General features: G+C 37.0%; 1 pseudogene; it reads left to right on the top strand.

The window, feature by feature from the left end:
* Positions 1-40,955: 40,955 nt before the first annotated feature.
* On the top strand, positions 40,956-51,131 carry LOC101432516 (small G protein signaling modulator 3 pseudogene; annotated as a pseudogene).
* The last annotated feature ends 20,958 nt before the right edge of the window (positions 51,132-72,089 follow it).

Here is a 72,089-nt window from a genome sequence, read left to right as displayed (position 1 = left end):
ACTAGAACTAATATATGAGTTCAGCAAAGTGGTGGATACAAGATTAATACACAAAAATCAGTAGTGTTTCTATACACTACTGATGAGCAACCAAAGGAGGAAGTCAGAAAAAATTGCATTTATAATAGTGCCCAAATGATTCTAATATTTAAGAATAAACTTTACCAAGGACCTGTATTCAGAAAAATATGAAACACCATCAAAAGAAACTGAAGAAGAGTTTTAAAAAAAATAAGTGGAAGGACATTCTGTGCTCGTGGATTGGAAGACTAAATGTCGTTAAGATGTCAGTTCTACAAAGAAGAGATAAAATGGGGGCAAGGGGTTGCCTTTGAGTGGGGCTTTGCGGGTTTGAGGGTGGCTGGGGATGGGCAGATGGGTAATATTGCCCAAAAGTGGGGGGAGGGAGGGGTAGCATACGTACATAGGAGAGTGTCAGGTGTTGGTGGAGAGTAAAATGCCGAGAAAATCATATCAAAATATAATTAAGAGGGTTACCTGTTTAGAATGCTCGGAGGGGATGGTCCGATGTGGGACGGGCTCCTGAGGAATGTCTGAATGCTCATTTTGCCAGAGTGGGTGGCACCATTGAGTAGAGACCCAAGTAGTGAGAGTGGGGGTGGACCCACATCCTGGGGAGGACTAATGCCATCAAATAGAGGGAACTGTATCTCTCGAGAGAAAGGTTGGCTCCCAGGGCATTGGGGCAGTTGAGCAAGTTAGGCCCTGAACACTATTCCAACTATCTCTAGACGTGGCTCCTCGGGAAACGGAGGTTGGCTGTCACTGTGGGCACCAAGGTGGAAGGGAAAATGGATGTTAAATGTGTGGAACCAAGGTAAATGGGGGGTAAGAGAGGAGTTTCGTGAGAGTACACAAGGATGGATATAAAACATGTAATATTACACCATAACATATAGGAGACGACAGACTGATAATGTAAACCATAATGTAAAACATAGGATAACTAAAAAATTAGAAAACTGTGTATCCTAAAGTAAGCACCACAATGTAAGCACAGATGTCACCTTGTTTGAAAGCTATTGTCTCAGACTCTGTACATCACTTTAAGTAAATATGATGTGAATAGGGTGTAAGAGTATCGCTGTGGAAGGGAAAAGGTTTTGTGGTGGATGTGTGGGAGTGCTGTATATTATATATATGAATTGCTGTGATCTAGGGCTCTTGTGAAGAGAAGCTCAATAATTAGGAAAAAAGAAAAGAAAAAGGAAGTAGAATTTTTCCAAATCAATACGTATTCTATATCTAACCTTTAAACCCATCGCTATATTCCATTTTACTAGTAAGGGATCCTGATATTATATTGGGCTTCACTTTTCAGGAAGTTTTGGATCACAGAGTGGTTCAACAATGGCAGCGGAGGAATACTGGTATAGAATGTTATTGACAGGTGATATATGGCTGACAGGGAGCTATACAGGACATATGTCCAGGGTCCATGGTAATGTTTGGATATACTCATAGTGGCAACAATTAAAAACTACAGGTGGGGGGGTACTGGGTTCCTGGCCGGTGGTGCTCTGTTGTGGTCCCTAGGGGAGCAGCGACAGTCTCCCAAGTGCAGCGGCAAGGACCGGGAAGGAAAGAGGGTCCAACAGTGAGCCCCTGACGCTAATGACTATGCTTGTGAGCTGTTATGCCTGAAATAAGAACAAGGCCTAGAGCAGCATTGTGCCTGGAAGTTTCCTCCTGACAGCCTTCATGTTGCTCAAATGTGGCCAGTCTCGAAGCCAAACTCAGCATGTAAATGCAATGCCTTCCCCCCAGAGTGGGACATGACACCTGGTGATGAGCCTCCCTGGCACTGAGGGATCACTATCAACTACCAACTGATGATGCAACTGGAGAATGACCTTGAATGGAAGGTTCAATGCAGATCAGTAGAATATCCCTGTCTACGTAAAATAACATGACTTTAAAATGCTGTTTGACCTAATCTAAGGGGGAAATGGAAAGGAGAAATGAGTTTATATGGCTACGAGTCTCTAAAAAAGAGTCTGGAGGCTGTCAGAAGGATTGCCCTTATGCACAACTGAGCAGAGTCTAAGAGACAGATAAAGTAGATACAACCCCCAGATATTGGTTCCTTTGAGGGCTAAAGAGGCCCATGGGTGCTATGGTCATGGCAGATGGGATTAACTGCCATGTCAGATGGCCCTTCTTTGGAGCTGGTGTTTATGCGTGATGAATCTGGACTCAGATGGGATCTCTCTTCTTAAGACTTTCATGCTACTGTGCTGGAGTTGTAGTTGGTGTCGGGGCTTAAGATATATTTAGGGGATCTGAATATCTGGACTGACAATGTGATAGCCAGGCCCTGAGCCTCAACAGACTCCAGCACCTACAATCTGATTTATTGGACTCACCTCACTCAGCTAAGATGGAGTTGAAGAAGGACAACCACCACACCACGGAGCCTAGAGTGCCTACAACTGAAAGCTAGAGGATTGCATCCAGTATCCATGAGGAATCTGAGCCTCCTCTTGACATAGAGGTGCAATGGACACAACCAATCCAATGTCCACAGAGAAAAGGTGGCATTGGAGTGGGAAAAGTGGACATGGTGGCTAATGGGTATGGGGAATGGCAGGAAGAGATGATATGTGGAGGTGTCTTAGGGACTTGGAGCTGCCCTGGATGGTGCTTCAGGGGCAATCACTGGACATTATAAATCCTCACAGGGCCCACTGGATGGAATGGGGGAAGAGTATGGGCCATGATGTGGACCATTGACCATGAGGTGCAGAGGTGCCCAGAGACGTACTTACCAAATGCAATGGATGTGTCATGATGATGGGAATGAGTGTTGCTGGGGGGGGGTGGGAATGGTGGGGTGGGGGTGGTGGGGTTGAAGGGGTCCTCATATATTTTTTTGTAATGTAATATTTTCACAGAATCAATTTAAAAAATTTAAAAAATTTTTTAAATAGAAAAAAAAAAGATGTCATTTCTACACAAAATGATTTACAGATTCAACACAATTCAAATAAAATCACAACAGCCATTTTTGCAAAAACTAAAAAGGCAATTATAACATTTATTTGGAAGGGTAAGGGGCCCAAAATAGCCAAAATGTCTTTAAAAAGAGAATGAAATTGGAGGACTCTCAATTCCAGACTCTAAAGCATATTACTTAGCTATGGTGGTAAAAATAAAAATAAAAATAGCAGTATGGTACTGGCACAAAGATAGACAGATTGACCAAAGGAACCAAACCAAAAACTCAGAAATTGACCCTCATATCTACAGTCAGGTGATTTTTAACCAGGTTATCAAGTGGTCCCAGCTGAGCCAAAACAGTTTGTTCAACAAATGGTCCTGGGAGAATTGGAGCGCCATATCCAAAAGAAAGAAAGAGGATCCTTGTGAGGGTTAGTCTAATGTGTCAACTCAGCCAGGTAAGTGTGCCCAGTTGTTTGGTCAAGCAAGCACTGGGCTAACTGTAACACAAGGGTAATTATGGAACTTTAGTCACCATTGACTTTACTGCAGTGGTAAATCATAGGTAGCTGATGACGATTACATCAATCAGCTGATTACGATTGCCATCAGCAGTGAGTGATGCTTTATCTAATCATTTGATTGCCTTATAAGGGAAAGTGATTCCAGCATTGAGAGAGAATTTTCCAGCTCATCTTTGAATAACCACTGCCCCCCAGAACTCATCAAGAACCTTTATTGGACTTTCATTGGAGCCCCTGGGTCCAGCCTACCTGCAGAACCTGGACTTGTGCATTCCCACAGTCCTGGGAGAGACTCATAAAATTGCATACTGTTGACAGATATCTCTTCTTGATTCTGTTTCCCTAGAGAACCCTGACTAATACCGGGAGTGGTACCTCTTGAGGAATACAGTCTTAAACATGGGGTGTTTGAGGTGGTTTTGGGAGTTTTGCAATTGGCTCTTTACTCTAATTGGAGTCAAGGGTATTGACAACTCCCTTTCTAATAATGAAGAGGCTCCTAAAAGTCCATGGAGCAAGTTAGCAATTGAAATACACAAAATATCATCACTAGATTCCCTACTTGCTTGCTTAAAAGAAGCAAGGATCTGGGTGAGAGTGTTTTCAACACCTTAACAGAGTTTTGTGGAGTCAAATGGTATAATGATTTTGGCTGGCTCCTGCTAGATATTCTGGATACTGTTACAAAAGAAAGAGATGAGTTAAAGGCTTCAAATTTGAAACTTAAATGCCACATGAATGATAGGAAAATTTCTATGTGTGCTCTGAAAGAAAATCTTGTCTCCTGTAGCCACAGCCTCGAAATATCTGAGAACCAAACTCTGACTCTCATTGTACAAGTAGCAGAGATTCAAAGGAAACTAAAATCTCAATCCTGCAGGGTTTCTACAGTGAAGTGAAGGCATTGATTGGAAAAGAGTGGAATCCAGAGAATTGGGATGGAGACATATGGGATGATGATATTATTGGTGGAGACATTGGATACCTGAATTCTGCTGAGACTTTACAAGATAAGCCTGTGAAGGCCTGCCCTGTCCAGACCACACCTTGTCAGCCTTGTGTCATCTAGCCTCCAGCCTGCCCCAGAGAGTCTGAAACAACTTCCAGTCCTAAGGTGAGTACCAGCCAAACTGAAGCTTGCACCACCCAGCTTCCGGTCTGCCCAGGGAGTCTGGACCTCCTCCCAGCCCTGACATACATACCAGCCAAACTGAAGCATGCATTGCTGAGGCTTCAATCTGCCCCAAGAAAACTGCCTTTCAACCCCTGCCTGAAGAAATTAATCCTGTCTCATCAGAAGAAAATGCAAGGGAATGCCCTGAGGTCAGTACTTTGCAAGGCATTTCTAATCCTTCTCCTTACCCACTCCCACCACCTCTCTTGTCTTTGAGACCTATTACTAGACTAAAATCACAAGCCCCAAAGGTGAAATACAAAGTGTGACCCATAAGAAAGGAAGTATACTCAGAAAACACTGCATGAGTTTTCCAACTTATATACACACAAATCAGGTGAATATGTGTGGGAATGGATACTAAGGGTATGGGATAATGGTGGAAGGAATATAAAGTGATATCAGGCTGAATATATTGATATGGGCTCACAAAGCAGAAATTCTGGATTCAACACTATAGCTTAAGCAGTTAGAGTTAGAAAGAACTCTAACAGTTCCTTCAGGTGACTGACTGAAACAGGGACCAAAAGATGGCCTAACATGTCTGAGGTTAAGAGGCCCAATTTGCCCTGGTATAAAGTAGAAGAGGGAATTCAAAGGCTTAGGGAGATTGGAATGCTAGAATGGACTTACCATTTGAGAGCTGCCCACCCACCCCAGGAATGTCCAGAGGACACACCTTTAACCAGGACTGTGAGAAATAAGTTTGTAAGGCTAACTCCATCTTCCCTGAAGAGTTCTATGATTGCTCTTCTCCGTAGTCCAGATATTACTGTAAGAGGGCTGTGATGGAATTAGAATTCTTAAATATTATGAGAATGATCAGATGTCAGTCTGGTGGAAGTCAGGTATCGGCAGTTGATCACCACAGTCAAGGTGAGTGTGGCAACCACAATGAAAGGAAGATTCAAAAAAGCACTCAAAATAGTCTGAGCTGCATAGAATTATGGCATTGGTTAATACATCATGGGGTACCTAACAGTGAAACAGATGGGCAGTCTACTAAATTTCTTCTGGATCTGTATAAACAGAAGAGTTCTAGGTCGAGTGAGCAAAACCCTAACTCAAATTACAGATACAGAGAATCACAGCCCCTTAATCAATTCCCAGAATTGAGACAGTTTACAGACCCAGAGTCACTTAAATGAAGAAGAAGCCAAGTCTCCTTGGGGAAGGATCCTGTTAAACTGCCGAAAATTCATACTGTTAATCTTCCTCCCACTTTTCCCCAAGGAGATATATGGCCTTTTACCAGAGTAACTGTGCACTGGGGAAAAGGAGATGATCAGACATTTGGGGGATTATTAGACACTGGCTAAGAAGTGACATTAATTCCAGAAGACCCAAAATATCACTGTGATCCACCAGTCAGAGTTGGGGCTTATGGAGGTCAGGTGATTAATGGAGTTTTAGCTCAGGTCTGTCTCACAGTTGGTCCAGTGAGTCACTGTGGTTATTTCTCCAGTTCCAGAATGCATAATTGGAATAGACATACTCAGCAACTGGCAGAATCCCCACATGGATCCCTAACTTGGGGAGTAAGGGCTATTATGGTTGGAAAGGTCAAGTGGAAGCCACTATAACTGACCCTACCTAGCAAAATAGTAAACCAAAAGCAATATTGGATTCCTGGAAGGATTGCAGAAATTAGTGCCACCATCAAGGATTTGAAGGATGCAGGGGTAGTGATTCCCACCATTCAAGTCTCCCATTTGTCCTGTACAGAAAACAGATGCATCTTGGAGGATGACAGTAGATTATCATAAACTTAACCAGGTGGTGACTTCAATTTGCAGCTGCTGCTCCAGATGTGGTATCAGTGCTTGAGCAAATCAATACATCTCCTGGTACCTGGTATGCAGCTGTTGATTTGGCAAATGCTTTTTTCTCAACTGCTATAGTAAAGGCCACCGGAAACTGTTTGCTTTCAGCTGGCAAGGCCAGCAGTATACCTTTACTGTCCTGCCTCAGGGATATATCAACTCTGCAGCCCTACGTCATAATATTGTCTGCTCCCGGGGACGAGCCTCCCTGGCAACGAGGGACCACTATCAAATACCAACTGATGATGCAACTGGAAAAGGACCTTATACGGAAGGTTCAATGCGGATCAGCAGAATATCCATGTCTACATAAAATAACATGACTTTAAAATGCTGTTTGACCTAAAGTAAGGGGGAAATGGAAAGGAGAAATGAGTTTATATGGCTACAAGTTTCTAAAAAAGAGTCTGGAGGCTGGCAGAAGGATTGCCCTCATGCACAACTGAGCAGAGTCAGAGAGACAGATAAAGCAGATACAACCCCCAGATATTGGTTCCTTTGAAGGCTAAAGAGACCCATGAGAGTTATGGCCATGGCCGATGGGGTTAACTACCAGGGCAGATGGCCCCTCTTTGGAAATGGTGTTTATGTGTGATGAATCTGGACTCAGATGGGATCTCCCTTCATAAGACTTTCATGCTAATGTGCTGGAGGTGCAGTTAACGTTGGGATTTAAGATATATTTAGGGGATTTGAATCTCTGGACTGACAATGTGATAGCCAGGTCCTGAACCTCAACAGACTCCAGCACCTACAATCTGATTTATTGGACTTACCACACTCAACTAAGATGGAGTTGAAGAAGGACAATCACCACACCATGGAGCCTAGAGTGATTACAACTGAAAATGGGAGGATTGCATCCAGCATCCATGTGGAATTTGAGCCTCCTCTTGACATAGAGGTGCAATGGACACAACCAATCCAATGTCCACATAGAAGAGGTGGTATTGGATTGAGAAAAGTGGACATGGTGGACGATGGGTATGGGGAAAGGCAGGAAGAGATGAGAGGTGGAGGTGTCTTTGGGACATGGAGCTGCCCTGGATGGTGCTTCAGAGGCAATCACCGGACATTGTAAATCCTCACAGGGCCCACTGGATGGAATGGAGGAGAGTATGGGCCATGATGTGGACCATTGGCTATGAGGTGCAGAGGTGCCCAAAGATGTACTTACCAAATCCAATGGATGTGTCATGATGATGGGAACGAGTGTTGTTGGGGGGGAGAGGCGGGGTGGGGGAGCGGGGTTGAATGGGACCTCACATATATATTTTTGATGTAATATTATTACAAAGTCAATAAAAAAAAAAAGAAAAATAAAATAAAATAAAATAAAATAGGAATCTAATTACAAAAAAAAAAAAAAGAAAAAAAAATAATAATGTCTGCAGGATCTTGATCCTCTCTCCTTCCCACAGGACATCACACTGGTCAATTATATTGATGATATCACGTTGAAAGGACCTAGTGAGCAAGGAGAAGCAAATACTCTAGACTTATTAGTAAGGCATTTGTGTGAGAGAGGATGGGAGATAAATCCAACCAAAATACAAGGTTCTTCACCTCAGTGAAATTTCTAGGTGTCCAGTGGTGATAGCAAATCCTCCCAGTGGGCAGAACGTCAAGCAGTGCATTTGGTTGTCATTTTGCTTGGAAGAAGAAACAGCCAGAGGTACATTTGTACACTGATTCATGGGTTGTTGCCAGTGGTTTGGCTGGATGGTCAGCTAATTGGAAGGAACGTGATTGGAAAATTGGTGACAAAGAGGTCTGGGGAAGAGGTATGTGGATAGAACTTTTTGAGTAGGCAAAAAACAGAAAATATTTGTGTCCCACATGAATGTTCACCAGAGGGTGATTTCAGCAGAGGACAATTTTAATAATCAAGTGGATAAGATGACACACTCTGTGTCTAATGCTCAGCCTCTTTCCCCAGCCACTCCTGTCATTGCCCAATGGGCTCATGAACAAAGTGACCCTGGAGGTAGGAATGGAGGTTATGCATACGATCAGCAACACAGACTTCCCCTTACCAAGGGTGACTTGGCTACAGCCACTGCTGAGAGTCCAATCTGCCAGCAGCAGAGACCCATACTCAGCCCCTGATATGGCACCATTCCTCAAAGTGACCAGCCTGCTACCTGGTGGCAGGTTGACTACATTGGACCACTTCCACCATGGAAGGGGCAGTGATTTGCTTTAACTGGAATAGACACATACTCTGGATATGGGTTTGCATTTCCTGCATGTAATGCTTCTTCCAAAACTACCATCCGTGGACTTACTGAATTTCTGTCTACTGCCATGGCATTCCACACAGCACTGCTTTTGATCAAGGAACCCATTTCATAGCAAAAGATGTGTGGGAATGGGCACATGCCCATGGAATTTACTGGTCTTGCCATGTTCCCCATCACCCTGAAGCAGCTGGATTGATAGAATGATGGAATGACCTTTTGAAGACTCAATTACGGTGCCAGCTAGGTGGCAATACCTTTTAGGGCTGGGGCAATGTTCTCCAGGAGGCTGTGTATGCTCTAAATCAGCATCCACTGTATGGTGCTGTTTCTCTCATAATCAGGATCCATGGGTCCAAGAATCAAGCGGTGGAAATGGGAGTGGAACCACTCACTATTACCCCTACTGACCCACTAGGAAAATTTTTGCTTTCCTGTCCCTGCAACCTAAACTCTGCAGGTCTACAGGTTTTAGTCCCAAAAGGAGAGGTGCTGCCACCAGGGAACACAATGATTCCTTGAACTGGATGTTAAAATCGCCACCTGGTCACTTTGAGCTCCTCTTACCTCTGAAACAGCAGTAAAAGAAGGGAAATACTCTACTGGCTGGGGTGATTGATCCTAACTATCAAGGGGAAATAGGACTGCATGTACATAATGGGAATAAAGAAGAATTTGCCTGGAATACAGGAGATCCTCTAGTACATCTCCTAGTACTGCCATGTCCTATGACTAAAGTCAATGGGAAATTGCAACAACCTGATTCAAGCAGGACTAATAATGGCCCAGAATCTTCAGGAATGAAAGTTTGGGTCACCCCACCAGGCAAAGAACAACAGCCAGCTCAAGTGCTTGCTGAGGTATGGAAACATGGAATGGAGAGTGGAAGAAAGTAGTGATAAATATGATCTTTGATTATGTGACCAGTAATAGAAACAAGGACTGTAATGGTCAAGAATCTTTCTTTCTTGTTTCATTATGATGATGACTGTACAGGTACACAAAACGAATTTCTTTGTTTTCTTCCCCAAACGTTTCCCTTATCATGTAACAAGTTGTATCAGTTTCATGTCATAATATTTGAGGATGTCAAGTTTAAGGGTGAATATTACCCAAGAACTTGCACCCTATTCTGTATGGAATTAATGCATATCCAGTTGTACACAGGAGAGTTGAACATTGTTAGGCAGAGATAAGTATATATGCAAGTTTGTTATTGTTTTTACTTAGAGACCAAGTATGGTTTAAGGTAATGTGCATGGTTGCCGAGTTGACAAGGGGTGGACTGTGATGGTTAGGCTAATGTGTCAATTCAACTAGGTAATTGAGTCCAGTTGTTCGGTCAAGCAAACACTTGACCAAAGTAATACAAGTAATACAAGAATACTTGACCAAGTAATACAAGGGCATTTATGGACTTTAGTTACCATTGACTTTACTGCAGTGGTAAATTATAGATAGCTGGTTACAATTATATCAATCGGGAAGATTGCCATCAGCAATGAGTGATGCTTTAATCAGTTGAATGCCTTAAAAGGGGAAGTGATTCCAGCATTGAGTAAGAATTTCCCATCTCATCTTTGGACAAAGTCTCCCAGAACTCACCAAGAACTTTCATTGGATTTTCATTGGAGCCCCTGGTTGCAGCCTGCAGTATCTGCCTGTGGTACCTGGACTTGTGCATTCCTATGGTCATGGGAGAGACTCTTATAAAATTGCATACTATTGACAGACATCTCTTGTTGATTCTTTTCCCCTAGAGAACCCTGACTAATACAACCCTTATCTCATACCTTATACAAAAATGAACTCAAAATGGACCAAGGACCTAAATATAAAAGTAACGATGATAAAACTCCTGGAAGAAAATGTAGGATAACCTCTTTAAAACCTTGTGCAGGTGTTAGTTTTTTAAACCTTACATACAAAGCACAAGTAACAAAAGCACAAAATAGATAAGTGGTACCTCATCAAAACTAAACACTTTTGCACCACAGAGGACTTTGTCAAAATGGTGAAAAGGCAGCTGACTCAATGGGAGAAAATATTTGGCAACTGCATATCTGACAATGGTTTAATATCCATGATTTAGAGATACTACAACTCAACAATAAAAGTACAAGCTACCTGATTAAAAAATGGACAAAAGATTTGAAAAGATGATTGTCCAAAGAAGAAATACAAATGGTAAAAAAAAAAGCACATGAAAATATGCTCACTTTACTAGCTTTAGGGGAATGCAAATCAAAATTACAATGAGATATCATTTCACACCTGTTAGACTAGCCACTACTGAAAATTCAGAAAACTTCAAGTGTTGGAAAGGATGTAGAGAGATAGGAATGCTTATTCACTGTTGGTGGGAATGTAGAATGGTACAGCCACTGTGGAAGACTGTTTGGAAGTTTCTAAGGAAGTTGAATATAGACTTGCTATAGCAGTTTGATATTGTTAATGAATTCCAAAAATAGATATTGTATTAAGTTTGTAAACTAGTCTGTTCCCCTGGGCATTTTAGATTGTATTATCATCAGAGATTTCACTTTTACTTGATTAAATTATGATTAGGGCTTTGGTTGGACCACATCAGTAGGCCCAAAGAGTAGGCACACAAAGAAAATGACAAGGCATTGGAGTTATTGGAGTTGAGCTGGAGCCCCAGGAAATAAAAACACAGGAGAAGAACACAGAGGAATAGAGACAGCTCCATAGACATGGCAGAGACCCTGGGAAGAGAGAGAGCCTTATAGTCTATAGCTGACCTTGTGGAGAGAAGAAATCAGCTGAGTTCAGAGAGAAACAAGCCCTGGGAGAGAGAAGAGACTTATCCCAGCCTACAGCTGATAATGGAAGAAGCTGAGACCACAGAGCCTTAAGAAATGTATGCTTTATGGCCTGGTAACTTCTACCCCAAATAAATACCCTTTATAAAACCCAACAGATTTCTGGTGCCTTGCATCAGCATCCCTTTGGCTAACTAATACACTTACCATGAGACCCGGCAATATCACTACAGGAGAACTGAGAACAGTGACACAAACAGATATCTGCATATCAATTTCATAGTGGTGTTATTCATGATTGCCAAAAGTTGGAAGCAACCCAGGTGTCCGTCAACTGGTGAATGGATAAACAAACTGTGGTGTATACACACAATGGAATATTATGCAGTGTTAAGAAGAAATGCAGTCAGGAAGCATATAACAATGTGGATGAACCTGGAGGACATTATGTTAAGTGAAGCAAGCCAAACTCAAAAGGACAAATACTTTATGATTGTGCTATTACGAACTAACTACATTGTACAAACTTGTGGTGTTAATAATTAGAATATAGATCACCAGAAAGTAGAATGAGAGTAGAGAATGGAAAACTGAGGGTTAATCTGTACAGAATTGGTTTTTAAAAAGGTGTTTGTAAATTTTGGGAAATAAATAGAAATGATGAAAGCATATCATAATATTTGTAATTAGCAAAGTTATTATATGGGTATGACAGTGGTTGAAAGGGTAAGTCTTTTGTAATGTATATTACTAGAAAGAAAGTTAAAAAATGTAACATGGAAACCTCATGCAAAATAAAAATATGTATGATATTGCATATATAAGACTGGTTTTACAAAATATAAACACAAATAAACTAGAAAGACAGAATAGCAGCTATGTATGGCAAGGGAAGAATAGAGAGGTTGAGAGGTGATGAGGGTTTTTTGTTTGTTTTTTATTTATTATTATTATTGGAATTATGAATATTCTCTAAAAATTATTGAAGTGATGAATGCACAACTATATAATTATACCGAATTCCATTGATTATACATTTTGGATGGATTTATCCTTTATTAATATTTATCAATAAAATTGATATGTTAAAAAATAAAGGATATTATATTACCTTTAATTTTAAAAATTATATATGTACAATGAAATACTACTCAGCTGTAAGAAGTAATGAAATCAGGATGCATATGACAAGATGGACAAACCCTGAGGATATTATTTCGAGTGAAATAAGTCAGACACAAGAGTACAAATATTGTATGGTCTCACTAACATGAACTAAATACAATGAATAAACTCATGGAGGTAAACTTTAGAGTATAGTTTACAAGGAGATAGAATGTGGGTTGAGAATAGGAGTTGATGCTCAATATATGTAGAATGTTTAATAAGCATTATTGTAAAAGTGTGGAGATGAGTAGAGTTGATGGTAACACATTATAGTGAGAGTAACTAACATTGCTGATTTATAAATGGGATTGAAATGGGTAGTCTGTGAATGTAAGTGTTAATTGAAAGGAAACTAGAAAATAATCTAGGGTATGTTAACAGTGATTTTGATGGTGGATGAAAATTGTGATTAATAGTATAAATATAAGAATGTTCTTTTACAAAGAGTTAAGAATATAGTGCTACATGGGGAAATTACTACAATGGACAATAATTAACAGTAATATTGTAATTACTTTGCAGCAATGGCAAAGAAGATATTATATCAATACTAAGAGACAATAAAAGATGGGTATAAGAGGATATGGTATTTTTCCTTTTGGAGCAATGAAAAGGTTCTAAAATTCACTGAGGTGATGACAGCACAACTTTGTGATGAAAATAAGAGTCACTGAGTGTACACTTTGAATGGATTGTGTAAAACATGGGGCTCTACAACTTAGGGAATCCAATGGTGGAAGGTGAACTGTGGTTAACAGGACAAATATGAGACCATTTTCTCATGAACTGTAACAAATGTAGAATACTAATAAAAGGTGCTAATAATCAGATGGGTTGGGGGCAAAAACACCAAATGTAAGATGTGGGCTCCAATTAGCAGTAATATTTTAACAATGATATTTCATAGTTTACAACAAAGGTTTCAATCAATGCAAGGTGCTGGTGGGTGGAATGACGTATGGAAGCCCAATATGATGATATGTATGTTTGTTTTGTAAATTCACAGCTTTTACTGTATACTTTTTACTTTTGTATGTTCATGTATAAATGATAAACTTTAACAAAATTTTATTTCATTATGAAAAGTTAAGGGATATAATTTGCCTTGGAAAATAGGTTAAAAATTATTATAGGTAAAAAATTAATATTTCTTCCCAAATTGATATATTGATTCAGTAAAATCCCAATCAAAACCACAGGAAATTACATTGTAGACACTGACAAATTGACTCCAACATTTATATTTAAAGACACAAGACCAAGAATAGCCAAAAGAACAAAGCCAAAGTCCTGATACTGACTTCAGTACTTACCATAACATTACAGTGATCAAAAAGTATGTTATTTTTGAAAAAAATAAACAGATCAACGGAATAGGATAGAAAGCCCATACAAAGAGTCAGCTGATCTTTGACAAAGGAATAAAGGCTTTTCATTGGAGAAAATACAGTGTTTCATCTTTGCATTAGTGTCGAAACTTTGTTACATTTTTAAAGTCTTTGTCTGGTATGTCCAAAGTCTGATTTTCTTCATTATTGGCTTCTGGGTTTTTATCTTGTTCCTTTGAAGAGCCATCATTTCCTGTTCCTTGATTGTCTTGCAATGTTTTGTTGAACACTGTATAATTTAATACTTTAAAGTGTTAACTCTGGAATTTAATCCCTGAGCTGCCTGATCCATAAATTTGTATCCAGCTAGTGATAGATTTTCTTGAGTGCCAGGAGCTAACCAAAACAAACAAACCAAAGAAAAAAGCACATTTAACAGCCTTAACAGCTTGGCTCTAATTTGGCTGGTAGTCTTCAGAGCTTAGCCCTCCTATCTAGAATATCAGCATGAGGCAAATGTGAAATACAGGGTTCTCTGTCTTACCTTAACCTGCATGGAACCAAGAGCCTAATTCTTCCCCTAGGTTTGTGCTTGTCAGAGAATTAAGGAATTCCTCTGATTACAGTTTACTGGAGTTTGCATGCTCCCTCTATTCCCTTTGAAATAGATGGTCATCCCCTCCTAGGTGCCCTACTATATGACTGAATACAAATAGTCTTTTTCCCCGTGCAGCTTCAACTTAATTGTTTCTCCCCCTGCTTTAGCTGCCTGTAAGAGGCTTTTCTGCCTTTAGGGCAGATTCTGGGAGGGTGAGCCCAAGATAATTTTCTTGGTTCGATTTTTCAGAATTCCATCTAACAGACTGGCAGTTACATATAGGCACCCCAGTATGTGCATAGGGGTTACTCTGCTCCTCCTAAAACCGACAAGAGACTCTTAATGTATCCTGCAGAGCAGGTGGGTGAGAGAGCAGTAGGGGCACTGGGAGCTTTTCCTATGGGTTTTGAAGCTGCATTTATTGAATCAGCACTCAGCCCAGTTACTGTGGCCCTTTAACTGTTTTTGTTTGGTTTGTTTTGTTTTTGTTTGTTTTGATGGAGGGAAATGTCTTTAAAAAGATTCATCTGCAGCTTTTGCATGAGGGGGGCTTAGAACAATGGCTACCCTCAGAGTCCTCCCCTGGAAATCAGAAGTATTTGGTCAAAAGCAGTGATCAACAATCAGACCTCCTACCCCTAGGGTTTGGAGGACTCGATCTTTATATCACACCCTGGCACCAGCAAGCTGCACCCAGAGCCTGGGCTGTAGACCACACTACTGTCTGCCACGAGGCTGGGGATGGACATTGGTAGCCCCTGCGGGGCGGATAAAATTCTCTAGTATTTTGTGCAACTCACCTTCCTCACCCTCCAGGACTTCCTTGGATCTGCACAGTGTTCCATCAGACATCAGAGTTTCAAAATAATTGATTCAGACAGTTCCTGCCATTTCAACAGTTGTTTTGCTAGAGTGACTGATTCCTAAAGCTTCTTACTCAACCATCTTCCCACAACCTGCTCCCCACAATTAGTCAATTTTTAAGACAATAAAAATTCCGACTAGTTCCCAGAACACCACTTAAAGGTACAGTGAAACTTTTAATTATAAATCAAGGAAGGCTTACATTTCCTGAAAGCCTTTAGAAAAGAAATTTTTGTCACTGTTTCAATCAGAATTCTTTCAAATAAAAAAAGAAGAGTAGTTATTAAGGCTGCCTAAATTTTCAAGGCTTAGGAGGAAAGTGGGAAGTCACAATTAAATGAAAATGTTTTGATATTTTAAAAATTTGAATGCATTTTTAATTTATATTAAGTCTTTCCTATCATTTTGAGGATAAATGGGAAAATTAAATGAATGTAACAAAGGTTAAGTTTTATATATATAAACATCATATGCATATATGTATATATCTGCATATTATATACATATATGTACAATATACAAGCATATATTTGTGCACATATATAAAGTTTTGTTACAGCTTTCATTCAGATACATATTTACACACACATATATTTACCATACATATATGTTCATATGCACATGCATGCATGCATACGCACACATGCTCATATATAAACACATGAATAATAAAGCTAATTCCCTCTCCTTGGAAACAGATAATCAAAATATAAAACAAGTCAGAAGGAAAATATTCAATATATGAATATTTTTCAGGAATAAATCTAATATGTGAAATATGGTCACATAATTTAAAAAGTTATCTATAACATCAAAACACTGATATATCATCACCTACATCACATACCAGTTACCAAGTTTATAAGAGTTTGGTAATATTGTTTAATATCATGTAAGAAGGGCCAAAATCCAGAAAACCTTCCTTTTTTGAAGATTGAAATATCAACATTTTTAGATTTTGTCTTGTTTTGTAACAACATAGAAAAGTATAAACAATATTAACATAAAATATCTTGGTTCTTGATAAATGCACTTGATAGAACTCTTTTTTTTGGCAAGTAGCAAAACCCAAACCAGGGTAACATATTTTTATTTTTAAAAAGACTATCATAAGAATATAAGGGAAGCTTAAGGGCATAGATGCAATTGGACTTCAGGACAAACAGAAACCAGGATTTCAAATCCTTTATGACTCTACCTACATCTTTCCCAGTGCTTATTAGTATAAGTCTGTTCTAGTCTTCTTTTCCTGTCTGCAGTCAGATTTCCCTGCTTCTCTAACCCAAAAGTATCAAACGTGGCCAACAATAAAAATTAAAAGGCACAGACAGAATAATACCAAAGTTTCATTGCTTAATTCCAAATTCCTAGAGCAGCACTGATTGGGCCAGAATGATTCAATTGCCTGGCCAGGATGTCAGTCCTGTTGGACTAACATGGCTGTTCTCACTAAACCTTTTGGAAGGAGTTGATTAGGGATTTGGAATGCTCTGAGAAAAATGAGCAAAACAAGCAATCCCACAAGTGCCCACTACAAGGAGAAAATGGCTAATAGAGAGATAGTTTGAAAAGTTCTAAGCATGAAAAATGCAATCTGATTTGACAACTTGTGTTAGATTTTACTGCTGTTGTCTATTTAAATGTTTATGTTGGTGGGTGTGAAATAGAAACAGTAAGTAATGGAACCTACAGTAAATGTTTTAGACTGTCTGTTTCTTTTGCCAGTGCGCCTTGTAAAAATAATAAGTCCAGAAACAAGAAATCAAGCAAGCAAATATGTGCTAAATGGGACAATCATCTAGCACAGTGAACAGGAAAAAGAAGAACTGTTTTTGTGGGAAAAATTATTGAGACAATCAGTCCATGCAAAACAGCAATAAAGAAAAGAAAATGAGATACTGGGTTATTCTTAGCTGAAAGGATAAATAAAAAAAAAAATGGGGCATAGTATTCTAGGATAAGTATTCTAGGACAGTATTCTAGAATAATTCTCCAATTTGGAGAATTGGGTACAAAACCCATCACCAGAATACAAAGTTATTAATTCCATAAAGTGAATATATTTTCCATTCTAAACACAAAAGTATTGAGAACATTTTGATAAATTTGTATGAAAAGAATTTAATATTTCTTAGTGACCTGATATTTCTTATTATGAATGAACAAATAGTTTTTCCACAGGCATTGCTTTCATAAATAAGAAAGCATCCCAAATTCATTAACTATCAATAAGTGCTGCTAACAGTAATATTATTCCCTATAAAGTATAATCATATTGACTGGAATTACTGTGGAAGACTAAGTGATAAAGAAACGTTCTATGTGTCTATAATAGATGTCATTACGGTGAGCCAATGTCATTTCTTTGAGAAGCTAACCAATACTTACTTCCCAGTAGTAGCATTCAGCAATTAAGCTGTAACAGCATTTATATGACTGATATTTGTAGAATAAAATGACTTTATTCCCTTATTCTTACTAATTTAATATCACATTACTGGCTTACACTAGAAACAACAAAATTCAAATATTTCTCTCAGGCTTCTTCAGGTTCTAAGTCCTCCACTACTTCAAAGAGCAGGGATTATTACTATTAATTTTAATTTTGCTCATTATGCCTGATAAGCCATTATATATATGGGGATGTTCAATGTGCTCACTATAATATGCATGTACTTAAGCCATTATTTCCCATCCTTATTTCCATCTTTATTTCTGTATGTAGAAGTCTATATGTGAAATATACTAAGACCCAGAAACCTCTATGCCACTAGTTCCATGAACTACTGCATTTAAAAAAAAAGGCTACAGTATTAAAAAACCTTGAGTAGAGCACCTGTATTTTTATTGTTAAAATATTTCGGACCATTGCATGCTATTTTAAGGATGCTATAGCAGCTGGGACATTAGTTAGTATTCAGATATTCTTACAATGTCATTGAAGTTAAATTTGTCACAAACAGATATGTATGGACATATTACTTTCCAGTTCCAGTTTTAAAGAGCAGTATTCTAACTGGTTTTCTCATTTCATGCTTTTTTTGATTTGAGGTTTTTGTGGGTCTTTTTCATGCTTTTTTTGATTTGAGGTTTTTGTGGGGTTTTTTTCCAAATAAATTGACTTTAATATTAATAACTTGAAATCACAAGAAGCCTTACCATTGCCATCCTGATGTGAAGACAAAATATTCATTGGATTCCTTTTAATTGTATTTCACCTATGAGCCTTTTTTTTATATCAATGTAATAGACTTTACATTGTTTTAATTACAGTGTAAATACAGCTGACTCTCAATATTGTTATACCACTCAGATGTGTGAGATTTCATTAATATTTTCACCTCTAAAGACCTTACTTTGTTTTTAACAGAAATATTTTATTATTATAAAATTGTCACTAGCAATATGTTTTGGAGAGCACAGTTAGTATGTGTATTCTGCTTGGAAAAGATGCTAATTAAGCTCAAAATACAGACAAGCAATGAAACCATTAGGTTCTTTTACAAAATATTAAGTGCAATTATCATAAAATGAAATTTTTTATTTTATAATTTAAGTATATTAGGAATACTTCAAGGTACTTTGATCAAAAAATACATTTAAAGATGGCATTTTTGCATACCATTGAGCCTTTGACAAGAACACAAGAACTAGTTTCTATAGTATTTTTTCATATATTCATGAATTTTTTCATATATTTATATATTACCAGGCAATACTTAGTTTACTCACATATCAACATGCACATGTTCAATAGCTATTAAAATCTCTCTTACTAATTTCCATCAATCCAGGGATAAGAGTAGCAGTAGATTTCCCAACAGCAATATTGGAAGTTAGAAAAAAATGGGTGAGCAATATTTTCACAATTCTGAAGAGAAAAACACGTCTCTCAAAAAGTTAACTTTCCATGTACCTTTTCTTTGGGAAAGAAAGACAGTTCTTATTTGTGAAATAGAGCATCCTTTGACATGGATGGCCAAGGACAGTCATCTCTTTCAAATTTCAGGTAGTTTCAGGAAAATTATTCTGTACTGTTATACCTGCCTTGGCCAGCAGGATTCATGAAGCCACCAGGCTGCCTGCTGGGTAAAGGGGAGTGGGTCAGTGTAAAACATGGGAGGTTATTGGTTAGGTAAATGTGAAATAAAGGCAAGAAAAAGAAACAAAGCAGTTCTGCTGTAGCATATATAAAGAAAAGTATGAATGCTCTTTTACAGTAGTTTAGTCATTTATTATATGGTATAACCTACAACTATTTATTTTATTAATTGGTGATGCTTTTTTAGTTTTACATACTCTCTCAGCAATAATACTTCAAAAATAAAAGCTAATATTAAATAAAAAATGATATACTGCACTTCTGTCTCTCAAGAAAGGTGATGATAAATCTATAACTTGCCAGAAATGTTCACTCTACTCTATAGGGTCAGTAGAATATCATTGACACTATAAAAACCAGAAGTCAAAATCTAAAGAGGAAACTCCAGCACCTATTTCAAAATTGAATATTTATTTTAATAAGACTCCCCAGAGATAATATAAAATGTGCAGCTACAGAAGATGCATTTACATATAACTCTAAGAAGCATGACTTTGCATTTAGCTCAAATGACAGCACTACTTTATTAATTAGCTAATTTTCTGGTTACATTTCCTTGTACTTGGATGAAAAGTGAAGTGATAGCTGTTAATGTTTCCACCAGCAGAAGCAAAACATCACACAGTTAACTATTGCAGTTTCATATCTGTATCATCAGATTCTTCAAATGGAAAATGAGTTAATTATAATAGTGGTTTGATTTTTTTCATACAACTTAGGGAATCAAAGTAAAACTTTTGAAAAATCATTCCATTAAAGGTGAAATATCTGGCATCATTATCAATGCTATTGAGTAAAACTTTAATTGTTTTTCAAATGATGGTATACAAACAAATTTTGACAGAACATAACATCATAATAAAAACTGTTCATACTAAATTAAAAGCCTATGGCACATTATGGGAATATGGCAGAGCAGGAAGGTCAGGGAATCAGTCCAGGTAGAAACTGTATAAATCAAATATTTGGAAATTCCAGAGTCAAGTAGAATACTGGCAAGCATCCAGAGATGAGCAGGAAGAAGAGGCTGGTAAACTACAGTAAATACCAGTAAATTTCACTCTCCTAGCAGCAACTACCATTACCCATCCCCCAGCATCACAGCAGGCAGCAATGGCGCCAAGGTGAAACATAAAGAGCTAGTTGCCCAAGATTCAGGTGTGTATAATCTGATAGCTGGCCGCTGCTTTTGGTCAGCTACTTCATATTATAGGAGGCAGCCACTGTTCCAACCTGACTTGAGCAAAAACAGCAGAGGAGTCTTAAAAACAGTACTAATTCTCAAAATTAAGGAAAAGAGTCAAAAGGATGCATTTACAGGCAAAGTGCTGAATCAAGAAAACACAGATTTAAAGAGCCATAGGATAAGCTCCTGGCACCCTTGCTGGCCCCTCCCTTACCCTGTAAAGTTATCTGATTTTCCTTTTGTGGGCTGGGAAAGACTGACCCAGGAAATACCTCTCTGACTTGGTCCTCTTCCCAGAATTTGCCCTCCAGGCAAAAGCAGGTTGGAACAGTAAAAGTGGTGTAAGAAACAAGTGAAGTGGAGAGCCTGGGACAAAGAGGCGCAAGGAGAGCCGCCCAGCGCGAAAGAAAGTGCAGCCTGCCCGGAATGGCGCCGCCCACACTTCCCGTGCCGCTGACGACAACAGAAGCGGACAAAGAAACAAGACACAGCAAACAGACACAGAGAACAGACAACCGGGAGGGGGCAGATTAAATAAATAAATAAAAATCTATTTAAAAAAAAAAAAGAGGTACTATGGACAACTGTATGCCAAAAATTAGAAACTTATATGAAATGGGTAAATTCCTAGAAACACACAAACTACACTGACTTAAGAAGAAATAGAAGACCTCTACAGACCAATTACTAGCAAAGAGATTGAATTAATCATCAAAAACCTCCCAACAAAGAAAAGCCTAGGACTAGATGGCTTCACAAGGGATTTTACCAAACAACCCAAGAAAAATTAACACCAATCCTGCTCAAACTCTCCACAAAATTGAAGAGCAAGGAACACACCCTAACTCATTTAATGAGCCCAAAATCACCCTACTACCAAAACCAGAAAAATATACAACAGAAAAAAATTTACAGACAACTATCTCTTATGAACATGGATGCAAAAATCCTCAGTGAAACACAAGCACACCAAATCCAACAGCACATTAAAAAAATTATACACCATGATCAAGGGGGTTTTATCCCAGATATGCAAGGGTGGTTCAATGTAAGAAAATCAATTAATGTAATACACCACAATAACAGAATGAAAGAAAAAAATATACGTGATTAACAAAATCCAGCACCCTTCTTGATCAAAACATTTAGAAAATTAAGAATAGAGGGAAAATTCCTCAACATGATAAAGAGCATATGTGAAAAAGACACAGCAAAGATGATGCTTAATAGTGAAAAAATGAAAGCTTTCCTTCTAATATCTAATATCGACAAGTCAAGGATGCCCACTATCATCTCTGTTTTATTCACCATTGTATCCAGAACAATTAGGTAAGAAAAAGAAATAAATGTCACCCAAAAAGGAGGAAGTAAAATGTTCCCTATTTATAGATAACATGATCCTATACACAGAAAATCCTGAAAAATCCAGAAGAAAGTTACTAGACCTAATAAATGAATTCAGGCATGTGGAGGGGCACAAAATCAACACTGCAAAATCAGCCATGTTTTCTATATACTAGTAATGAACGATCTGAAGAAGAAATTTTAAAAAAATCCATTTCCAATAGCAATTAAAAGGTTAAAATATTTAGGAAAATACCTAACCAAGGATGTAAAGAACTTGTACACAGAAAACTACAAAAAATTGTTAAGAGAAATAAAAAATTTCTAAATAAATGAAGTACATTCCATGTTCATGAATTGGAATACTAGATATTGTCATGATGTCAATTCTACCTAAAGTAATTTACAGTTTCAACACAATCCAAATCAAAATTCCAAGTATTCTTTGCATAAATGGAAAAGGCAATCATCAAACATATATGGAAGGGTAAGTGGCACCAAATATACAAAGCCATCTTGAAAAAGAACCAAGTTGGGAGAATCACATTTCCTGATCTTTAAACTTATTACAAAACTACGGTAAACAAAATACTATTGAACTGGCACAAGGACAGACATATAGACAAATGGTATCAAACTGAGATTTCAGAATTCAACCTTCACATTTATGGCCAACTGATTTTTTTTATATGAGTTCCAAGTCTACTCAACTGGGAAAGAATAGTCCCTTCAAAAATGATGCTGGCTTCCTAAGGAAGTTGAATAAAGCCTTGCCATGTGACCTGGCAATATCATTACTAGGTGTATACCTAGAAGAACAGAGAGCAGAGTCACGAACAGAAATCTGCACACCAATGTTCACAGCAGCATTATTCACAATTGCCAAAAGTTGGAAACAACCCATGTATCCATCAACTATGAATGGATAAACAAATCACAGTGTAGACACAGGATGGAATATTATTCAGTGGTAAGAAGAAATGAAGTCATGAAGCATATGGCAACATGTATGAACCTGGAGGACATTATGTTGAGTGAAGTAAGCCAGACACAAAAGAGCAATTCTGTATGATTGTGCCATTATGAACCAAATATATTTATACACTCAAATATATATAAGCTCATGGAGTTAATAATTAGAATATAGGTCACCAGAAAATAGAATGAGGTTAGAGAATGGAAAGCTGAGGTTTAATCTGTGTAGAATTGTTAAAAAGGTTGTTTGTAAATCTTTGGAAATGAATAGAAAAGGTGAAAGCATATCATGGTGTTTATAACTAGCAGTGGATTGTATGGGTATGATAGTGGTTAAAAGCGAAAGCCTAAGGTCATGTATATTGCTAGAAGGAAAGCTAAAAACTGTAACATGCTACTGTATATAACAGTAAAACCTCTGTAAAACATGAATATGGGTGATATTGCATATATGAAACTGTTTTTACAAAATATAAATACAAATATACTAGAAATATACTAGAAAGAAGGAAAAAGAATAGCAGCTGTTTGGCAGGGGAAGCATAGAAAGATTGAGAGTTGATGAGTTTTGGTTGTTTGTTTATTATTATTATTATAATTGGAATAATGAAAATGTTCTAAGAATGATTAAAGTGGTGATTGCACAAATATGTGATGACAACGAATATCATTGTACACTTTGGACGGGTTTATGCTTTATTAATATGTATCAATAATATCAATTTTTAAAAAACAATAAGCAAAAGACTTGAATAGGTATTTCTCCAACGAAGATGTACTGATGGCCAGAAAGCACATTAAAAGATGCTCGTCATCATTAGCCATTAGAGAAATGCAAATCAAAACCACAATGAGATACCATTGTGTATCACACCCACTAGAATAGCTACTTCTAAAAAAACATAAATTTACAAGTATTGGAAAGGATATGAAAAAATAGAAATATTCATTGTTGGTGGGCATGTAAAATGGTGCATCTGCTGTGAAAGACAGTTTAACTCTTCAGTTAAATAAAGAATTATCATATGACCTGATCATCCCACTTCTAATAATATACCCAAAAAGAGTTGAAAGCAGGGACTCAGAGAAATATTTGCATACCAATGTTCACAGTGGTAATATTCATAATTGTCAAAAGAAGGAACCAATCAAAGTGTCCATTAACAAATGAATGGATAAGCAAAATATGGTATATACAGACAATGGAATATGATTCAGCAATAAAAAAGAATGAAGTTCTGATACATGCAGCAATATGGATGAAACTTGACACGATTTTAAATGAAATTAGCCAGACACAAAAGGACAAATATTTTATGATCTCACTGATATGAAATAATTAGAATAAGCAAAGTGATAGAATCAGAAACTAGAATATAAGTTATCAGGGAATGGGGTGAGGGAAGGGAATGAAGTTAATGCTTGAAATGAACAGAGCTTTTATTTGGGATAATGGAAAATTTTTGATGATGGTGGTGATGGTAGCACAAACTTGTAAAAATAATTAACAGCCCTGAAATATATGTTTGAATGTGGTTAAAAGAGGAAATTTTAGGTTGCATATTGTTATCAGAAAAAAATTTTTTAAATCCATAAGATTATACAATATAAATGAATCCTCACACAAACCATGGACAATAGTTAATAGTATAACTATAAAAATGTTCTTTCATCAATAGCAACAAATGTACCATACTAATGTAAGCTGTTAGTAACAGGATGGTATGTTGAAATTATGTGTTTTATGCATTGTACTGTAAACCTATCATTTCTCTAATAAAATTTTTTAAAGTAATTTTAAAAGCCTATGATACAGAAATATACTTACAACTGGTTTTGGTGTACACATAATTCATAGCTATGCCCAAATATGACAGGTATTCTACCAGTTTAAAAAGAAGCTAAAGTTTTCAAAATTTACAATTACTTTTATTTATATTCTTCAAATTTTTGCAACAAACCTGAAGTGAAAAATAGAACAGCACAAAGAAAAAAGCTTCTACATGGCAGTACATGTTACGTCCTCCTCCCACTGCATGCATCTATCCACATTGCTAAGTTTGAAAATGCATGCTTTTATCACATTATATAAATTCTTAATTGGCCAGTCATATTTAGATTGCATACATCATTGTAACTGACATTCCTGTAATTGATTTGTAATCAATAAGATATCTATAAAAAATACTGCTTTTAAAAAAAAAAGGAAAAGAGGGAGTGAAGAAAGTAAATAATGCACACTCAAACCTTCTACAAGATTTAATTTTTAAATTCTCATAATAGCAATTGAGAATATCTTGACCTATAGAAAGAAATTTTTGTTGGATCTTAGTTGTTAATTGGGCAAATTTACATTCTGTATAATAGTGAAGTGAATTGAGAAAGGCCTGCAGATTTAGAGCTGCTAAATACAGCAAAACAGTCTAAAGAAACTTTGATAGAAATAACTCAGTGAGTTTATACTGAAAAAATTTCAAATAAAGGTATCCTGATAGGCAAAAAGACAGCACCTGGGGAATAGTTTAGCTGAACAATTTACATAATTTGACATGAAAAATAGAATTGAGAATATATTCCCTTTATCAGAATTTGTTCTGCACTTACCAGACACCTTAATGCTATATGACAGTATTTTCTCAATTAAAAATAATATGGTGTTCAGAAAGAAGTATACTGAAGTTATCAATAATTTCAAATTTATTAATGATAGATTGCAAACTTGGAGTTACTCAATTTTATGAAAAAATTAACATTAATAAACCATATATTCTTCAGAAAAATATGAGATGGTATTAAAGACAAATATGGCTAAGAAAGTTATTATAGTATATGATTTTTGTGCTCAGAATAATATTCTGGTCATTTTATTTTAATGTGAATATAATTATTAAAATAAAGAATTTTATTTTTTCTTCAGTTGGCAGAGACATGTAATTTCAATTTTTAGAAATAAATTTTAGAAAAAATATTTTGAATGAAGTTTTAAAATAGAAATATTTTATTCATCTTGCAATATAATAAAAATAATTTTCAGCCAAAATTTAAAATTTCAAATATATAATATTAATTATTTTACCACTCTTTTTTACTCTTAAAAGTGCTCTGATTTCATGATAAATTACATGGTCTTTCTAGTTATAAGTATTTTAGCACTGTTTGGCCTTTTAAACTATATTCATTAAAGCAGACTTACTGATATTCTACTATAAACCTTTTGTGACTACTATAGAAGAAATTGTATCATTAACAGGGAAAAGTGACCACAGGCTGCTGAGGGCAGGGAGAGGGAAGAAGAGATGTGATGAGGGGGAATTTTGGGGACTTTGGAGTTGTCCTAAATGATATTGCAGGTCAGATGCTGGAAATTATATGTCCTGCCATAACCCACTGAATGTACTGGGGGAGAGTGTGAACTACAGAGTAAACTATTACCACGTGGTGCAGCAGTGCTCCAAAATGTGTTCGCCAAGTGTGATGAGTGTGCCACAATGATGGGGGAGGTTGTTAGTACGGGAGGAGTGGGGTGGGGGGATGGGAGTATACGGGAATCTCTTATGTTTTTTATAATGTAACCTTTTTTGCGATGTATGTATCTTCAAAAAAATACAATTTACAAAAATGATGGGGGTGGGGGGTGAGGGGTGCTTTATATGGGAACCTCTTATGTTTTCTTTAAATGTAACATCCTATTAATAGTTAATAGTTAATAGGCCTATTAATAATTTTTTAGATTAAAAAAATAAACTATATTCATGAATAAATTTGATAGCAACAAAGAAGAATAGAATAACATCACCACTGAAGCAAAATAAACCTTGAGAATAGTTTATTGCTGTCCAAGCTTCTGGTAAGCTTACAACTTCCAGTGATTACAGCTGAAAGTAAATAAATCATATCATTTGAGAAAAGAACAGATACACAAATTGCCTGCTTAATTTAGTGAATTTTATTTAAATTTTAAAGTATTATATTACCCGGAGTGGTTACTACTGCCACATAATCAATGTAAGTAGGAAGATGCACATATACAATATACAATAAGCAGTCAATTTTATAGTATTTTTATTTCTATACAAAGCTGTGTTCTATGTTTTGTCAGGGATTTTGATTGGCATTATCTATTAAATTCAATGACAGTGTGTGGGGGGGTAAAAATGCTGTCATCTCTGTAATCGGGATATTAGTTCAGGTTTGTGATTACAGGTCTTATAGACCAATTTTACAATGATCGGTTATATGATTTTGTATTGATATTTGAGACTAACAGTCATTTTATTTCTTTTTCGCTCCCATTGAACTTTGTGTTCTTAGAAAAGGAGGAAGAGAGACATTACCCTACTCAATGCAAAATAATTTTCAAATTTATGCAAATTAAGAACATGGGGTTAAGATCCTTTCAATAACAAAAGGAAAGAGTTCTTGGATATATTCCTAAATATTTTGATAGAAAACAAAAGCTAATACTTTAACAAATGATAAAAGAGGGAAGAAGTCTACAATGTATTTTCCCCCTCAGTTATCAGAAGTAATAGAGACCAGACCAATTTCAGCAACAAATTTAAGAACTTTAAAATAGGAAAATCTCTCTACTGAAGGTCCCTCCTTAGCTCCTTGATACAAAATACTATGGAGAGTTACAATTATCTGGTGAACTGATGTATCTCAAACAGTTCATTAGAATCATTAGTCATTTCCTCAATTATTTAGGTTATTGAGGCAAAAAAAATTTTTTTGCCTGAATAATCAGAGTAAATGTGGCAATAACTCTCATTAAGTTATTCACAACTACACAAACCATAAAATATCCTACTCGGACATTTTTAGTAGCCAGCACAAATTTTGGTTTGTTTTATATAAGCACTTTCCTATCTATCTGCCAGTTTTCTTTAATTTCTGAGCCACCTTCTTCCTCTTAACCCAGGGTTCTTAACCTTTTTTTGTCCCACAAACCCCTCTACCAGTCAGGTAAAAACCACAGACCTCGTCTCAGAATGCAGCAGCAGATAATTTGACACTCAACACGGGCATGTCTTTATTTTATTTTATTTTTTTAAAGATTTATTTATTTATTTATTTCTCTCTCCTTCCCCCCACCCCCTGCCCCATTTGTCTGTTCTCTGTGTCTCTTTGCTGTGTCTTCTTCTTTGTCCACTTCTGTTGTCAGCGGCACAGGAATCTGTGTTTCTTTTTGTTGCGTCATCTTGTTGTGTCAGCTCTCCGTGTGTGACGCACCATTCCTGGGCAGGCTGCACTTTCTTTCGCTCTGGGCGGCTCTCCTTACGGGGTGCACTCCTTGCACATGTGGTTTCCCTATGCGGGGGACACTCCTGCATGGCAGGGCACTCCTTTGCACGCATCAGCACTGCGCATGGGCCAGCTCCACACGGGTCAAGGAGGCCCGGGGTTTGAACCGCGGACCTCCCATGTGGTAGATGGATGCCCTAACCACTGGGCCAAGTCCGCTTCCCTGGCATGTCTTTAAATTAAATTTTAGGATTATTCAAAATTATGTTTTACAAGTTTCTCATAATTTTAATACCTGATAACCTAGCACAGTTCAACGTTTGTTCAAAAGGTCATTTTTGGCAAATATTTAGAAATTCAAGTTTTCCCATAGGATCATAAAAACATGTCTGCCATCCTTACCAATCTTATTGCAGGCAGTTATCCACTGCACTCAGAACATGCCACATAAAAATAAAAATCATACTAAGTCCATACTATACTGTGTATTATTTAATAAATACATCACACCTGCACCAACACATCCCCACAAAAATTACGTTTTTAAATGCATAAAATAGGGAAACGGACTTTGGCCCAGTGGTTAGGGCGTCCGTCTACCATATGGGAGGTCCGCGGTTCAAACCCCGGACCTCCTTGACCCGTGTGGAGCTGGCCATGCGCAGCGCTGATGCGCGCAAGGAGTGCCGTGCCACGCAAGGGTGTCCCCCACGTGGGGGAGCCCCACGCGCAAGGAGTGCGCCCGTGAGGAGAGCCGCCCAGCGTGAAAAGAAAGAGCAGCCTGCCCAGGAATGGCGCCGCCCACACTTCCCGTGCCGCTGACGACAACAGAAGCGGACAAAGAAACAAGACGCAGCAAATAGACACCAAGAACAGACAACCAGGGGAGGGGGGGAATTAAATAAATAAATAAGTCTTTAAAAAAAAAAAAAAAAAAAAAAAAAACAGTAAACTTCTATCCTAAATAAATACCCTTTAAAAAAAAAAAAAAAAAAAATAAATGCATAAAATAAAATTACAAAGGAAGTCAGTTACATATATTGAAATAATTACTAAAATTAAAAACATATGATATAATACTATACCTGTGTTCTTCTCTCTTAACACATTAAATAATGCAAAACATCAAAAATATAGAAAAGCTAAAGTTAGGTTTTATTTTTTTAAAGACATGTCAATGTGCTGACTTGTTTATCTTGAATATAAACATTAAACAGTGATGTAATATTTGACAAGGCAGCATGCATATCATGTTGGACATCTAATCGAGTTGATTTTTTTCAATTCAAGCTCATGGACCCCCTGAAATATCTCCATAGACCCCAGGGGTTTCCAAGGACCCCTGATTAAGAACTCCTGATCTTAACCATCTCTGTTTTAGTTTTCAAACACCTATCCTTAGATCACCCTTCTAATTACCCAACAAACCAGATTTCAGAGCTCCTTCAACATATATTATACTTCAAAATGACCTCTCCTCCCAACTGACATTTCTACCACAAGCAACACACCTCCACATACAGCTGCATGAAACTGACCTAGAGCAGTGGTTCTCAAAATGACTACAACTATCTACTCAACTCTGTAAATATTCCTGGATTAAGGCCAGAATTCAGTCACATGTCTCCAAGCTCAACACAAAAATTCATTCTCCTCTTATCCAAGGCCACATATTAGGAGATGTCTGTAAGGACTCTGGGCAAGGAGTGCTTCCCATTTTCCTTGATTTTCCTTCTCAGCTAAATCTGCTTTGGGTTTGAAAACCAGGACTTTGACCACTTTACACTCAGACCTCTTCCTCCTTAGAACTTCACTTATTCTTCCTCCATCATACCACAACTGAATTCACCATACTCCCCATGCTGTTACCATTTAAATGACCAAAACTACAAGTCAGTAGAAAAAAGAATTGGACACAGATCTTTCATGCCTATACAGCAGAGGGTCTCAAAATTTTTAACTGGTAGCATAGTTTAGATTCAGGACTTTTGGCAGTTCAGTGCTTGAAAGAGATTAAAAGACTAAAACCAACTTTAGCATCTCATCAATAATGTAATCACTCCACAGTGGCCATCTCTACTCCCTAGTGTTTCTTTCCATGTTGCCTTGGTAACAGACAGGTGAATATTCTGGTCAATGAGATCAGCAAGAGAAAGGACAGATACCATATCCAGATATCTGAGTTGACTCAGTAAATCTCTTTACATACTGCTTGAAACATTTCCTAAAAATCCCATTCTTTGTTCTCCACTCAAAACTCCCAAACTACCAAGCAATCTCTTATCTCAAGGTGAAGCTCCTGAAGACCATATGTTACTCTGCCTCTAATTACTTTTTCTTCGCTTGCATATGGATCTTTCAATTATAGATTTAAGGAGGGAAGCAGCTGAGGGCTTCTCATATCCAGAGTAAGGAGCAATGATTTCAGCACAGTTCAGTCTTGGATAATTTGCTCCATGTAGAAGACCTCCAAATGTGTTTTTACTCAACTAATTTTTGTCACCACAAGAATGTAAACACTTACAGTCCTTCTCCTTATCTTCCATGTGTTCATTTATCTTATTGACCAAGACATAGTCTCCTAAATCTACTAATATAATGCAATCCATTCTATTATTTTGTCATTACATGCTAAATATGTCCAAACAGAAGTAACAACAAATTTCCTAACTAAATACATTTTATAGGCAAACAACTCTCACAATAGTTTTCCTTTGGGAACAATACTTTGGTAAATATTGAATGGTGTTTTCAAAGCATCTGAAGAATTATAACAAATATTTACAGAAAAAGTAATACCAATACACAATTTTTTTCCAGAAAAATACAAGATGAGGGAATACTTCCCAACTCATTTTATAAGCCCTGTATTACCTAGACACCAAAACCAGACCAAAACTATACAAAAAAGAGGAAACTGCAGATCAATATTGCTCATGAACTTAGACAAAAAATATAGATAGACAACACTATATTAGCAAGTTGAATCCAACTTTGAATAAAAAGACTAAGACACCACAACCAAATAGCATTTGTGCCAAGCAAGAAAGGCTAGTTCAACATTTGAAAATCAATCAACACAGTCCACAATATCAACATACTAAAGAATGAAAATCAAATGATCATATCAATTGATACAGAAAACACATTTTAAAAAACCCAATGTGAAGTCATAATCAAAACTCTCTGTAAGTTAAGAATAGAGGGGGAGGAGAGATCCAAGATGGTGGAGTAGGGAGTGACGGGGAATACTCATCCTCCAAAAGCAGTGGGAAGATAGTTAAGCTTGCTAGGGATAGAGGAAGTGGCAGGGTCACATGGTGATCACCATGGGTGGCTGGTGAGAGGAGAATTGACCAGGCACTTGGAAAGTGGTAGGGCTGTGGGGCAATAGAAGTAGGTGGCCAGTGAGGGAGATGCATAGCTAGATAATGGTGGCCTAAGAGGGAGGCCCAGTTTTTTTTTTCTCCTCTCTTCTCTTTATGGGTGAGCATACAGAAGAAATTGTAAGTATAAAAAAAAAAAAAAAAACAGATCTGATGGTAATGAAAACAATAAGAGAAATTAAAAATATACTAGAATCATACAACACCAGATATGAACAGACAGAAGAAAGAATTAATGTATTAGAAGAAAGGACATCCAAAATTGCACAGATGAAAGAACAGATAGAGATAAAATGGGGGAAAAAATAGAACCGGGACTCAAAGAGTTGAATGACAGTATGAAACACACAAACATATGCAATATGGGTGTTGCAGAGGAAGAAGATAGGGGAAAGGGGAAGAAACAGTTGAAAATTTCTCAATTCTTATGAGGGATATGGATGTACATGTCCAGGAACGACAGGATACTCCAAATAGAACAAATCCTAACTAGTCTACACCAAGACACACACTAATCAGATTTTCAAATGCCAGTGATAAAGAGAGAACCCTGCAAGCAGCAAGAGAAAAGAGATCCATCACATACAAGGGATAATCTATAAGAATAAGTAGTTATTTCTCATCTGAAACCATAGAGGCAAAAAGGCAGTGACATGACATATTTAAGGTACTGAAAGAGAAAAACTTCCAGCCAAGAATTCTTTATTCAGTAAAATTTTCTTTCAAAAGATTAAAACATTCACAGATAAACAGAAATTGAGAGAATTAATCAACAAGAATCCTGCCCTACAAGAACAAGTAAAGAGAACTCAGCAGGCTGAAAGGAAAGACAGGAAAGAGAGGTTTAGAAGACAGTGTAAAAAGGAAGACTATTAGTAAGGGTAACTAAATGGGTAAAAAGAGAAACAAAATAACATACAAAAGACTAAAGATAAAGTGACTGAAGTTAAGTACTGCCTTTACAGTAATAATATTGAATGTTAATAGATTAAATGCCCCAATTAAGAGACAAGATTGGCAGTATGGATTTTAAAAATATGATCAATCTATATTCAGTGTACAAGAGATTCACCTTAGACCCAAGGACACCAATAGTATGCAAGTGAAAGGCTGAAAAATGATCTTCCATGCAAATAGTAACCAAAAAAAAAAAAGCTGGGATAGAGGAATGCTCAGTTGTTGAGCAGTTAAGGCCCTGCTTCCCATGTACAAGGTCCCAGGTCCAATCCCCAATACCTCTTAAAAAAAAAAAAAAAAGCCAAGTTAGTGTAAGTTTGACATCGTTATGAATTCCAAAAATATATATTGGATTATGTTTGTAGTCTGGTCTGTACCTGGGCATGATTAAGTTATGATTAGGGCTTTGATTGGGCCATGTCATTAGGGCATTGATGTTGGAGTTTTGATGTTGGAGTTTGATGCTGAAGCCTTAAGCTGGAGCCCTGGGAAGTAAGTTCACAGAGGAAAGAGAAGCAAGCCCCAGGAAGAGAGGAACCCTGAACCCAGAGAGAAGCAAGACCCTGGAAAGGAGGAACCCAGGAAACCTGAACCCTCCCAGATATCAGCAGCCATCTTGCTCCAACACATGAAAATAGACTTTGGTGAGGGAAGTAACGTATGCTTTATGGCCTGGTATCTGTAAGCTCCTACCCCAAATAAATATCCTTTATAAAAACCAACCTATTTCTGGTATTTTGCATCAGCTCCCCTTTGGCTGACTAATACAGGTAACTATACTAACTTTGGACAAAATAGACTTTAAAGGCAAAAATTTTGGAAGAAACAAAGAAAGGCACTATACATTAATAAAAGGGGAACTCTACCAAGAAGAAAGAACAATCATAAATATTTATGTACTTAACCAGGGTGCCCCAAAAATAATGAGGCAGTCACTGGCAAAATTGAGGGTAGAAACAGATGCCTCTACAATGATAGTGGGAGACTTCCATACACCACTTTCAGCAATAGCTAGAACATCTAGATAAAGGACAATAATGAAACTGAGATTGTGAATAATATGAGAGGAACTAGATGCAACAGACACATATGGAACAGCAGGATATCCATTCATCTCAATTGCCAATGGATCATTCTCTAGGATAGACCACATGTTAGGTCAGAGAACAAGTTTTAATTAATTAAGAAATACTGAAATTAAACAAAGCACTTTCTCTGATTACTAGAGAATGAAACTGGAAATCACCAATGGGTGAAGAACTGGAAAATTCACAAATATGTAGAAGTAAATTATAGGCTCTTAAACAATCATCAGGCTAAGGAGGAAATTGCAAGAGTAATCAGTAAATATCCCAGGCAAATGAAAATGAGAAAACAACATATCAAAACTTATAGGGTTCAGGGACCAATTGAGCATCTGCTTCCCAAATGGGAGGTCCTGGGTTCAATCTCCAATTGCTCCTAAAAACAAAAACATCTCAGGGGAGCTGATGTAGCTCAGTGGTTGAGTGTCATCTTCCCACATACAAGGTCCCAGGTTCAAACCCCAGCTCTGGTACCTAGGAAAAAAAACTTATGGGGTTCCATGAAGACAGTGATGAGAGGGAAATTTACAGCCCTAAATACCTACATTAAAAAAAGAAGAAAGAGCTAAAATAAAGACCTAACTGTACATCTGGAGGAACTAGAAAAAGAATAGCAAATTAATCCCAAAGCAAGAAGAAGGAAATAAATAACAAATCTTAAAGAAGTATTAAATGAAATTGAGACTAAAAAATAGAAATAACAAGATCAAAAACTGTTTTTTAGAAGACTAATAAAACTGACAACTCCTTAGCTACACCAACAGAGGGGAAAAAAAAGAAGATGAAAATAAATAAAATAAAAAATAAAGAGAGGGAACATCACCACCGACTCCAAAGAAATAAAAAGGATCATAAGAGGATACTATGAAAAACTATCTTAGTTTGCCACAGGCCTGCCAACACCAAGTACCAGAAATGTGTCAGCTTTTATAATAGGAATTTTATTTAGGTCAAAAGCTTATAGTTCTGAGGCCATGAAATGTCCAAATCAAGTTGGAGAACTCACACTATCTGACTTAAAAGCATATTACAAAGCTAAAGTGGTCAAAACTGCATGGTTGGGGAAGCAGATGTCACTCAATCAAGTGGGCTCCTGTCTACCATATGGGAGGCCCTGGGAAGTGAACCTTCACTGGGAAGTGAAGGCAAGTTGGTCCACACCCATTGAGACCTGGCACAGCAAGATGAGGCAACAAAGGAAGACAAGCAGACACAGAAGAACACGCAGCAAAAGGACAGAGAGAGCAGACAGCAAGCAAGCAGCAAGGGGAAGGGGATAAATTTTTTTTAAAAACTGCATAGTTTGGTACAAGAATTGATATATAGACCAATGGAACTGAATTGAGAGTTCAGAAACAGACCTGCACATCTATGGCCAACTTATATTTGACAAGCCTGCCAAGGCCACTCAACAAATAGTCTTGGGAGAACTGGATATCCATAATTAAAAGAATGAAGGAGGATCCCTAGCTCATGCCCTATATAAAAGTTAACTCAAGATGAATCAAAAATCTAAATATAAGAGCCAGGACCATAAAATTCTTCATGGAAAATGTAGAGAAGCAACTATGAGATTTTGTGTTAGGCAATGGTTTTATAAACTTTACACCCAAAGCACAAGTAATGAAGTAAAATATAGGTAAATGGGACCTCCTCGAAATTAAAAACTTTTGTGCTTCAAAGGAGTTTGTCAAGAGTGTAAAAAGGCAGCCTATTCAATGGGAAAAATTATTTGGAAACCACATATCCAATAAGGCTCTAATATCCAGAATATATAAAGAAATCCAACAACTCAACAATAAAAAGACTAAAAACCCAATTGAAAAATGGGCAAAAGACTTGAACAGACATTGCTCCAAAAAGGAAATATAAATGGCTAAAAAGCACATGAAAAGGTGTTCAACATCATTAGCTATTAGGGAAATGCAAATCCAAACTAAAATGAGATATAATTTCACACCTGCTAGACTAGCTGCTATTTAAAAAAAGAAAAGTACAAGTGTTGAAAAGAATGTAGAAAAATAGGAAAATTCATTCACTGCTAGTGGGAATATGGAATGGTGCAGCCACTGTGGAGGACATTTGGAAGTTCCTCAGAAAACTAAGTATCGTATTGCTATATGATCCAGCAATCCTGTTATTACATATATATCCAGAAGAACTGAAAGGGACATGAACAGATATGTGAACTTCAATGTTCATAGCAGCATTATTCATTCACAATTGACAAAAATGGAAGTTACCCAAATTCCATCAACAGATGAATGAATTTTAAATATGTGGTGTATATATATATACATTTGATTATATATAATCAAATATTATTGAACTGTAAGAAGAAATGACGTGCTGATGCATGTGACAACATAAATGAATCTTGAGGACACTGGGTTGAGTGAAGTAAACAAACACAGAAAGACAAATATTGTATGATCTCACTGATATGAACTAGGTATAGTGAACAGAATCATGGAGGTATGCACTGGAGGATAGGTTACCAGGAGATAGAATAAGGAGTACATAATGGTGAGCTGATGTTTAATCTGTTCAGAATTTATAATTAGGTTTATGGTAATGGTTTGGAAATGGACAGGAGTGATGGTGGTGCAGCGATGTGAGTGTAATTAACATTGCTGTAACAGGTGTGTGAACATGGTTGAATGGGGAAGTTTGGGGTCATATATGTTGCTAGAAGGAAAGCTAAAGGGTAAAACAGGATATTGTATAACATTGTGAACTCTGTGGTGGCCAAGGATTGTAGTAAATAATACAAATAAAAGAATGTTTTTTAAGATCTATAACACAATATGTCATTGGTACAAGGGGTTGATAGTGTGGTGGCAATTGGGGGGAAATGCACCTAAAGTGTACTTCTATGGGCTATGTGTGTATCCTTGTTGCCACAGATATGTTTTCTGCTAGCAAAATAGTAAACTTCCCTCCTAGAGGAGTCATGCTACTTTCTCAAATACGATAGTAAAAACCTCTGAAATATAGAAATCTTGTCTAATAAAAGAAACCAGGCTGATAAATCAAGCCCTCAATCTTGCACTTATGAACTTTATTCCTGTGATGATTAAATGAAATCTAATTATAATTAATGGCTGATTTACTCTTGAAAACCTCCTTGTTACTCAAATATGTCCTCTCTCTGAGCCAAACTCTGCAATTAAACCCACTACCTTCCCCCCAATGTAGGAAATGACTCCCAGGAATAAGCTTCCCTGGCACTGAGGGATTATTACTGAGGATTAATCAGCAATGCATTTGGGAAAAAAACCTTGACCAAAAGGGGGAAATATTAACTAAAATAGAGTTTTTATGACTAAGAGTTTTCAAAGTGAGTCAGGAGGCAATTCCAGAGCTTACACTTATGCAAGTCTCAGGCAGATTTCACCAAATGCCACAGAAAATAAAGCCTCAAATAACAGTGTTCCTAAGGGCTCTAGTGATGTCTGGGCATGAGAGGCAAGGCACACAGTTCATGAAATCAACACTCCTTCAACAAGCCCTATGTGGGAATATATGAAAATCTATTTCCCCAATATAACATAGTTATACTCATTTATAATTCCACTAATCATGATTCCTCTACTCCTTTTATTTGAACCTATAATTTTTTATGTACCTTTTAAGTATGTTTCTAAGAGACTTAAATCTTTTGATTGTTCAAGTGCTGGCTGAGTCCTGAAACCTGGAAGAGTTGTGGCCAACTCCTACTCTGTCAGATTTACCCTGGACAACGAAAAAACAACCATTTCCATCCTCAATGCAAGAAGTATCTTCAATAGCAAACAAAACAATTCCTTTCCTCTGTCCCTTAATATCTATGTCCCATCTCAGCCTGAAGCCAAGTGGACATAATCCCAAATCCCTCAAGACTGAGGAATGAACAAAAATAAAGGGGAAATTAAATAAAACACCAAAGAAAATTTATTATTATTGTAGTTATTATCTTTTGTTAATGCAGTAACTTGTAATATTGACATCAATTAAAAATAAAAATAAAATAGAGGGAAAGCACTGCCACATAGTGAATAGCATCTATGAAATAACCTATAGCTAATATACTTAATGGTGGAAGACTGAATGTTTTACTAATATTGGTACCAAGTCAAGGATGTCCATACTCAACAGTCTTACTCAACATTGTACTGGAAGTTCTAGTCACATCAATAAGCAAGTAAAAAAATAAAGATAATACAGACTAACAAACAGCAAGATGGTGGTGGACTAAGGAGCTCCTAGAGTCAGCTCCTGCTACAGGGCAGTTAGCAAACACCCAGAGCTCTCTGGAGCTAGCTGAAGCAACTGTTAGGGGCTCCAGGAGGCCAGAAGAGCATTCTGCCACATCCTTGAAGGAAAAGAAGGAGGAGACAGCCCATTTGCAGGGAAGACTCATAAGTAGAGTAAGTAGAGTGCTCCATACCACAGCGGCCATGCCCATCCTCCACTGGAGGCACAAGCATCCTCAGGAGCTATTCCGCGGCTGAAATTGAAAGCTCCACTTCCCAAAAAACGGGAACAGTAGAGACATTTGGGCACCAATTTCAACTACTGATGAGTAAACTCAGCACACTAAAGTATAATCTTGAGAACAGCTAAAGTTTGAACCTGTCCAAGTCAGAAAGAGGCTGGGAATTGCCATCTTAACTCTGCGCCTGGCATTGGGGGAAGCGATGTGGACTGAAAATCATAGTGCTGGTAGGGACTGACTTCTTTCCATCCAGGTCAGATTACAGCTCTAGCCTAGGCCCCAGTGCCACTTCCAGCAGTGAGGAAGCTACAGGGACCTGCACCAGCCTCTCCAGGAAATTACTGGCCAAGTCACAGAGGCCAGTGATTATCCTACTCTGGCAGCACAAGCCACCCCAGGAACTATTCTGTGGCTGTAATTGGAAGCTCCATTTCCCAAAAACGGGAGGAGGAGACAGTTGGCTGTCGATTTTGGCAACTTATTGGTAGACTCAACTGGTTAAGATATAACCCTGGCAACACTGGTGTGTGAATCTGCCCAAGTTGGAAAAAGGCTGGTGGCCACCATTTTGACTCCACCCCCAGCCTGAGGGGAAGCCAGGCTGACCAAAAATCACAGTGATGGTAGGAATCAGGTTCTTTCACCCAGATCAGCTTGCAGCCCTAGACTAGGCTTCAGCTCCTTCTCTAGCAGAGAGGAGGCTGGCAGGCCCTGCACCAGCCTATCCAGTTAACTGCAGGTACCTTTGGCTGACAGACTGAAAATCAGAAGTCTACCAGGGCAACTGTGGTATTCTTGGACTTGCACTGCATAGATTGCTTCCCACAACTACAGTTCCATCTCCACCCCAGGCAGGAAGAAAGAGGTATGAAGCTTCATCAGTCTCTCTGGGCAACTACAGTCTAGGCCTGCATGACATGGATTATTCCACACAGCTGTGACTCTGTCCATACCCCTGGAAAAGGAGAAAGTTAAGAGAAGTTTCACTGGTTCCTGGTGCAATGAGGACACTTATAGCACTAATTACAACCTTGGCTCCTACTGTACAACCAGCAAGGGAGAAAGGGCAGGAAGCCCTAAACTAAAGGGAAAACTGTACCCAGAATAAATATTCTAGTAATCCAGATGCCAAGACACCAACAAAAAATTACAATCTACACCAAGAAACAGGAAGATATGGCCCACTTAAAGGAACAAGATAAGCCTCCAGATGACATAAAGGATTTCAGACAACTAATCATAGATGTTCAAACAAATCTCCTTAATAAAGTCAATGAGATGGCTGAAGAGATTAAGGATATTAAGAAGACACTGGACGAGCAAAAAGAAGATTTTGAAAGAATACAGAGAAAAATAGCAGATCTATGGGAATGAAAGGTGAAATAAATAAAATTTTAAAAACATTGGAATCGTATAATAGCAGATTTGAGGAGGGAGAAGAAAGGATTTGTGACCTTGAATAAATGGCCTCTGAAAATGAACATACAAAAGAACAGATGAAGAAAGAATGGAAAAAAATGAACAAGGTCTCAGGGAACTAAATGACAGCAAACGGCAGACAAAAATATATATCATGGGTGTCTCAGGAGGAGAAGAAAAGGGAAAAGGGGCAGAAGGAATATTTGAAGAAATAATGGTAGAAAATTTCCCAACCCTCTTGAAGGACATAGATATCCATGTTCAAGAAGCAAAATATAATCCCTTCCCAAAAAAATCCAAATAGACCAACTCTGAGACACATACTCATCAGAATGTCAAATGCCAAAGACAAAGAATTCTAAGAACAGCAAGAGAAAAGCAATGCACAAGATATAAGGGATACCCAATAAGATTAAGTGTTGATATCTCACCAGAAACCATGGAGGCAAGAAGACAGTGGTCCGATATATTTAAGATACTACAAGAGAAAAACTTCTGGCCAAGACTCTTATATCCAGCAAGACTATCTTTCAAAAATGAGGGCAAGATTAGAATATTCACAGATAAACAGAAACTGAGAGAATTTCTAAGTGAGAGACCAGATTTTCTGGAAATACTAAAGGGTTGCTAGAGCCTGAAAAGGAAAGACAGGAGAGAGAGGCCTGGAAGAGAGTCCGTACATGAAGATTATATCAACAAAAGTAACTAAAAGTGTCAAGAGTGGTGAAAATAAAATATGACAGATAAAACTCAAATAGTCAGGAATGAGCTTAAACAACGATGTAGAACACTTGTATTCAGAAAACTGCAACTCAATGTTGAAGGAAATCAAAGAAGGTCTGGATAGCTGGAGGAACATTTTGTGCTCATGGATTGGAGGACTGGGTGTCACTGAGGTGTCAATTCTGCTCAAATTGATGTGCAGATTCAGTGCAGCCTCGATGAAAATTCCTCCAGCATTAAAAAAAAAAATTTGGAAACACGATCATCGAGTTTGTTTGGAGGGTTGGGAGTCCATGACCAAAGACATTATAAAAAGGGAAAGCGAACCCTCATCTCTGGACTTTGAAACATGTTACCTAGGTATAGTGGTGAAAACAACAAGGTACTGGCATAAAGATAGACACATAGACCAATGGAACCAGGTTTATGGTTCAGAGGCAGACCCTCGCATGTATGGTCGAGTGATTTTTGGCTAGCCTACACAGTTTGGGCGGCACAGTCCATTCAACAAATTGTGCTGAAAAAATTGGACATCCATGGCTGAGCGGGGGAGAGAGGACCCCTATCTCACACCTTATCCAGTGGTTGACTCAAAATGGATCCAGAACCTGGGGATACGGGCAGGAACCATCTAGAGGAAGTTGTGGGAGGATATCTTCAGGACATGGTGGTTAGCAGTGGATTCTTAAAGAAGATGGGAGGAGGACTGAGATGTACTGGTGTTTAACATATGTAGAAGTTTTAATTAGCTTTACTGTGGAAGTTGGAAATATATAGGGTGGATGGTAACACATAGTAACAGCTGCTTTACAAGTGGGGATGTGGCTGAAAGTGGTAGTCTGAATATGTAGATCCTGGTTGACAGAGTATTAGAGAGTAGTCTAGGAAATGAATGGTGCTGTGGGCCAGGAGATGGATGAGGGTTGTGGTTGATGGTGCAGATGCAGAGGTACCCTTTGTGGGCTGGAGCAGGTATACATCACTACTGCAGGGTGGTGGAAGTGTGGAGAGGCATGGGAAAAATACAGCTGGAATGACCTGTGGAATGTGATCAGCAGTAATAGTGTAGTATTCTTGCATCTATGCGAAAGATGTACTGTGTTGATAATGAGGCAGTGTGGAAGATGTGTGCCAAATGTACACTATGGACATGGTAACAATCAAATGATATTATCTTATCTAAAGCAAATGTTCTACCATGGTGTGGTATGTTGATGGAGGGGTGTTGTTTGGGAATTCTGTACATGTGCATGATTGTTTCATAAGTTTACAACTTCTGTAATAAAAAATATATATTTAAAATATAATAATAGGGTGGGTTGGGGGGAAAATACACCAAATGTAAGATAAGGACTATGATTAGTGGTAAGATTTTGATGATGTTCTTTCATAATTTGTAACAAACTTCTCATGACAATGTGGGGTGTTGGTGGAAGGTTGATGTATAGGACCCCTGTATAATGTTATGCATGTTTGCTTTGTAAGTTCACAACCTTTGCAATACACTTAATTTTTATGTATGTTCATATGTAAATGATATAAAGACAATAATAATAGGGTTGATTGGGGGGAAAAGTAATACAGACTAGCAAAGCAGGTGTGGCTCAGTAGTTGAGGACCTGCTTTGCATGTATGAGGTCCAGGGTTTAATCCCCAGTATCAACTAAAAAATAATAATAATAATGCAGACTAGGAAGAGAGAAATAAAATAGTCACCATTTGTAGATAAGAAAAGTTATGCAGAAAATCTCAAGGAATATTGAAAAAAAAACAAACCCAGAACTAATAAAGGTGTACTGCAAGGTCACAAAATATAATGTCAACACACAAAAACTAATTAGAATTCTACATACTAATAACACACATGCAGAAGTAAAATTTAAAATAACAATATCATTTATAAACATTCCAAAGAAAATGAAATACTTAGGTATTACTTTAACAAAACATGTATAGGATCTGTATGGTGAAAATTACTAAATACTGATGAAATAATCAAAGATGTTCTAAATAAATAAAGACATACCATGTTCATGGGAAGACTCAACATGGTAACAATATCAAGTTGATCAATATCAAATTGATCAAAAGGTTTAACACAATTCATACCAAGATCCCAGGAAAGTATTTGGTAAAGATTGCCATTGAATTCTAAAATTTATATGGAAAAACACAGGTCCTAGAAAAGCTAAAACAAACTTGAAAAAAGAGGAGTAAAATGGGAGGGGTAACTTATCTAATATTAAGGCTGATCAGAGAGTTATAGTAACCAAGACAGTAAAGTATTAGCAGAGGGATGGACACATAGATCAATGGAACAGAATATAGAACCTAGAAATATATCCACAAAAATATACCCAAATAATTTTTGAAAACCATAAAAAAGCAATTGAAAGGAGGAATGTTAGCCTTTTTCAATAAATTGTGCTGACCCAATTATGTATCTATAGGCAAAAAAAATTTTTTAATGAATAAATAAATACACATCAACCTAAAGTTTGCATCTTAAAAATTAACTCAAAATGGATCAAAAAATGTAAAGCATAAAAATGGATCAAAAAATGTAAAGCTTAGTAAAGTAAAACATAAGAGAAAATCTATGAGATTTAGAACAAGGCAAGGAGATAGTAGACCTGACACAAAATTTTCACCCATAAAAGGAAAAATTTGATGTCATTAAAATTAAAAATTAAATTTAAGACTTCTAGGAAAATGGCAGAGTAGAAAGACATGGGACTATCTTCTCTTCCAGAAAATAGCTAGAGGACAGGCAGAAACAGTCTGGAAAAAAAATATTCTAGAATTCAGAACACCAGGAGAAGGCTAGATACTGACCAGAAAAGAAAAGGGCAAAGGAAAAGAGAAGATTCTGAGCATAGCAAGGGAGAAGCAAACCATCAAATACAAGGGATGTCTAATAAAACTTAGAGCGGATTATTCATCAGAAACCATGGAGGCAAGAAGATAGTTGTATGATACAATTAGGATACTGAAAGAGGAAAACTTGAATCCAAGAATTCTTTATCCAACAAAATTGTCCTACAAATATGAAGGTGAATTTAAGATATTCACAAACAAACAGAAACTAAGAATTAGTAAAAAAAGAATTCACCTTTTCAGAATGTATTAAAGAAAGCCTTGCAGCCTGAAAGAAAAAGACAGAGAGCATAGAAGAAAGAATAGCAGAAAGGATAACCAAAAGAGTAAAAAGACATATGAAAAGTAAAGAATAAAATGGTGGAAGTAAATAATGCATTTATGCATTTACAGTAATATCATTGAATGTGAATGGATTAAACTCCCCAATCAAGAGATATAGGCTGAAAGAACAAATTAAAAAAAATATGAGCTATCCACATGCTGTCTACAAGAGACTCACCTTAGAACCAGGGAGACACACCAGCTGAAAGTGAAAGGTTGGAAAATGATACTTCACACAGACAGTAAACAAAAAAAGCAGGGGTAGCTATACTAATATCAGACAAAACAGACTTTAAATGTAAAAAGTTATAAGAGATACAGGAAGATATTAAATATTAATAAAAGGGACAATTCACCAGGAAGAAGTAATAGTCATAAATATCTATAAACCTAACAAGGTGCCCCAAAAATACATGTGGCTAACTCTGGCAAAACTGAAGGGAGAAATAAACATCTCTTCAATAATAGCTGGAGAATTCAACACACCACTCACATCATTGTTGGAACAACTAGACAGAAGATCAACAAGGAAACAGAGAAATTGAACAATATGATAAACGAGCTAGACCTACCAGACATATACAGAACAGTGCACCCTAACTCAGTGGATTATCATTCTTCTCAGTACTCATGGATCTTTCTCCAAGACAGACCACATGTTAGGTCACAATGCTGATCTCAATATATACAAAAAGATTGAAATTGTACAAAGCACTTCTCAGTCAAAATGGACTGGAAATCAATAATAGATGGGAAGGAAGCAAATTCACAAATGTGTGAAGGCTGAACAACATACTCCTAAATTAATAATATGTGGGTCAAAGCAGAAATCTTAAGTGAAATTAGTAAATATATTAAGACAAATGAAAATGAAAACACTACTTATCAAAACGTATGAAATACAGTGAAGGCAATTCTACAAGGGAAATTTATAGCCCTAAATGCCTAAATTAAAAAAGAAGAAAGAACTAAAATCAAAGATCTAACTGAACAACTGGAGAAACAAGAGAAAAGAACATCAAACCATTCCCAAAGTAAGGAGAAGGAAAAAAAAAATAAATATTAGAGCAGAACTAAGTGAAACTGAGAACAAAAAAAGAACAGAGAAAATCCACAAAACTAAAAGCTGGTTCTTTTGAGAAGATCAATAAAGTTAAAAAAAAAACCTAGCTAGACTAACAAAGAAGAAAAGAGAGAAAGTACAAATAAATAAAATCAGAAATGAAAGGGGTGAACTTATGACTTACCTCACAGAAATAAAAAGGATCATAAGAAGATATTATGAGAAACTGTATGCCAACAAACTATACAACCTAGATGAAATGGAAAAATTCCTAGAAATTCACAAACTACACTGATGCTAAAAGAAATACAAAAACTTTACAGATCAATCACATTTAAAGAGACTGAATCAATCATCAAAAATCTCCCAACAAAAACAAGTCCAGGATCAGATGGCTTCAAAGGTGAATTCTACCAAGCATTTCAAGAATAATTAACACCTGTCCTGTTTAAACTCTTGTAAAAAAATAGAAGAGGAGGGAAAATTACCCAACACATTTTATGAAGCCACCATCAGCCAGACAAAAATACTGCAAGAAAAGAAAATTACAGGCCAATCTCTCTAATGAACATAGATGCAAAAATTCTCAACGAAATACTTACAAATAAAAGGCAACAGAATATCAAAAGAATTCTATACCATGACCAAGTGGGATTTATTCCTTGCATGCAAAATGGTTCAACATAAGAAAACCAGTTAACATAATACACATTAACAAATTGAAGGAAAAAAACACATGATCATCCCAATCGATGCATAAAAGGCATTCAACAAAATCCAACATCCTTCCTTGATAAAAACACTTCAAAAGATAGAAATAGAGGGAAAATTCCCCAATATGATAAAAAGCATGTATGAAAAACCCACAGCCAACATCATACTCAATGGGGAGAGGTTGAAAGCTTTCCCTCTAAGATGGGAACAAGACAAAGTTGCCCACTGTCACCATTGTTATTCAACATTGTGCTAGAAGTTCTACCTAGAGCAATCAGACAGAAAAAAAGGGGGCATCCAAATAGGGAAAGAGGAAGTAAAACCCTCATTATTTGCAGATGACATGATCTTATATTTAGAAAATTCTGAAATGCCAAAGATATTGCTACTTAATAAATGAGTTCAGCAAATTGGCAGAATACAAGATCAACACACAAAAATCAGTAATGTTTCTTGGCATTAATGTCAAACAATCTGAGGAGGAAATCAGAGGAAAAAATCCAGCTACAATAACAACAAAAAGACTTGAATACCTAGGAATCAATTTAACCAAAGAAGTACAGGACTTATATGCAGAAAACTACAAAACAATGTTAAAGAAATCAGTGAAGACCTAAACAATTGGAAAGACATTCCGTGTTCATGGATTAGAAGACTAAATATTGTGAGATATCAATCCTACCCAAATGATTTATAGATTCAATGCAATATCAATCAAACTTCCAACATTCTACTTTCCAGAAATAGAAAAGGCTATTATCAAATTCATTTGGAAGGGTAAGTGCAAATGATTTGTCAACAACTATTACTATATACTTATTGTTTATGTACGTTTATGTGTCAGCGATATACTCCAATATTTTTTTAAGTTAAAAAAAAAACAAGCAACAAACAAACAAATTTTTTAAAAAAGCAACTCAGGGGAGCCTATGACGCTCAGTGGTTGAGCACAGCTTCCCATATATGAAGTCTCCAGTTCAATCCCCAGCCCTGGTACCTCAAAAACAAACAAACAAAAACCCTAAATCATAGATGCAACCTATGTATGACCCCGCAGTACCACTCCTAGGAATACGCTCAACAGAAATGCCCATGTAAACATGCATAAGAATGCTCATGGGAGCACAATTTATAACAGAGAAAAGTTGAAAATAACCCAAATGTCTATCAACAGTAAATGGATATTAAAAAAAAAACAACAGTAAATGGGTAAATAAATTGTGGTGTCTGCAACAATGAAACAGTATACCCAAGATAAGAGGGAAGAAAAAAACAAACTAAGGCTATAGTCAATGAATAGATGAATGTCACAAATGTAACAGTTGGTGAAAGATGTTATACACACCAAAATATTATACACTGCACGATTCTGTTTGTGTAAAGTTCTAAAATAGGCAAAACTCATCAATAGTGATAGAATTCTAACTAGTGGTTAGACTGGAAGAAGAAAAAGGAAGTTTTGAGGGCTGATGGTAATTTTCTAGTTTTTTATCTGGACAGTGTTTGCACAGGTAGTTTACTTCATAAAAGTGCACAAGGCTATAATCTGCTCTTATGACTTGTGCACTTTTATATGCTATCCTTGAATAATAAAATTTACTAAAAATTAAAAAAAAAGACAGCATGGTATAGGCATCCAAATAGAATTGAGAGTCCAGCCATAAACCCTCACCGCTACAACCAACCAAAGCCCTGTTAATGAGACAAAACAGTCCTTTAACAAATGATGCTGGGAGAACTGGATATCCATAACCAAAAGAATGGAGGAGGACCCCTGTCTCACTCCTTATACAAGAATCAACTCAAAATGGATCAAAGACCTAAATATAAAAGCCAGGACCATAAAACTACTATAAGAAAATGTAGGGAAGCAACTTAAAGAACTTGTGTAGGTGGTGATTTCTTGGCCCGAGCAACAAAAGGAAAAATAGATAAATGGAATCTCCTCAAAATTAAACATTTTTGCACCCCACAGAAATTTGTCAAAGGGGGACAAGGCAGCAAACTCAGTGGGAGAAAATATGTGGCAATCATATATCGGTAAGGATTTAATATCTGTGATATATAAAGAGATGCTACAACTCAACAATAAAAAAAGAGCCCAATTTAAAAATGGACAAAAGACTGGAATAGATATTTGTTCAAAGAAGAAATACAAATGGCAAAAAAAAAAAAACCATGAAAAATGTTTAACTTCACTGGAATTTAGGGAAATGCAAATCAAAGCTACAATGAGATCATTTCACACATGTTAGAATGACTATTATTAAAAAGACAGAGAACTGCAAGTGTTGGAGAGGATGTAGAGAGATAGGAACACTTATTCACTGTTGTTGGGAATGTATAATGGTACAGTCACAGAGAATTGTTTGGCAGTTCCTAAGGAAGTTGAATATAAATTTGCCACATGATCCAACAATACCACTATGCAGAAAAATTGAGATCGGTGACACAAACAGACATCTGCACACCAATGCTCACAACATGTTATTCATGGTTTCAAAAAGTTGGAAACAACCCAGGTGTCCATAAATCGATGAATGGATAAACAAACTGTCCTGCGTTCATAAGATGGAATATTATGCAGCTCGAAGAAGAAATGAAGTCATAAGGCATATGACAACATGGATGAACCTGGAGGACATTATGTTGAGTGAAGCAAGTCAGACACAAAAGGACAAATACTGTATGATTGTGCTACTCTGAACTAAATATATTGTGTAATCTCATGAAGTTAATAACTTGAATATGGGTGACCAGAAAATAGAATAATGTTAGAAAATGAAGTGCTGAGGGTTAACTTGTGCAGAACTGGTAAAAAAGATGTGTTAATCTTTGGAAATGAGTAGAAAAGGTGAAAGCCGAACATAATATTTGTAACTAGCAGTACAATTATGGGGGTATTAAAGTGGTTTAAAGGGACTGTCTAAGGTCATATATGTTACTAAAAGAAAAGCTAAAAAATGTAACATGGAACAGTATAACATAGTAAAATCACATGTGAAATATTAATATGGGTCAAACTGCATATATAAGACCATCTTTCTTTGAAACTGAACACATATGTCAATACAACAAAATATTAATATCAGAAAAACAAGAAACCATACACAAAGTGCTACATATTGTATGATTCCCTTATATAAAATGTAAATACAAATCAATTTATAAAGATGAAACCACATTAGTGGTTATGTAGGGTTGGAGAAGGACTGCTAAGGGATATGGAGTTTTTCTTTTGGGAGTAATGAAATTATTCTAAAATTTTTGTGGTGATGAATGCACAATATTGTGATTATACTAAAAGCCATTGATTATACATTTTGGAAATATCATATGGTATGTGATTATATCTAAATAAAACTGCTTAATAGCTAAATAAACAATTGTGCAAGAAAGCCAGAAATAACAGCTATGTGCAGCAAGGGAAGCATAGAGAGATAGAGAGGTGAAGAATTATCTTGTTTGTCTGCTTTTTATTATTATTGAAATAATGAAAATGCTCTAATAATGATTGAAGTGATGAATGCACAACTATGCAATTACACCAAACACTGATTGTACACTTTGGATGAATTGTATGCTCTATTAATATGTATCAATAAAATTGATTTGTATTTAAAAAAATTATTGGCACCAAGAGAAATAAACATCATTCTCTTAAGAGTAAAAAATTAATTTAAAATGTTTGTTCTGCAAAAACCCTTATTAAGAGAATTAAAAGACAAGCTACAGAATGGAAGAAAATATTTGCAAACATCATTTCAACAAAGAACTTGTTTTCAGAACATATATATATATATTTAGAACTCTCAAAACTCAACAGTGAAAAATTAAACAAACCAATTAGGAAATGGACAAAAGACATGAATAGACACTCCACTGAAAAGGATACACAGATTCACGTGAAAAGATGTTCAACCTAATTAGCCATTGGAGAAATACAAACTAAAATCACAATGAGATATCACTACTCGTCTATCAAAATGGCTAAAATAAAATATAGGGACAACTCCGAATGCTGGTGAGGATATGGAGAGACTGGATTACTCATGAATTACTTGTGGGAATGTGAAATAGTACAGCAATTTTGAGAAAGTTTGGTTGTTTCTTATAAAACTGAACATACAATTACCATATGATCCAGCAGCTGCACTCTTGGGCATTTATCCTAAAGAAATGGAAATTTATATCACACAAATAACTGTACAAGAATATTTATAGCATTTTATTTTTAATAGCCAAAAACTCTAAACCTGCAAATAACCCATAAGTTCAACAAGAAAACAGTTAAACTGTGGAATACACATAACTATTCAGTTGGACAGGCTGCTCCAGGAGCATGACATCGAGCTGTCCCTGATCACGCTGCACTGGTTCCTCACTGCCTTTGCCAGCGTGGTGCACATCAAGCTCCTGCTGCGCATCTGGGACCTGTTCTTCTACGAGGGCTCCCTGGTGCTGTTCCAGACTACGCTGGGCATGCTGCGCCTCAAGGAGGAGGAGCTGATCCAGTCAGAGAACTCAGCCTGCATGTTCAACACGCTGTCCGACATTCCGTCCCAGACAGAGGACGCGGAGCTGCTGCTGGGGGAGGCCGTGCGGCTGGCTGGCTCCCTCACCGACGTGGCCGTGGAGACCCAGCGCCGCAAGCACCTGGCCTACCTCATTGCAGACCAGGGCCAGCTCCTGGGGACCAGCGCCGCCAGCACCCTCTCCCAGGTGGTTCGTCGCAGGACCCAGCGAAGGAAGCCTGGCCTCAGCTCCCTGCTCTTTGGGGAAGACGACCTGGAGGTGCTCAAGGCCAAGAACATCAAGCAGACGGAACTGGTGGCTGACCTCCGGGAAGCGATCCTGCGTGTGGCGCACCACTTCCAGTGCACGGACCCCAAGAACTGTGGTGTGGAGCTGACCCCCGACTACAGCATGGAGAGCCACCAGCGGGATCACGAGAACTATATGGCTTGCTCACGCAGCCACCGGCGCCGGGCCAAGGCCCTGCTGGACTTCGAGCGGCACGACGACGACGAGCTGGGCTTCCGCAAGAACGACATCATCACGGTCATTTCCCAGAAGGACGAGCACTGCTGGGTGGGGGAGCTCAATGGCCTGAGAGGCTGGTTTCCAGCCAAGTTTGTGGAAGTCCTGGATGAGCGGAGCAAAGAGCACCCCATCGCGGGGGACGACTCTGTGACCGAGGGTGTCACGGACCTCGTGCGAGGGACCCTCTGCCCAGCCCTCAAGGCCCTGTTTGAACATGGACTGAAAAAGCCATCCCTGCTGGGGGGCGCCTGCCACCCCTGGCTGTTCACCGAGGAGGCCGCAGGCCGGGAGGTCGAGAGAGGCTTTGACTCGGTTTACTCCCGCCTGGTCCTCTGTAAGACTTACAGGTTGGATGAAGATGGTAAAGTCCTGACCCCAGAGGAGCTGCTCTACCGGGCTGTGCAGTCCGTGAACGTGACCCACGATGCGGCACAAGCACAGATGGACGTCAAGCTCCGCTCTCTCATCTGCGTGGGGCTCAATGAGCAGGTCCTGCACCTGTGGCTGGAGGTGCTCTGCTCCAGCCTGCCGACCGTGGAGAAGTGGTACCAGCCTTGGTCCTTCCTGCGCAGCCCTGGCTGGGTCCAGATCAAGTGCGAACTCCGAGTCCTCTGCTGCTTTGCCTTCAGCCTCTCCCAAGGCTGGGAACTTCCTGCCAAGAGAGAGGAGCAGAAGCAGCCCCTGAAGGAGGGCGTGCAGGACATGCTGGTGAAGCACCACCTCTTCAGCTGGGACATAGACGGGTGACGCTCTGCTATTCAGTACTATTCAGTACTGAAATGGAATGAATTCTTGATATTGATATTAACAAAAATTTGGGTGAATCTCCAAGGAATTCTGCTGAGTGAAAAAAAATCAAATCCCAAAAGATATCATGCTATCCTAGTTCATTTATATAACTTTCTTGAGATGACATAATCATAGAAATGTAGAACAGATAAGTGTTTCCAAAGGTTAGGAATGGCAGGAAGGAAGTGGGTGTGGTTATAAAGGACAAAACAAGAAATCCTTGACCTTTGTGGTGATGGAACTTTTCTATATCTTGATTCTGCTGGTCGATACACAAACCTGTGCATGTGATTAAATTGCAGAGAACTAAATATACACACAGACATGTGTGCACACACGAATGCTAGTAAAACTGGGGAAAGCAAACAAGATCCGTGGACTGGATCAATGTCAATTTTCTGAGGTGAAACTGTGTAACGGGTATGTGGAATCTTTCACTATTATTTTTTATCTGCACTCATCTCAAAATAAAAAGTTTAAAGAACAGTTACTTGGCTAATTCTTTGTGTATATGTAGTCATAGAATTAAGCTCATTTGTTTCAGTTTGATTTCAATTTTAGTGGTTTTCCTCCATTCTATTGCTTTGATTTTATTTTTTTAAATACCTTAGAATATTATCATATTTCAGAGGTTAAAACTATTCTAAAAGGAATATTAAAAGAAATTTCATTTTATTTCCTATCTCTGCATTCTATTTTTCACCCATTCATGGGAAAACAATTTTATTAAATTTGGTTACTCATGCTTCTTTTTGCAAAACTAAGTGAACATGAATAAATTCTTATTTACCCTTCCTTCTTATGCAATAAATATTATACTCTTCATAATCCTTTGCACCTTGTTTGTCTTTTTACTTGATCATAAATCTGTAAATCACCCCATATCAATTAATAAGATATTTTTCATCCATTCTTTTTTTCACAGCAGTATAATGCTCCATAGGTTCTCCAGCCAACTTTTTTAAATTTTGCTTTTCAGGTTCTTTCTAATATTTACTATTACAAATAATGAAGCAATTTTCACATTATTTTAAGGTGCTCAGAGTATATTTTCAGGGTACACCTCTAGAATAAGACTATTGGAAGTTTGAGCTAATGTAATTAGCAACTAGACAAAGTCTCATGCCACTCAATGCCAAGGTTAAGTAATAGTGGAACTAGTGGGAACACTTGCCTTTCTCCTGGTTTGAGTGGCAATCACCTTAGAGTTTCCCCATTTGATAAGATGCTGGCCTCAGGACACATGTATACACATATATATATATACATATATAAACCTACATATAGCTATACATACATGTTTTATATGTGTTTGTATGTATTTATATATTATGTTAAGAAATTTGCATCAATATTATTTTATATTCTTTTATGAAGAATAGGTATAAAATTTTGTTGAAAGACTTTTCAACATCTATAAAGATAATCAGATAATTTTCTCCTTAAAAGTATTAATATAGTGGATTAAATTAATATATTCCTAATATTGAACCATCTTTGAATTCCTTGAATAGTTCCTACTTGGTCATGTTGTACCATTTTCTTAGTGTGGTGTTGAACCTGTTGGCTAACCATTAGGTATAATTATAAAAGTTATACTGGCTTCATATAAATAATTTGGGATTATTTTTCATTTTCAACAATGGAATTATATATATATATACATATATATATTAGTGGAATTATCTGATTTTAAAAGTTTGGTTGAAATACACTTGGAAACAGTCTGTTCTCATTGGAAATGTTTTTTCTAGGTGGAGTATTTCTTTAATGACTTTCTCCACTTTTTTATGTAAAAATATTATGTTTATGCTTTCTTCTCTCCTAAAGTAAATATTGAAAACCATATATACTTTTAAGTTACCTATTTTACCTATTTTTCCAAACTTATTGCATAAAATTGTGCAAAGTGGCTTCATGATTTTTATTGTCATCTATCTCAAAGGTTATTCCTCCCATATGTTCTTTTGTGTTTTTTAACCCTTTTCCCTGACTAGTTTAGCTAGTGGTTTGTCTATTTTGTTTTTTTTCCCAAAGAACCATTATGTTGGCTTATTAACTGGTTTCAAATTTTTATGTTTTCTATTTTAATACTGTTTTTAGTCACTACTTTTCCTTACTTCTTTTGCTTTACTTTGTTGTTGTTTCAAAGCATCCAGATGGGATGGAATTAATGAATTTTTAAAAATTTATTTCTTCCCCCGCCCCCATTGTTTGAGCTAGCTATCTGCTTATTGTATACTTTCTGTGTCTCCTTATCATCTTTTTTCAGGAGGCACTGGGAATTGAACCTGAGACCGTCCATGTGGAAGGGAGGCACCTAATTGCTTGAGCTACATCTCTCCCTGCTTGTTGTGTCTCTTATTGTGTCTCTTCATTGAATCATCTCATTGCACCATGTCATCCACCAGTCTATCATGTCTTGCTTGTCTTCTTTAGGAGGTACTAGGAACCAAACTTGGGACGTACCATGTGGTAGGTGGGCACCCAACAGCTTGAACCACATCCACTTCCCAATTATTTTTATTCTTTTATTTCATTTATATAAGTAGTGAAAGCAAAGATTTGTTTCTATAAAGACAGGTTTTACTGTTTTCCATATTTTCAGAAATGTATCATTGTAATGTTTTCTATTTTCAATTATGTTTTCTATATTCCCCTGACTAAAGTTTTATTTACTAGTAAAGGATTTTTAAAACCCCGAGAAGACCTGAATCTCTGGACTGTCCATGTGACAACAAGGCCCTGAGCCTCAGCAGACTTGCAACTCCTACTGTCTGGGTTATTGGACTTACCCCAGCCAGCTAACAGGGAGGTAAAGAAGGTCAACCACCACACCAGGGAGACAAGAGTGCCTACAACTGCAAGCAAGAGAATTGCAGCCATTATCCAAGTGGAATCTAAGCCCCTCTTGATATAGAGGGGGAGTGGACATAACATCCAGGGGCCACAGGCTGAAGAAATAGAGTATGGATTAGAGTGGACTTACAGATGTTCTACTATGGAACTATTGTGATTAGTAATGGAAGAAATAGTAGCTTTGATGTGGAGAAAGTGGCCACAGTAGCTGCTAAGGGTAGGGAGAGGGAAGAAGAGATATGATGTGGGGGCATTTTCAGGACTTGGCGTTATCCTGGGTGGTACTGCAGGGACAGATGCTGGACACTGTGTGTCCTGCCATGGCCCACTGGGTGGGCTGGGGGAGAGTGTAAACTACCATGTAAACCATTATCCATGTGGTGCAGCAGTGCTTCAAAATGGATTCACCAAATGCAATCAATGAATGTGCCGCAATGATGAAAGAGGTTGTTGATGTGGGAGGAGTGGAATGACCTCATATTTTTTTAATGTAACATTTAAAAAAAAAGGGAAAAAAATTCTGGTTTTATTATTACCTGCACTTTATAAAAAGGAAGCTGAGGCTCAGAGAGGCTAACTTGTGCAACATGCAGAAGTCCACAGCGAGAGGAGGAGTGAAAGGTGAGAGGTGAGAGGACGAAGTGACTGGATAGAATGAGCCAGGTTAAGTTACCAAATGACTGTCTCAGACTTTTGCCATATTACAAGAGAGAAATAAAAGAGGTATATTTTTCTTATGTCCTGATGGAAAGACTTTTTTATATTTTAATTAATTTTATCATTATTTCATTGTTGTCATAGAATATTAGTATTCTTTATACTTTATGAAACTTGATGCTTTTTCATTAATTAATATAAGCTTGATTTTTGACAGTGTTACATGTGATCTTTAGAAAAGAAAGTATATCCTATATAATTAAGATATAAAGTTTGGCATATAGCCATAGGAACGATCTTGTATTGCTACTTAGGTCTTCTGTATCCCATTGTATTTTTGGTCTTCTTGATCTTTTTTGAACTGAGTGGATTGTTAAAGTGTCCAATTATTATTACGCTTCTGTTTCTATTTTTTCTTGAATTTCTTGTTATTTCTGCTTTGTTAAGGCAATTGTTATATTACTAATGTGTTGATATTTGTAATTACGATAAATTCACTGTGAATTGTGACTTAAAATATTTCAAAGTACCCTTATTTGTTATGATTAAAGCTTTATGGCAGGAATTGGAAAACTTTCTGTAACAGGGTAGAGAGTAAATATGCTAGACTTTGCATGCCTTATGGTCTCTGTTGCAACTATTTAGCTCAATAGTTCCAATTCCCAATGTTCAACTAAAGAATTTAAAACCACAGACTACTGACAGAAAAAAACTTTTTGCATCTTAAAACATATTTTTACAGATACTCAGAAAACTTGATGGAAGCTTCTTATATTACCTATTGCTCATCATATATCTTTAATGAAACCCTGGCATGCTTTTCTCTATGTTCTATATTAATTGACCTAAATTAAATGTGTTTTTATGTAAGTGAAAAATCAGATTAATACCTTTGACACATCACCTAATACATATAATTTAGAGGAAAGGAGGAAATTTAGAGAGCATTAATGACTCAAGGTGCAAATCTTGAGGTGAAAGATATTTGCTTAAAATTAACATTTAAGTAAGGGTAGGAAGATAATAAAACACTCTTTAAGTACTGCTAGTGGTTTTACAGTTCATGTTTCTTACCCTTTCAGCAATTATGACTTCCTTTGGTGGTCACTTTTTTCTGTTCTCCAACTAAATAAATATTGATCAAAAATATTCAGCTTCCTAACTTTTTTTACTGCTTTTCCTATTCCAAATGAAAACTGCTACAAAATTTAATCAACCACTTTAAAAAAGAAAATAGGAATTTGGTAAACATCCTTTCTTCTTATTTCAAATTAATCAACTTCAACAGCCTTCATTTAGTTCAGAGTCAGGAAATTACAATGAACACTGTGCAGGGTGCCAAAATCAGACACGCTAATACTATTCAGTTGTAATCTGAAAAGGCAAGAAATTGCCAGCTATCCCAATATTCTCCTGGCACAGGCCTGGAATGGAATAATCTAACTGCTCCAAAACAGCCCAGGGTGAATGGAACTGTCTTTTATGAGTAAAAAATCTCCACGGTATAGGCCAAACCCAACCAAGTCTAAATTCAGTTTATCCATTCTCAAGGTAGTAAATACTGCACCGGGTAGTCCCCATATATTCCATGACATAATCCTATATATCTCAGTAATATTTAGCATCTAAGATCAGGATAGCAAATAAATTTAATTTTTCATGCCAACTCTATTGATTGGTTGTGGCTGCCTGGAGCAACTTTTCAAGAATATTCTAAGGCAACATCCAGACTCAGAGGAATAGAGTGACAAGATGGGTTAGCAATGTGTGCCATGGATTCAGGAGGAGGAAATGGCAACCTAAGTGTTTCATATTACTTATCTTGATTAAAGGATTTAAGAAAAAAAGTAACTGAAATACCTTGCCCAGAAGTATATAAGCCAACTAAAATCTGAAGTGTGACATGAATTGTTTAATTCTACTAATTTGCACCCCATCTCTCCTTAACTGAAGAATTTTCCATCTCTATTGACCTTTCCCTTTTATGTGTTTCTCCCTTTCATCTTTTTATTTCTAATTTCTCCTTTCATTTACAATAAAATATAATTTTTATTTTAATAAAAAGATTTTTATTCTAAAAATTTCATATAATCAACTTATAGACTCTTCTTCTAAACACAACAAGAAATCAAAGAGTTTCCAAATGTAGGAAGTGGATGTGGCTCAAGCAGTTGGGTGTCCACCTACCACATGAGAGGTCCCACGTTCGGTTCCCAGTGCCTCCTAAAGAAGACAAGCAAGACAGTAAGTTGATGCAACAAGATGATGCAGTAAGCTGACACAACAAGACAACCAGTGAGATGATACAACAAGATGACACAACGAGATGATGCAACTAAGAGACAGAGAGGAAACACAATGAGGGACACAACAAGCAGGGAGCAGAGATGATCAAAGTTATTGGGTGCCTCCCTCCCACATGGGAGGTCCTGGGTTCAGTTCCCAGTGACTCCTAAAAAGAAGACAGAGAGCAGACTGCAAACACAAGTAATGAGGGGAGAGGGAGAAATAAATAAAATAAATCTTTAAAAATAATAACAAGTTTCTAAACAAAAAACAAGAAGTTGTGTTTCTACTTGTATGTAGCAAATTTTATTTTGTTTAACAGATTAATTCACCTTTCATTGCATACCTGAAGGTACTAGAAGTTCACTGAAGAGTGCCATGTGCTGGCAGGTCAGGAAAGTTTTTTTAAAAAAAAGCTTTTTGATTGAGGAGTTCAATCCATTAACATTCAATGTTATTACTATAGAGGCATTACTTACTTCATCTTTTTAATCCCTTGGCTTTCCATTGTCATATCTGACTATTGTCTGTTCTTTTACCCTTTAAGTTACCCTTACTAATAATCTTCATTTCTAACTCTTCTCCAAATCTCCTGCCCTTGTTTTTTCCTTTCAAGGAAAGGATTTTTAGATCTATTGTAAATCTGGTCTTTAGTAACCTACTCTCTCAGGTTTTGTCTGTCTGTGAAGACTTTAAATTCATTTAAGTAAGGGTAGGAGGATAATAAAACACTCTTTAAGGACTGCTAGTGGTTTTACAGTTCATGTTTTTTACCCTTTCAGCAATTATGACTTCCTTTGGTTATCACTTTTTTCTGTTCTCCAACTAAATAAATATTGATAAAAAATATTCAGCTTCCTAACTTTTTTTACTGCTTTTCCTATTCCAAATGGATAATAATTCCTAACAGAATCCATCAGCACATTAAAATAATTATACACCATGATCGAGTGAGTTTTATCAAGGTATGCAATGGTGGTTCCTCACAAGAAAATCAATCAGTGTAATGCACCACATTAATAAAATGAAGAAGAAAAAAAATCACATGATCATCTTGATTGAGACAGAAAAGGCATTTGACAAAGCACAACATCCTTTCTAGATAAAAATAGTACAAAAAAATAGGAAGAGAGTGAAACTTTCTCAAAATGGTAAAGTGTATATATGAAAAACCCACAGCTAGCATTGTACTCAATGCTGAAAGACTGAAAGCTTCCCCACTGCAATTAGGAATAAGACAAAGATGCCCACTGTCATCACTGTAATTCAGTATTGTTCAAAAAGTACTAGCTAAGAAATTAGGCAATAAAAATAAATAAAAGGCACAAAAATAGGCAAAAAAGAGATAAAACTTACACAGTTTTCTGATAATATGATCCTATATCTAGAAAATATGAAAAAAAATCCATATAAGTTACTAGAACTAATAACAAGTTCAGCTAAATGGCAGGATACAAGAGTAATATGCAAAAGTCATTAGCATTTCTATACATTACTAATGAGCAACCTGGGGAGGAGGTTAGGGAAAAATTCCATTTACAATAATAACTAAAGGAATCAAATATTTAGGAATAAATGTAACCACGGACATAAAGAACCTGTAATCATAAAACTATAAACATTGCTAAAAGAAACCAAGGAAGGCCTAAATAAATGGAAGTACATTCTTTGCTTATGCATTAGAAGACTAAATATCATTAAGATGTCAATTCTACCCAAATTGATTTACATATGCAACACAATCCCAATAAAAATCCCAAAAGCGCTTTTTTTTTTTTTGCAGAAATAGAAATGTCTATCATCAAATTTATTTGAAAGGGGAAGGGACACTGTGCACACAACAATGCTTTTAAAAGAAGAATGAAGTCAGAAGACTCTCATTTTTTTACTTTAAAACATAATACTTAGCCGCAGTAGCAAAACAGCATGGTATTGGCATAAAGATAGACATATTGAACAATTGAATCCAATTGAGAGTTCAGAAATAGACCCACACTTCTAGGGTCCAGTGATTTTTTACAAGGCTGTCAAACCCTCCCAGGTGGGTGAGAACAGTCTGTTCAAAATATGGTGCTGGGATAACTGGATATCCATAGCCAAGAGAAAGAAAGAGGATCCTAACTCATGCCTTACACAAAAATTAACTCAAACAACAAAGAACACAAGCAACCCTTTCAGAAAAAAAAATGGGCAAAAGACCTGAATAGACATTTTTCCAAAGAGGAAATACAAAGGGCCAAAAAGCACACAAAGAGATGTTCAACAGCACTAGCTATTAGGGAAATACAGATCAAAACTACAATGAGATATGATTTCACACTTTATGAAACAGCCAATATTAAAAAGGAGAAAATTAAAGTGCTGGAGAGGATGTGGAGAAATAAGAACACTCTTTCACTATTGGTGGAAATGTAGAATACCTCAGCCTCTATGGAAGACAGTTTGGAATTTTCTCAGGAAGTTAAATGTGGATCTGCTATATGACCTGGCCCTTTCTAAGGGCTTGTCCAATGGCCAAGTTCTCAGCTCCACTCTCATCAAGCATTGGGGTGACCACCTAATTCTAGGTCCCACTCTATGAGAATACTGGAGTGACAGACTCTTCCCAATTTCTGGGGTATATGTTCAACCCCCCTGAAACAATGGGGTGACAGCCAAACTCTTTCTAAACCCCAGGGAAATGAGCCCCACCCCTTCTGAAATCTAAGGTGATAAAACTCTTTCTGAACAACAGGGTGGAAGGCCCACCCTTTCCAAACTCTGGAGCACACTCACCCTTTTCACACACAAGGGTGGGTTCATTCTCTGGGCCCAAAATGATATCTCTTCAGTCTAGATTGCAGCTTCCATGGTTCTGCCTTTGAAATCATTTTTCCTTCAATCTGTCCCCTTTTTGTCTTTTTTAGTACAGGCTGTCAGTAGTTCCGTTCATACAGATCATGTGAAAACTTGGTTTCACATGCAGGAAGCAGGGGTCCAAGCCATCAGACAATAAGAATTTCTACCAGTCATTCCTGGATAACTGCATTTCCAATTTTGAGTTGCAATGAAATGGCTGGCTAGTTCCATGAACACTGAAGTCCTCATATGGGGGACTATTCTCTGGAGACTTGTTTTCTGGAAACTCACAATTTCCCAAACCATCAATTTCTGGTTTCTTTGTGCCCAGAAGTTCAGTTCTCAGCTTATCCCATTCTTCTCACATTTTACTATAAGCTGCAAGGAAAAATCAGGCTGAACTTTCCACATTTATTTTGGAAATCTCCCCAGCTAAATATTCAAGCTCATCACTTTCAAATTCTGCCTTCCATCCAACGTCAGAACACAATTTTGCCAAGTTCTTTGCTATTTTAAAATAAGGATTGCCTTTCTTTCAGTGTGTAATGACACATTCATCATTTCTGACTAAGACTCATCAGAAGTAACTTTAGCACCCATATTCTACGAGCAGTCTCTTCAAAGCAATCTAGGCCTTTTTGATCAAGCATCTCACAATTCTTCCTGAATTGTCACCTTGCCCATTTTAAAAGCCCTTTCATAACATTTTTGGCATTTGCATAACAGTACTCCACACTCCTGGTACCAATTTCTGTTTGGTTTGCCAAGATCTACTGAGGCAATATACCATAAATGGTTTGTCTTTTACAATGGGGATTTATTAACTTAAAAGCTTACAGTTCTGAGGCTATGAAAGTGTCCAGATCAAAGCATCATCAAGAGATGCTTCCTCCCTGACTGCAGCTGTGGACATTCAGGTACATGGAGGCATCTGCTGGTCTCTGCCTTCTCCTCTCGCCTTGCTGCTTTCTACTTCAGGCATCCTCTCTCCTGGGTTCCATTGATTTCAGCATCTTGCTCTTGTGGTATTCTTTCTGTTCCTGTGGCTTTCTCTTCCTATTACTGCAGCTTATAAAGGACTGCAGTATGAAGATTAAGACCCACCCTGGGTCATGCCCTACTAAAGTGATCTGATCAAAAATAGGTTCGCTTAACTGAATCTAATAAAAATTTCCTGTCGACAATAAGTTTACATTCACAGGAATGGATTAGCTTAAGGACATAAATTTCTGGGGTCCACAAAAGACTCAAACTACCACAAAAGGGAATATCCCTAACTCATTCTATGAGGCCAACATCACCCTAATACGAAAGCCAAATAAATATACCACAAGAAAAAAAAATTATAGATAATATGCCTTATGAATATAGATGCAGAAAAGTGACCAACAAAATGGTAGCAAACCAAAACTACACATAAAAAGATTTATCCCACACATGCAAGGGTTGTTCAACATAAGAAAATCAATTAGTATAATATTCCACATTAAAAGAATGAAGGGGAAAAAACTAAATGATCATTTCAATTTATGTAGAAAAGGTATTTGACCAAATTCAACAATCTTTATTGAAAACACTTTGTACACTAGGAATAGAGGTAAACTTCTTCAGCATAATAAAGGACCTATATGAAAAAATCGACAGTAAATATCATACTCAATGGTGAAAGACTGAAAGATTTCCATCTAAGATTAAGAACGAAACAAGGATGCTGAATGTCATCACTGTTATTCAATACCATAGTGAAAGTTCTGGCCAGAATAATTAGGCAATTAAAAGAAACAAAAGGCATCCAAATTGGAAAGCAAAAATTTCCTTATTTGCAGAGGACATGATCCTATGTATAAAAAATCCAGAAAAATGTACAAGAAAATTTCTAGACCTAAACAAATGAATTCGGAAAAGCGTTTGGGTTCATGATCAACATACAAAAATCACTAGTGTTTCTATACACTAGAAATGAACAATCTGAAAAGGAAATCAAGAAAAAATTCCATTTACAATCACAACTAAAAGAATCAAATACCTAGGAAGAAATTTAATCAAGATGGAAAGGACTTATACATGGAAAACTATGAAACATTACTGAAACAAATTTTTAAAAAACTTAAATAAATGGAAAGAAATTCTGTGCTCATGAATTAGAAGACTAAACGTTATCAAGATGTCGATTCTACCCAAAGAAGTTTACAGATTCAACACAATCCCAATCAAAATTCCAACAGACTTCTTTGTATAAATGGAAAATCTAACCATCAAATTTGTTTGGAACGTAGGGCCCTGAATAGCCAAAACCTTCTTTAAAAAGAAGAATGAAGTTGGAGGCATCATACTTGCCAATTTTTAAACTTATCATAAAGTTACAGTGTTTAAAACAACATGATATTAGCATAAGAACAATATAGACCAATAGAATCAAGCAAAGTTCAGAAATATGCCCACACACTTATGACCAATTGATTTTGACAAGGGTGCCAAGTCCACGCAATTAGGAAGAATACTCTCTACAACAAATGATGCTGAGAAATTAGATATCCATACACAAAAAGAATGAAACAGTTCAACATAAGAAAATCAGTTCATGTAATAAACTATTACACACCAAATAAAAAATTAACTCAAAATTTATCAAACACCTATATAAAAGGAGTGAAATTGTAAAACTCCTAGGAAAAAAATGTTGGAACTCATCTTCAGTAACTTGTACTAGGCAATGATTTCTTAGCCTTTACACCCAAAGCATGAGCAACAAAAGGAAAAATAGACAAGTGGAAACTCATCAAAATTAAAATCTTTGTGCATCAAAGGACATCATCATGAAAGGAAAGAGACAACCTACAAAATGGGAGAAAATATTTGGACACCATTTATCTTATAAGGATATAATATCCAGAATCTCTAATTAAATCTTATAACTCAATAACAAAAAGATAAGAAACCCAATCAATAAATTGGAAAAAGACTTGCACAAACATTTCTCCAAAGAAAATAAACAAATGGACAAAAGCACATACACAATATCTTGAGCTATTAGGGAAATGCAAATCAAAACCACCGTGAGATACCCATTTACATACACTAGAATGGCTAATATTTTGTTTTTAAAAAAAGGAAAATTACAAGTGTATAAGATGTGGAGAACTAAGAAATTCATTCATTGTTGGTGAAAATGAAAATTGAAAATTGGTGTAGTCAATGTGGAAAACTGTTTGGCAGTTCCTCAGAAAGTTAACTCTAGAATTAATATAAGACCTGGCAATTCCACTTCCAGATATATACCCAAAACTATTGAAAGCAGAGACTAGAAAATATATTTTCACTCTGATGTTCATAGGGCCATATTCACAATTGCCAAAAGGAAATAACCCAAGTGTCCATAAACATATAAATGGATAAGCAAAATGTGCTGTATACACACAATGGAATATTATTTAGTTGTAAAAAGGAGGGAATTTCTGATACATGTGACAACATGATTGAAACTTGAGGACAGCATATTGAGTGAAATAAGCCAGACACAAAAGTACAAATATTGTGTGTTCTCACTGATATGAAATAATTAGAATAAACAAATATGGAGAGTCAAAAATTAGAATACAGGTTACCAGGTGCTAGGGATATGTGAATGTAATTAAAACTATTGAATTATATATCTTAATGTGATTAAAAGGCGAAATTTTTTTTTTTTTTGCTGGTAAATCTTTTTTTTTAATTCATTTTTTTAAAATATTACATTAAAAAAATATGAGGTCCCCTTCAACCCCACCGCCCCCACCCCACCACTCCCCCCACAGCAACACTCTCTCCCATCATCATGACATATCCATTGCATTTGGTAAGTATATCTCTGGGCATCGCTGCACCTCATGGTCAATGGTCCACATCATAGCCCATACTCTCCCACGTTCCATCCAGTGGGCCATGGGAGGACATACAATGTCTGGTAATTGTCCCTGAAACACCACCCAGGACAACTCCAAGTCCCAAAAACGCCTCCACATCTCATCTCTTCCTCCCATTCCCCGCACCCATCAGCCACCATGGCCACTTTTTCCACACCAATGCCACATTTTCTCTGTGGACCTTGGATTGGTTGTGTCCATTGCACATCTATGTCAAGAGGAGGCTTAGATTCCACATGGATACTGGATGCAATCCTCCTGCTTTCAGTTGTAGGCACTCTAGGCTCCATGGTGTGGTGGTTGACATTCTTCAACTCCATGTTAGCTGAGTGGGGTAAATCCAATAAATCAGAGTGTAGGAGTTGAAGTCTGTTGAGGCTCAGGGCCTGGCTATCATATTGTCAGTCCAGAGATTCAAATCCCCTAGATATATCTTAAACCCCAGCACCAACTACAATTCCAGTAAAGTAGCATAAAAGCCTTGTGAAAAGAGATCCCATCTGTGTCCAGCTCCATCACGCAGAAACACCAGCTCCAAAGAAGGGCCAACTGACATGGCAGTGAACCCCATCTGCCATGACCATAGAAACTGTGGGTCTCTTTAGCCCTCAAAAGAACCAATACCTGGGGTTGTATCTACTTTATCTGTCTCTGAAACTCTGCTCAGGTGTGCATAAGGGCAATCCCTCTGACATCCTCCATACTCTTTTTTAGAGACTCATAGCCATATAAACTCATTTCTCCTTTCCATTTCCCCCTTAATTTAGGTCAAACAGCATTTTTAACTCCTGTTATTATATGTAGAAAGGGATATTCTGCTGGTCCGCGTTGAACCTTTAATTCAAGGTCATTTTCTAGTTGCATCATCAGTTGGTACTTGGTAGTGATCCCTCGGTGCCAGGGAGGCTCATCCCCGGATGTCATGTTCCACGCTGGGGGGAAGGCATTGCATTTACATGCTGAGTTTGGCTTCAAGACTGGCCACATTTGAGTAACATGAAGGCTGTCAGGAGGAAACTCCCAGGCACAGTGCTGCTCTAGGCCTTGTTCTTATTTCAGGCATATAGGCTCACAAGCATAGTCATTAGTATCAGGGGCTCACTGTTGGACCCTCATTCCTTCCTCGTCCTTACCGTTGCACCTGGGGGACTGCCGCTGCTCCCCTAGGGACCACGACAGAGCACCCCCGTCCATGGAACCCAGTACCCCCCCAGCTGTTGTTTTTAATTGTTGCCACTATGAGTATATCCAAACAGTACCATGCACCCTGGACATATGCCCTGTGTAACTCCCTGTCAACCATATATCACCTGTCAATAACATCCTATACCAGTATTCCTCCGCTGCCATTGTTGAACCACTCTGTGATCCAAAACTTCCTGAAAAGTGAAGCCCAATATAATATCAGGATCCCTTACTAGTAAAATGGAATATAGCGATGGGTTTAAAGGTTAGATATAGAATACGTATTGATTTGGAAAAATTCTACTTCCTTTTTCTTTTCTTTTTTCCTAATTATTGAGCTTCTCTTCACAAGAGCCCTAGATCACAGTAATTCATATATACAATATACAGTACTCCCACACATCCATCATAAAACCTTTTCCCTTCCACAGCAATATTCTTATAACTTATTCATATCATATTTACTTAAACTGATGTACAGACTCTGAGACAATAGCTTTCAAACAAGGTGACATCTGTGCTTACATTGTGGTCCATACTTTAGGATATACAGTTTTCTAAATTTTTAGTTATCCTATGTTTTACATTATGGTTTACATTATTAGTCTGTCATCCCCTATATGTTTATGGTGTAATATTACATGTTTTATATCCATCCTTGTGTACTCTCGCAAAACTCCTCTCTTACCCCCACATTTACCTTGGTTCCATCCATTTAACACCCATTTTCCCCTCCCCTTGGGGCCCACAGCGACAGCCAATCTCCATTTCCCGAGGAGTAAAAGGGGAAAAGGGGAAATTTTAGGTTTTCTATATGTTACTAAGATATAAATTTTTTAGAAAGTCAATTTTCATTGCAAAAAGAAAAGAATGAATGTTATAAAGGAGAAAGTTTTAACAAATCTTTGCACCACTTTAAGCACTTTTCAAAAGTCTTCTCTGAAATCTAACTACCAATTTACTAAATATTAATTGTTTTCTTAATGGAGGAGTGAATTTTAAAAATTCACTCAGGATTAGACAGAATTTGTTTAGCAATTATCCTTCAACCATTAGGAAAAAGCCAACCAAGGTTATGAAATAAAAATATAGGGAGAGTCTTTATATTTAATGACATCCCTGAGTAATTGAACCTACACAGAAATTTTCCTCTGAATTCTTGTTATATGACAAAAATAAACCCACATTTTAAGCTGCTCTTATCAACGTATTTTGTTTCTTGCAGTCAAAAGAAATTCTGAAGGATACACATGGAAAAGATGAAAAATTGGATAGTGAAAAAAAAGGGTTTAAATTTAGAAAACCTTCTTGGAGGAAAAATGCATGTGAAGAAAACAATCTATGCTACATATCATAATCAAGTTGCCAAGAGGAACCAAAGGCAAAGAGATTACTAAAGTTAATGAAGATCTCATTCAGTGAACTGCCATTTTTAACAAAGAGCACTTGACCTTCATGAGACAATATCTTCAAAGATTTTAAGCATTTATAAACCACTCAGATAAATTCCCTTTCAAAAGAAACTGTTCTTATATTGGAAGATCTCATTCATGAAACAGAATTGAAAGAGCACTTCAGGGCAGTCTACCAGGATGGAAAATCTACAAGGTAAGTCTTTGGATGGGCCAGAGATTATGGCAGCAATGTTTTTTAATGGCAGGAGGAAAATGATACAAAATATCCAAGCTATATATCTAACAGGGAAATCTCCTTAGAGTTAAAAAAAAATTTGTAATGCTTTTATAGGGCCTAAAGATTTCTAACATAGTTGAGAATTGTTCAAATCCCTCCTTTATTAAAAGAAGAAAATCTAAAGCTCTCCAATCAGGATACGAGAAAGTGCTATGAAATAAATCTTTTGATAGTGTATTAGCAAAAACTTTAACACTATTCTTTATTACCACTACACAATTCCATGGAAGACAGATATTTAACCTCACTAGGCCTCAAGTTCATAATCTGTAAAAGGGGGAAAGGGGTTAAATTAGATAATACCTAAGACCTACTGCAACTTTAAAATTCTAAAGTATTATTTTTACTATTGAAATAATGAAAATGCTCTAATAATGATTGAAGTGATGAATGCACAACTATGCGATTATACCAAATACCATAGATTATACACTTTGGGTAAATGGTATGCTTCATTAATATGCATCAATGAAATTGATTTGTTTTTAAAAATTCTGAAGTGTGTTCTTATTACATAAGTAATAATATTCATTAGAAAAAAATTATGAACACAAAGTAGCAAACATGAGTCCTGCAAAAACAAAAACAAAGTAGAAAATAAGAGTCTTGCCAAAATCAAGACTGTCTTATTTGATGCTTCTTTCCAAAACAATGAGACAGAGGTTTCAGGACATCAAGAGACAGCTTATCTATTCATCTATTTTGTACCAAGTCTGTCGTAGGAATAGGCCAGATATTACCTAAACCATTTCATAACCGTCTGCTGGTGAGACTTTCTTTTTCAAAAATATAAACTGTCTAGATCCTTTCCTAGGGCAAATACTTAAGCAAAGAGGGGAGAGGGGGGGCATCTCATGACCAAGATTTGTGGACACAACCTGGCATCTGCTTTAAATGAGACAAGGATTCCGACCCAATCTCAACTTGTTTTGCTCAGCTCCATTGAGGCACTGATTTTTTTGCTCCCTAATAGAAACATTAAAAAAAACATAAACCATACTTCCACAGAGAGTTCTCACATAGATTTTTTTCAGACGCTATATGTGTGGTACTACTGTGGTACTGAGCTTAAAAAAGCTAATGTCAATTCTTTGGTCACATTTTTTCCCAGAAGAAGATAAATTTGTCACATGCTAAGGTCAAAAATCTTCCCACACTATAACCCATTTAGTATAAGTGTCTTCTGGGGCAGCTGCACTGTAATTGTTTATTTGTTTATTTGTGGGGTTTTTTTTTTGTCATTTAATTTACCATAAACATCTTTCCATGTTATTAAATATATATTATGATTTTTTTCTTAAGGAGAAATAGTTTTCTTGTTGTTTTCTAATTATAAATGTAATATATCCTCCACTATTTATTAGCTATGTGATCCTGGATAATTTATTTAAAATCAAAGCCTATATTTTCTCATCAATAAAATGAGAATGGTGTAATTCATATCCTTTGTTGTGAAAATTAAAGGAGAAAAATGAATGTAAATGATTTGGCACAATGCCTAATGCATATTATGGTATTATAAGAATCAGGGATTCTTTTTTTAATTCAAACAGAAGAGAAAATTCTAAAATAAAATTATTGAAAATAATCTACAATCCTGTGCCCTCTGTTAATGTTTTTGTCATTTTCTTTCTGTCTTTTTAGACTTTTTCTAGGTATATATGTGCACATAAGTGCACATAGACACAAACTCACATAGTCACCATTTTATTTCCAATGCCTAACAGGGTTAAATAAATATTGATGGAATGTTAAAAAAAGAAATAAAGGAATTAATTAGTAAAAAAAGTAGTCTCATGAAAAATCTCTATCATATTCAGCCCCAGCCAATCAAGCATTTATTTCATACGATGTTTGACCCATAAAAAATTCAGTACAAAAATAATTTGAATATCCTTTAACAATTCATTATGACACACTTTAACTTTTAATTTTAAAAAATGTATTTGTGGGCATATATAAGTTTGAATGATCTGCCTGCAAATAAATGAAAACATAATCCAAATTACCTTCAACAATGAGGGTATAGTCAGAGTAGTGAATGTTTGTTATGGTAGGACAATTTGTGCATGTAATACCATTGAATTGTATACTTGTAAGTATACAAAATAGGGAATTTTTAGTCATATAAATGTTGCCACAATAAAAGGTTTAAAGAAACAAAAGAATAATAATAGGAATATATTATTTCTTCTCATAACTAGAAATCCAGAGACAGGGTGCTTTTCAAGTTTGACTTGACCCAGGATCTTGAGCTCCATTTGTTTTGGCTTTGACTTCTTCCAGGTTTTAGATTCATCTCCATGTTAATAACAAGATGACTTCAGCAGTTCCTTGTACCACATTCACACATAAGAATGGCACAAGGAAAAATGATAGTTCAGCCACATGTGTTAATGGGTATTAGACTTACCTTCCTGCAGCAAACAGTAATAAAGCAGATGTTTTCAGGCATTGAACCAAAGGAAACATGTGGCTGTGATCTTTAAGAGAAGGGAAGCACATATAACAACTCTATGTCCACTCTGGATTTCATTCTGGCACATTTTCAAAGTGCCTTTCTGAGAGAAATAGAGAATATCAGTCTTACTGGGTATAGAATATAAATATTGAGTTTGGGGTTCCTAAGATGGTAGGAATTTGCTAGACAGGATACCAGAGAGGTAGGGACCTGTGAAGAGAAGGAAACACATAGGAATTCTCTTGAGTCTTTGGCTAGATCCTCAGTTACATATACACAGAGCGGAACTCTTCAGTATCTGACAGTAGTCAACTTCTGTGGGTCTGTAAGCCAAATGGAGACTCCATCACTCCATCACACAATGCTGGGAACCTGATCACGTATAAACCTCACAGAACTTTCCAGGCATTCAGTATTCTTTCAACAATTTCCTTATGTGACCTGAGAAAGGCCACAATTAGGGAGTAGGCCATATCTAACCATAAGGTAGAGGCTACAATAGACTCCCACAATCAAAACTGAAAACAATGTTTCAACAGAATCAAACTGAATCGTCAGTAAATTAACTTCCTGTCAAAACAAAATTCAACACACTGTAAAGAAGGACAACATAATGTAGACTTTCAAGAACATGACATCCATAATGCACTGTACACTGCAAAAAGTACTACGCACACAAAGAAGAAGGAAAAACTGATTCATAACCAGAAGAAAAATAAATGGTCACAAAGATATTGAAATTAGCAGGAAATGAATTTTAAAATATCTATCATAATGCCTCTATAACATGAGAACTTTTTAATGCTTGCTACTTTTTCTATTGAAGAGTAGAAAAGAGATTCACTTCAATTTTCAATTCCAAAAATGTAAAAGCAAGTGTTATAATTTTATGTCATCACTGCTGGTTACCCTAGAGAGGGGAACAGGTTTCCTTAGGAAGGGAGAAATAAAAACTATATTATGTCCATGAAACCTGACTAAGGATGAACTTCATTTTGCCTGCCTTATCCAATATGGTTATGTTGGAGGCCAGTGGTCGAGGGTGGAGGATGGGTCAGTTTTGGTGAGCCTGATTCTTTGGAAGATAATCTGAGGGAACATAATGAAACAGTCATTTATTTTATGTCAAGGCTTAATTCCTGAACCAGTCAGGATTCAATCAGAAAAACAGAATCCATTCTAAGTGTTTCAAGCAAGAGGATGCTACATACAGCAAACTGAATGATTATAAAATCAGTAGAAGAACTGGTGAATAGGGGTTGGATAAAGTTAGCACTAATTCTCAGAGTCACCAACAGATTTCAGAAACATAGGAATTTATAGAAATTGCAGGATATAGCTGCCATTGACACAGCTGCTCTCAGCACCAAGGCAAGTATTTTCAAGTAAATGTCTACAATAATAGTTAGAGACTTCAATACAACACTCTCAGCATGGGATAGAGCATCTGGACAGAGGATAAATAAGGAAACAGAGAGCTTGAATAATATGATAAATGAACTAGACCTAACAGACATACATAGAACATTGCATGCCAAAACAGCAGGATATACATCTTTCTAGGGGGTTCATGGAAATTTCTCCAGGATAGACCATATGTTGGATCACAAACCAGATATCAATAAATTTAAAAAGATTGAAATTATATAAAACACTTTCTCTGATCATAATGGAATGAAGCTGGAAATCAATGATAAGCAGAAAAAGTGAAAATTCATGAAGACATGGAGCTTAAACAACACACTCTTGAACAATCAGTGGATCAAAAATAGACCTTGAATAAAAGGGGGAAATGGTAGAGACAAATGAGTTTATATGGCTAAGAGACTTCAAAATGAGTTGGGAGGTCATCACGGGGTCACGCTTATGCATGCCTTAGCAGGATCCCAGAGATAGCCAAAGTAGATACAACCCCAAGTCCTAGTGCTCCTTGAGGGCTACGGAGACATAGTGGGCCCTACTTTGGAATTTGTGCTCCTGAGTGTGATAGAGTTGGACTCAGATGTGACCTCTCTACACATGCCTCTTCTGTCGCTTTTACTGAACCTGTGGTTGGTGCTGGGGTTGGTGTATGCTCAGGAGACTTGAATCTCTGGACTGTCTATGTGCCAGCTGGACCCTGAGCCTCTACAGAGTTGCAACATCTACTCTCCAGTTCATTGGATGTACCCAGGTCAGCTGATGGGAGGTTGAGAATTCCCAACCAACACTAGGGAACCGAGAGCGCCTACAACTTCAAGCAGCAGAATCATATCCATCAGCCATGTGGGATCTAAGCCCCATCTCAATTTAGAGGTGGAGTGGACATCGCCATCCCAGCATCCATAAGATGGAGGAATATAATATGGATTGGAGTGGACTTGCTGGTATTCTAGTATAGAACTGTTCTGACTCTAGCAATGGAAGAAATTGTACCATTGATTTGGAGATGGTGGCCACGGGAGTTGCTGAGGGCAGGGAGAGGGAGGAAGAGGTATGATATGAAGCATTCTGGGGACTTGGAGTTGTCCTGAATGATATTGCAGGGACAGATGCAGGACATTGTTTATCCTGCCATAACCCATTGGATGGACTGGGGGAGAGTGTGAACTACAATGTAAACTATTTTCCATGCGGTGTGGCAGTGCTCCAGGGTGTATTCACCAAATGCATTGAATGTGTCTCACTGATGAAAGGGGATGTTGATGTGGGTGGGGAGGGGGGGATATGAGAACCTCTTATGTTTTTTAAGGTAACATTTTATATGATCTATTTATCTTTTTAAAAAAAGACAATAAAAAACAAAAACAGGGAAGCAGATTTGGCCCGACGGATAAGGTGTCCGCCTACCACATGGGAGGTCCAGGGTTCAAACCCTGGGCCTCCTGACCGTGTGATGAGCTGGCCCAATCGCAGTGCTGATGCGCTCAAGGAGTGCCCTGCCACACAGGGGTGTCCCCCACGTAGGGGAGCTCCACATGCAAGGAGTGCACCCCATAAGAAGAGCTGCCCAGAGCGAAAAAAGTGCAGCCTGCCCAGGAATGGCACTGCTCACACAGA

Source organism: Dasypus novemcinctus, chromosome 1, assembly GCF_030445035.2.
Source record: "Dasypus novemcinctus isolate mDasNov1 chromosome 1, mDasNov1.1.hap2, whole genome shotgun sequence".
Taxonomy (NCBI): Eukaryota; Metazoa; Chordata; class Mammalia; order Cingulata; family Dasypodidae; genus Dasypus; species Dasypus novemcinctus.
Note: the sequence above shows the minus strand (reverse complement) of the source record. Positions and strands in the feature narration are given on the sequence as shown.